The 70,094-nt window shown below is 48.1% G+C and overlaps 2 protein-coding genes and 2 long non-coding RNA genes across 8 annotated transcripts; all 4 read left to right on the forward strand.

Moving 5' to 3' along the window:
• Positions 1-1,680: 1,680 nt before the first annotated feature.
• On the forward strand, positions 1,681-19,331 carry LOC136009648 (uncharacterized). 4 transcript variants are annotated; one of them, XM_065669706.1, is made up of 10 exons: positions 1,681-1,730; positions 4,708-4,895; positions 10,275-10,393; positions 12,410-12,499; positions 14,232-14,337; positions 15,123-15,244; positions 15,375-15,565; positions 15,919-16,028; positions 16,257-16,398; positions 16,750-19,331. In XM_065669706.1, exons 1-10 carry the CDS (start codon positions 1,690-1,692, stop codon positions 18,461-18,463), a joined length of 2,823 nt encoding a protein of 940 aa, XP_065525778.1. In that variant the 5' UTR covers positions 1,681-1,689; the 3' UTR covers positions 18,464-19,331. The 4 variants fall into 4 exon arrangements, with proteins under 4 accessions (XP_065525778.1, XP_065525780.1, XP_065525779.1 ...); XM_065669708.1 differs by having other exon boundaries at positions 15,477-15,565; XM_065669707.1 differs by lacking the exon at positions 12,410-12,499.
• A 3,485-nt stretch (positions 19,332-22,816) lies between these two features.
• LOC136009649 (uncharacterized) lies at positions 22,817-37,178 on the forward strand. Of its 2 annotated transcripts, XR_010610611.1 has the most exons (3): positions 22,817-23,142; positions 24,838-24,962; positions 32,206-37,178. It is a non-coding gene; the product is annotated as an uncharacterized LOC136009649 (long non-coding RNA). The 2 variants fall into 2 exon arrangements; XR_010610610.1 differs by lacking the exon at positions 22,817-23,142 and having other exon boundaries at positions 23,246-24,962.
• Positions 37,179-41,401: 4,223 nt separating this feature from the next.
• On the forward strand, positions 41,402-47,501 carry LOC136009650 (uncharacterized). The gene is made up of 2 exons (XR_010610612.1): positions 41,402-42,286; positions 46,762-47,501. It is a non-coding gene; the product is annotated as an uncharacterized LOC136009650 (long non-coding RNA).
• A 4,151-nt stretch (positions 47,502-51,652) lies between these two features.
• On the forward strand, positions 51,653-59,350 carry LOC136009987 (heat shock factor protein 5-like). The gene is made up of 6 exons (XM_065670553.1): positions 51,653-52,232; positions 53,263-53,631; positions 55,491-55,585; positions 57,289-57,648; positions 58,545-58,684; positions 59,320-59,350. Exons 1-6 carry the CDS (start codon positions 51,653-51,655, stop codon positions 59,348-59,350), a joined length of 1,575 nt encoding a protein of 524 aa, XP_065526625.1.
• Positions 59,351-70,094: the final 10,744 nt, after the last annotated feature.

Below are 70,094 nucleotides of genomic sequence, written 5' to 3' on the forward strand. Positions count from 1 at the left end.
TGGCCAAGAAGGCAAATGGCATCTTAGGGTGCATTAGAAAGGGAGTGGTTAGTAGGTCAAGAGAGGTTCTCCTCCCCCTCTACTCAGCCTTGGTGAGGCCACATCTGGAATATTGCGTCCAGTTCTGGGCCCCTCTGTTCAAGAAGGACAGGGAATTGCTTGAAGGAGTCCAGCGCAGAGCCACAAAGATGATTAAGGGAGTGGAACATCTCCCTTATGAGGAGAGGCTGAGGGAGCTGGGTCTCTTTAGCTTGGAGAAGAGGAGACTGAGGGGTGACCTCATCAATGTTTACAAATATGTAAAGGGTAGGTGTCAGGATGATGGAGCTAGGCTTTTTTCAGTGATATCCAGTGATAGGACAAGGGGCAATGGGTGTAAACTGGAGCATAGGAAGTTCCACGTTAACATCAGGAAGAACTTCTTTACTGTAAGAGTGACAGAGCACTGGAACAGGTTGCCCAGGGGGCTTGTGGAGTCTCCTACACTGGAGATATTCAAGGCCCGCCTGGACAAGTTCCTGTGTGATGTACTGTAGGTTACCCTGCTCTTGTGGGGGAGTTGGACTAGATGATCTTTTGAGGTCCCTTCCAACCCTTGGGATTCTGTGTGATTCTGTGGTGCAGCCCACGGTGAGGCAGGCTGTGCCCCACAGCCCATGGAAGTCCATGGGGGAGCAGGTATTCACCTACAGCCCACGGAGGACCCCACAACAGAGCAGGGGGATGCCCAAAGCAGCCTGTTCTTGAAGGACTGTACCCTATGGGAGGTTTCCACACTGGAGCAGATTATGAAGAGCTGCATCCTGTGGGAAGAACTCATGTTGGACAAGTCCAAGGAGGACTGTCTCCCATGGGAGGCATGTTGGAGCAGGGGAGGAGTGTGAGGAGTCCTCCCCTGAGGAAGAAGGAGCAGCAGAGCCAATGTGTGATGAGATGATCTGACCATAATCCCCATTCCCCATCCTCCTGGAGAGGAGGAGATGGAGACTTTGGGAGTAAAGTGAAGCCCGGGAAGAAAGGAGGGGTGGGAGAAAGGTGTGCTCGGATTTGGGTTTATTTCTCATTATCTTGCTGTGATTTGATTAGTAATAAACTCATTTCCCCAATTTAAGGGGGTCTGTTTTGCCCATGGTGGTAACTGGTGAGTGATCTCTGCTTGTTATCTGAGCCACGAGCCTTTCCTTATATTCTCTCTCCCCTGCCTTGTATCACTGGAAACAGTGGGAATTCATAGAATCCCAGCCTGGTTTGGGTGGGAAGGGACCTTAAGGTTCATCCAGTTCCAACCAGGGACACCTTCCACTCGAGCAGGGTGCTCCAAGCCCCTGTGTTCAACCTGGCCTTGAAGACTGCCAGGGATGGGGCAGCCACAGCTTCTCTGGGCACCCTGTGCCAGCGCCTAACAGGGAAGAGCTTCTGCCTACGAGCTCATCTCAGTCTCCCCTGTTCTGTCAGGTTAAAGCCATTCCCCTTGTCCTGTCCCTACAGGCCCACTACCTCTGCTCACCCCTTGCGGACGGTGGCTGCTGTTTCCATAGGAATCCATTGGCTCCCTATGGACGCTGACCCAGGTCCGCCGTCCCGGGGAGGCGGTGCAGGGCCGGGACCGCCCCGTTGCGGTCCGTGTTAAACCCCGCCCCAGGCGCGGCCGCCGGCTCCGTGCCGCGGGCTGCTGCCGGTGCCGGCGGGATGTACGCGGGGAGGAAGAGGAAGAAGCCGGTGCCTAAGCGGTGGGTGCAGCTCGGGTCGGTGCTCTGGTGGGGGGGGGGGCTGGGCGGGAGAGGGGGGGCGTTGTTTCCGGTTCCCTCTATGGGCGATGGGAATGAGGGGGAATGTGTCCTTTGTGCCGGACCAGGCAGGGGGACGTGAAAACTGGTCTGTGAGAGGCAAACTGGTTATGGTGGAGCTGTGTGAAGCTGCGCTGATGGGAGCGTTGAAGAAGAGAGGGAGACAGCGTGCTTGGGCTGCTGTGTTTTAATTAGGGTTAATTGGAGCTGATACTCTGTAGCCTCTGGCATGCGTGCTGGTGGAGAAGGAAAGATCCCAGTGGTGACTGTCCTGGATGCCCAGTGTTCCTTTGGGAAAGCTTGTTGGAGAGTTTGAGATGCAGGCTGGTTCCTGTTTTAGTGGCCGTGTAAATCAAATGCACACCGACTCCTCCTTACCTAAACATCCCTATTGCTTAATGGTTACTTTGCATGCTGCTCAGTAGCTGTTGCACAACACACTCGGATGTGTTGCTGGAGTTTCCTGGCTTTGTGATTCCTCGTGCCTCCCGTGTACCTGCTCTGAAGTCACATCAGCCTGGTTACCTCAGGTCATCGGGTGGAAAGGACATGAAGCCATCAATACAGGACGATTGAGATGAGCTCTTAGGCGGAAGTTCTTCCCTGTGAGGGTGCTGAGGCGCTGGCACAGGGTGCCCAGAGAAGCTGTGGCTGCCCCATCCCTGGCAGTGTTCAAGGCTAGGTTGGCCACAGGAGCTTGGAGTAACCTGCTCTAGTGGGAGGTGTCCCTTCCCATGGCAGGGGGTGGAGCTGGGTGAGCTTTAAGTTCCCTTCAACCCAAATCAGTCTATGATAGATATTTCTTGGAGGCGGATGAGCTGAACCCAAGGCTGGGATAAAAGAGTGAGCATCTCCATTACAAACCTATGGAAAGAAGATGAGCCAGAGCCTCTCTTGGGTGTTTATTAGGGAGTCTTGAAGTGTGTGAATGGGAGTGGTTGTTACTCTGCCTCAAGCTTTTGCCTGCTCACTTTGAAGCAGTGATTTAGCCCTGTGGTACGGGCAACTGAAGGATTGGGCTGGATTTGTGTGGTACAGCATGAGGGAGAAGGTGTCCTTTTGGAACAGAAGGGACCTTGATCCCTGATGCCGCAAGGCCAAGATGGGAATCAGAACTGATTCTTTTCCTTTGTGCCTGGGCACATCTTGCAGCAGGGTCCTACTGGGAGATCCGAGTAGGGCTGGGATGGTGGGATCTGCAGCCAGCTGGTTGAGGAGGGAAGGATCCGGGCTTGTGGGGGATGCTCTGGTCCCTTTGCTGTTTGCTCAGAGCTTGTTACTTGTTCAAAACCAATTAATAGTAATTAGGAGGCAATGTATCAGCTGGGGCACCCTCATCTCTGTTAATGGTTAATGTCATTCCATACTTTCCAAAGTGATCAGCTTCCCGCTGTGTTGCCAGTTCAAAGGGCAGCTGATGGAAAACAACCGTGCAACAGTGGCACAGCCTTTGCCCTGCTAGTAGTGGAGCTTTCCCTACTGCTCTGCTTCAGCCTGAATGCACAGGGCTTGTCCGAGCAGCTTCTCCATGACACAGCCATGCTGAGCTTTGTCCCGTATCCATGTCTTAAGGCTACGTTAGGGCACCAGCACACATAAAAGGACACCCTGGAGTGGTGGTCCTCAGGGATTGCTATTGAGACCAGCACTGATTGCTGCGCAATCAGCAAGTTTCCTGATGGCACTGAGCTATGTGTGCAGTACCATGCTGGAGGAAAGGGATGGGATCCAAAGGGACCTGGACAGGCTGGAGTGGTGGGACCATGAGAACCTCATAGAGTTCAACAAGGCCACTGGTCAATAAAGGCACTGATGTGTGTTTTGCCCAGCTCACAGGGACAAGTTCAGTGATGGGTTGTACCCAGCCCCTCTGGAAAGCAGGGTATATTCCTTCTGATGCTTATGTTATCAACCAGCATGGTTGAGCTTTCCTGGAGCAATGCTCCAATTCTCCATTCATGCTTTGAAAGCCCATTTGGTAGCTCTCAGCAGGGCAAGCACATCATTTAATGCGCATTTCCTCCCTTGTCACACACAGGAGCAGTCCTGCCAGGCAAGATTTGAGGGTGGGAGTAGAGGGGAGAGCTTAAATTGCTGCTAACCACTGGCAGACCCTGTTATCTGAAGCTACTTTAGGAAGCAAATATGCCTGCAGAGAAGGGGGGATGTGGTTACAGGAATTACATCAAGGCAATGAGTTGTATGTTAGGGGATGCACCTGAAGCAAATACAGAGAGAAAGGAGAGCCTGAAGGGTTTTGCTTCAAGCTACAGAAGCCAAGCTGGCATTAACAACCAAAGGAGACAAGGTGACACCCAAGACTCGTTACAAGGTTATTAACTAACCTCTTCCTCATGTGGATGGAGCTTCAATTGTAAATGTGTGAAGTAACTGCAGCTGATGGAGGTAGATCCCCATGGCTGCTTAAGAGCTGCTCTTGTGGACCTTGCCTCTGTGGTGAGGACCTGGTGTGAGCATGTGGAACATGGCCATGGGAGAGACCTGCTGTGTGGGAAGGGTGTATGGGATGAGGAAGGACAGAGCAGAGGGTGGGTGGAAAAGTCTTAACCAGAGTGCCAAGAGATGCTCTGATGGCTCGTAGGTCTCTGCCCTCAGTGTCCCTTTCCCTGCTAGGGCTCAGTGGTGGGAGCAAGGCTGGAGTATCTCGGTTGTATTGCGCGTGGAAGTGCCCACCTGAGCATCACCCCACACTACAACTAAGGAGCAGCACACCCCGAGCTCTACAAGGTGGCCTGCTGAGATGGCCATTACTCTTACAGCCATTGCCTTTTGCTGCCACATGGCTTCACCTTGGCTTCCTAATGTTTTACTGTAGCAGCCACTCTAAAGCCAACACGAGTCTGGAAAGAGCCTGGTTGGACAGGCCCACTTGGATTAACCTCTCCTTTGCCTCTTCCAGCCCCAAACCACCACCCCTCGAGGGTGTGAAGTCCAACCCTTCCAAGCGGCACCGGGACCGGCTCAACCAGGAGCTGAGCAAGCTGACTGGATTGCTGCCCTTCCCTGAGGATGTGCGCACCAGGCTAGACAAGCTCTCCATTCTACGCCTGGCTGTTGGGTACCTGAAGGTGAAGAGCTACTTGTTGGGTGAGTGTCCATGGGTTGTGAAGGGTGATAAAGCCCCTAGGGTCAATCCCCACTGAGCAGCTCTCATCCCACCCTGATCCATGCTTGTTTGGGGGTTGGGAAGTTGTGTCTTCTGCAGGTAGGAGTTGGGGGTCTGGCAGCTTCTCCATCTACTTCTCATTAGAAACCATTCCCCTCCTTTATGTCCAGAGTGCCTCCTGTGTCATGCTCCCATCAGCCTATGGTGAAAAAAGGGCCAATAGGTTGAGCAGCAACATCTACCTTATTTATCTAGATTATAGCTAAATGAATTAGGCTGAAACAGGCCAAGAGATTTAGAGAGCTGGGCTGGTTCAGCCTGGAGAAGAGAAGACTCCTTAAAGAGAGACCTTTGAGCAGCTCCAATGCCTAAAGGGGCTACAGGAAACCTGGAGAGGGGCTTTGGACAAGGGCCTGTGGGGACAGGACAAGGGGTGGTGGTGGTGGTGTGTGTCATGTTGGTAGCTCACTGCTCTACTTGCCACCCTGGTCCTGCTGGGCTTGGCTGTGGTGATGTCTATCCCACTTCTCTAATGAGGATTTCTAGGAGATGGAGGGTGATGCTTCATGCCCAGAGATCCCAGTTAATTTCTGTGGGATGGAGCATTGAGCTGATATGACTGGAGAACTGAGCTCCTTCGGTTTGCCTCCCTGCTAACTGTGGAGACTCTGGTACCACAGCAGGATTGTGGCTGGACACTGCTGCTGTTTTGCTCGTGTCATGAAACTGAATGTTTAGCATCACTTAAAGAATCACTCTGACATATTAATACAGTAATTTTAATAGAAACCTATCAATGTGTGATTCAACAGCATCCAATGGCAAGGTCCACTCTATTCCATACTGAAACAGATCGTGTCTGAATTGCTGATGATTCATACAGGATTGGGTTAAAGTGATTTATACAGAGTTGAGTTGAAATAATATGTGCAGAAATAGAATCACAGAATCACCTCACCACCCTCGCAGCAAAGAGCTTCCATCTAAGATCTCCCTAAAGAAGGTACAAAGGAATAAGGGAGACCCTCCTGTTGAGTCATGAGGTTCAAGTTAGGCCCTATTACTCGCTAGGAGTCTAAGTGCAGCTGAATCCAGTCTTATCTCAGCCCTGGTCAAGGTTTTACCTCTGGCACATCACTGGAGCTCCTTCCTGCTTGAAGGTTGTGCTGGTACCGGGTGACTGTGCCTAGGTCAGGAAAGCTCTGATCCAGGAGGTCCTTCCAGGGATCAGGATCCCAAAGGATGCATTGGGGCAGGAAGAGGCACCCTGATGCACTCTTTAACTGATAGGACCATCTCTGGTGCTGAAGGGGGAAGATGGAAGCATGGCACCAACTGCAGGCTGCAGTGCAGATGAAGCCTGCAACATAGCCAGGGGTTGCTTTTAAAACCTGCTTATCAGCAGTGGCTTAAATGCTGCTGCAGAGCAATGCTTGAGGGCTTGGGAATGCATGGACTGGTGTGTGTGTGTATCTGGCATGGCATGGAGGTATGGACAGGTTTCATCTCCAATGCCTTGGGCTTGATGGCATGGGTGATGGATGGGCCCTGATGAAGGCACAGCATGCAGAGGGCAGGAAGCCATCAACATACTTGAAGGCATTCTATTGCATCCTATTCCAAGACTAAATAAGCTTGGCTGCCTTAACTTTTGCCCCATACAAAGCCCGTTGGGACTCTACCAGGACCTTTTCCAGTTGGGGTTGCTGGTTGCCAAGAGGAGACCCTTATGCCAAGCTCTCCAGCTGGGATCCATGTGATTCCCACTGGGATGCGCTCAGCACGTGCTTCCCAGCATGAGAGCTGCTGTGGAAAAGCAATCGCCACTGAACGAGTTCGTGTGGAGTGGCAAGTTCAAGTTCACCCCTTGCCCCTTCTTGCCAGGCCAATTACTCTCATTTGGCCATGGTGCCTGTGATTCCCACCTCATTCCACTCTCTTTGCCTGTGTCTTTCCCTGGAAGCTCATCTTGTTTGACTTCACATCATCCCATTGATTCATCAAGGTCAGCCTCAAGCCCTGCCTGATGAAGACCTGTATCATCTGCAGCCTACTCATGGTGTAGCACATTAGAGGTTTCAAGGGGAGATGGTGGAAGCCCTTGTGCTGTGCTTTCTACTTTGTGCAGGCTTCCTTCCTGCAGCAGAAGAGCATGACATTGCCTCAGCATCCGTGTCCTCTGCTGCCTCAACCTCTGTCCATCAGCAGCTCAAGCCCATTGCCTTGTCTCCAGGCAACTTGAATTGCTGCCATGTTGATGAAGAGTTGCTCTTTCCAAGCATCTCTTGAGTCCAGGCTGGGATTCTGTGACAACAAAGCTGGGATGGGGAACCCTTGGTCCTCCCTGTTCCTGGTAATGCTGGCACCATCTTGACCAAGCTCCACTCTGCAGTGTCAGCGCATCCTGGAGATGCTCCCTGCATCACCTTCACCCAGCTGTGCTGGGGAGGCAGCAGGAGGGGAAGGAGGCTCCAAGCCATCACCCTGTGATGGGATCTCATGGTGCGATCATTCCTGGTGTGTGTGTATTTTTGTGCTGGTGAAATCCCCCAGAGACCAATAACTTCTCAAGTGAATGGGGAATGTTTGAGGTGCGATTCTTCCCTCCCATGAAGTTACCCATGGTGGGGGCTTTTTTCTGCCCTTAAAAACAGTTTTTCCCTTTTCAAGGCACAAAGCCTCTGTACGCCTCTGCAAGAACAAGGCCAGGCACCACGTGCTGAATTCATGATGAAAGTAAGGGTATCTCATGTACCCCGGTGGGAGAGGGATGTGTGAGCATCTCCTTGGCCTCTGGGCTGGATGTGAACATAGCTGCTCTGCACCACCAATGCTTAGATGCACCATTACAAGACACGCCCTGCACTTAGAACCTTGTAACCCCTGTGCAGTGATGCTTGATGGCAAAGCAGTTGTTAAGACACCATCTCTTTGGCTTTCCTACCCTTTCCCTGTGCTCCAGGCTTTCTCCCCAAGCCAGGCCATCATAGTGTGTCCCGTGGGAGATACAGTCTGCAGGGTTTCCTAGCTCAGAAATGGACCACTCTGTGTTTGAGAGGAGGGAATGGGGGTATCCATCCTGGAAGATGAAAATTCCCCTGCTAAGGTTGGTAGGAGAGTTGGAAGCAGTCATTCTACCGGGAAGTGTCATATAGCAAATAGGTGTTTCCTGTTGGATCCTATAAGCCCAGAGCAGCTCTCCTTGCAGAAATGCTCCTGGTGAGCACTGGGAGAGAGCTGGAGACCATGTGCCTTCAGGATGTGCATCCTTGCAAAATACTCTCTGCCCTTTTGGAGCTTAGAGTTGGAAGAGTTTGGTTTCCTTTTGTATTGCCCTGCCTTCCTATCTCATTGCAATGCTTTGGAGAGGAGTCAGCCCTTCCAAAGAATCCAGGGTTTAAAGGCAGAACTGCTGTTTCATGTCAAAACTATTCTGCTCCATCATGCGCAAATTGAAGCCATACCTATGGTCCAGATGGGCTTTGGATGTTTGTCCTTGGGGATTGCTTGGCAATGGTGCAAGGAGGCTTTTTGCTGGGTGAGTGCCTCGAACCTGCCTTTTGCTGTGCCTTTCTCTGGCTGATGGATAAGCTGAGCACAGAGATGACTTTCCTAGCACTGATCCTCCTTTTTCCCAGCCTTTCCCAAAGGTCTCTCATCACCTGGATGGGCTGATCCTCCTCTTGCTGATTTGGGAAGTGTTATGCAGAGGGAATGGGAGCTCATATGGGGCGCAATGCAGGTTCGTGATGAAGTGACCAACAGGACAAGGGGAATGGCCTTAACCTGACAGAGAGGAGATTGAGATGAAGTTGGACATGGCTTGGAGCAACCTGCTCCAGTGGAAGGTGCCCCTGCCCATGGCAGGGGTTGGAACCGGATGAGCTTTAAGGCCCTTCTAACCCAAACCACTCCATGATTCTATGAAGTATCCCAGTTCTATCAATGATGGAGATTGAGGTTAATTCTGCTTAATGGGCTCAGAGCATCCTCTCCGCTGCTCCTCTGTGCCACCTTATGCAAGACATTCAGGGAAGTGTCTTTAACCATGTGCCTGGCTGCTGGCAGCCTATGGGCTTGCTGGCACTCAGGATCCACATGTCAATAGATCTGAGCAATGTTTTGCCCTCGGGCTAGTTTTAATACAAACATGCCTAGTGATGGTTTGAGGGGTGCAATGCCTCATTCCAAAAGTTTCAGGTGAAACCTGGTTAGGTTTGGGTTTACTTTGGCTTTGAATGCTGAGCTATCGGGGTTGGGAAATAGACCAACAAACCTTGAAAGCTGTTCAGTGGGGAGTTGAGAGCTTCTACCATGTTAAAAATCAACTGCCTGGTCAGACTTGGGATGGTTTGTGCTTGTTCATTTCCCACCACTTTTCCCAGTTCAGAAGACCTTTTCCTTCTGGATCCAGCCAAGGCCATGCAGCACCATCAGAAAGCCAGGGCCAATGTTGAGCTCTGCCCAACAGTGGGTTGCTGCAGAAGCTTGCAGCAGTGGGGTGATTCCTATGTGAGAGCTGCTTTGAGCCTTATCCTGTGTGGTTTTGGTTGAGGTGGTGCAAAGACATCCCTTAAATTTTGCTGGAAGCTGAGTTTGGATTGAGTTTGCTCAATGAGAATTCCCCAGCTGAGGAAGTACTGCACTGGGAATATCCCTGGGGAGCTGCTGTCCTCATTCCTGTTGCTATTCCCTGTTCCCTGAGCAACCAGTTCTCAGTGTCCCGTGATGCTTGAGGTTCTCTAGCCATGGGTGTTGCATTGAAGGCATCCAGTGAAGACATGCGAGGCAGCATGGGGAGGTCATGGCAATGGGAGCCAAGAGCTGCTCAGTGTCTCATTGGGAATGTCATGGCCACCAACCCTCTGATATGCTTCCAAGCAGCCGAAGGTTGGAGGAAGAAGTGTGGGTGCTTTGGTGTCATCTCAGATGTTTTGGGAAGGTTTTCCACTGTCTTTTGTCATCCATGAAGGGCAGGAAAGAAGATGTTGTGGCACTGGGGTGGCTTGAAGCCAGCTTCAGCTCTTCCAGGCTCTAAGCTGGAGGCTTCTTGCTGTGTTGGGTGGTGTTTCCTCGCTCCTATGCTTTGCATCTCTGCTCAGACCTTGGCAGAAATGAGGTTTCCTAGCAATGGAAAGATAATCTCTTGGAGGAAGCATTGGGCAAGTTGGGCATGTCTCTCTATGTCTCTATAAAGGGGCTCTCCTCCAGTCCCCACTACTTCCATCCTCCTGCAGGCTGCATCCATGTGCAGTGGTGCAGCCATGCATGAGTAACCCTGAGGCTGGAGGAGGAAGAGAAAGAGGGAGAGGCTCCCACTTTACCCCTTCCATGCTCATTACTTGCCCTCTTACCCACAGCCACAGCCATGGATGTTGGTGACTACGTACTGGAGCAGCCCAGAGCCCCAGAAGGGAGCAGATGGATGGACCCACAGGTCAACAGGGAGCTGTTTCCTGAGGGGGAGCTGCTGCTCCAGGTACGGTGCTGTAGCTTGGGTTGTGTGGGCTCTTCTCTTGGATCCTGCCACCCAGCCATGGTCCCATGCAATGGAGCATGTGATCTCATCAGCAAGAGGAGACCCTACTTTACCTTCACTGCTATTCTATAGGCACTGAGCACCTTGGGGCAGGGAGCAGTGACACTGCCTGGCTGAGATGGTGCCCTGGACCCACTCTTCTCACCTCACACAGTCTGATGCCCCTTTTCAGTGCATTTGTTCCATAAACTACATCTGTAACAGAGCAGGGCTTGGGGTGGTGGATTGTGCCCTATCCTGCATCAGTGTAGGGACTGATCCCTGGTTAGTGTTTGAGGTGACGGGTTTCTTGTGTTCCAGTCAATGCCAAGAGGAGAATAGTGATAGCAGCAGGGTAAAACATCCACCAGGAGCATTTTGCTCTACCTGAGACATTGCATGAACTCTTTAGGATGAGCTCCTGGGATGGAAGAAGCCCTGGTTTAGTTTGGGGATGGAAAGCTGGATCTTGGAAGACACTGGTGGGCAGAATCAGAGAGTGATGGGAGCTCTGCTTGAGAGGCCGGTGTGTGTGTGTGTGTGTGTGTAATGAAACAGCTGTCAGTGAACTTCAGAGGAGCTGGTGAATCAGCTGAATGCTGCTTGTTTGGGCTGCCAATGGAAGCTGGAAGGAAATGAAGCAGGAAAAGTCACACGGAAAGGCTGGTTGCAGAGCAAACATCTGGGCATGTCAGCTCCAAATGTGCCACTCCTTGAGGCTGCAGGACAAGTCCATGCAAGGCCTTGAGTTATTCCATGGCTGTTTCTGACACTGCATGTGTCTGTGCTTTATGGGCCTTCAGTCCTCTTCTCCCTTCTTCCACCAGCAGACGGGTGTTTGGCTCTTCTTAAAGTCTGCCTTTGTTGCCTTCCAACCCAACAGGGTTGGAACTTGATGATCTTAAAGTCCTTTTCAGTCCTAACTCTTCTATGGTTCTATGATAGCCAGGAAGGAGATTGCAGTTGCCCCAGTCCCATGATGGAGCAGCTCTCTGGAGGCTTGATCTGAGCCATACGATGGCAATTTGTTGAGCATTGAAACCTTTGAGTGACTGGAGGCATCTGGAGAGCTTGTGAGGTGCTAATGGGGCACAAATCCCCCAGCTGAGTGGCCTGATGGTTTGGGTTGGTTCTGCTTTGAAGAGTGTATTAGTCACATACTGACATCTGCAGAGCAGCCTCTGAGTCAGGGACCTGTGGGGATTGCAGCACACAAAGGGAAGGTACCAGTCCTGCTGCAAGCTGGATCTGTGCAGGATCAGGCACCCATTCAGGTAATCCCAGTTGCTAAATAAAGCCAGCTCCCACGAGCCTCAGAGTCACTGTAAATGGGCAAGTGCATGAGCTGTGGCAGCAAATTGCTCCTGCCTCCTCTTTGCAAGGAGGGACAGAGCCAAAGGAGCAGCATGGGAGTCAAGAGCCTTCTCTCCAGCCTGGTCTCCATCCCTGGCAGTGTTCAAGGCCAGGTTGGACAGGGCTTGGAGCGACCTGCTCTAGTGGAAGGTGTCCCTGCCTGTGGCAGGGGGTTGGAACTGGATGAGCTTTAAGGTCCTTTCCAACCCAAACCATTCTATGATACAGCATGTCCCCATGGTTCCCCCCCGAGGCAGCTCAGTGCAGCTGAGTTGGACAGTAAGGGCAAAGTCCATGTTTGCCACAGAAGAGCATAGGATCTCTATGCAGCGATAGATTCTTCCTATAGGACCTTCTATAGCAGTGATGGGTCTAGAAGTGGTCAGTCTGCCTTGGATCATTGCTCATGCTAACACTAAAGAATGCCCCTCCCCCCCCCCCCCCCAAATCCACCAGCTTACCAGGATTAGAGTCTTGCATGATTGCACGGTGCTTCCATCATGTTGCTGATGAAGAAGGTCCCTTCCTGTCCCCAAATGCTGAAGAAACACTTGGAGAAGTTAATCTTCCAGCAGTTGGATTGTAGCTGGGGAGAGTAACTCTAGGCTCAACTTCTGCTTTCAGGCACTCAATGGGTTTGTCATCGCTGTGACGGGAGATGGTTGTATCTTCTACATCTCCCCTACTGTGCAGGACTACCTGGGCTTTCATCAGGTGGGTACTATGGCTGTAACTGGAGGGATGTAGTCCAGCTCTGGGAAACACGTGCTGCTAAAAGCGATGCCAGGGCTTTATTCTTCCTTCCTAGCTCCCTTGGGTCATTCTGGATGTATGTTTTCATATGATTCATGTCCTCTGGGGGCTGTGAAAGCCAGCAAGACTGCTTGTGATTTAGTAGGAACAAATGCAAGTTGAGCAATGGCAGGCTTTAGCTTCTTATCTCTCTGTGGAAAGGCAGTGTGAGGATTGTCTTGGGTCACGCTGCTGGGCACTTGTGCTCTGAAGGCATCTTGGCATCAGGGTCAGTACTTTTATATACTTACAGCTTATATGGGATGCAGCTCTCAGCTCACATCCACCCTGTTACCTCCAGTGCTGGCCAAAGGACTGAGTCCACGGCAGGGCTGTGGGGCTGCCAAAACTGGTGCTGGTATACCTGCAGGGACTGATGTGGTGACCCCAGCACTGCCCTGGGCAGCCTGTTCCCATACCTGAGCACCCTCTGGGGAAGGGATTGTTCCTTGTCTCCATCTAAATCTCCCCTGGTGCAGCTTGAGGCCATCCTCTTGTCCCATCTCTTGTTCCTTGGGCTGATGCCCCAAAGTCAGGGTAGTTGTCAGGCAGAGGGAGTGGTCTTCTTAATGTACCTGCATGTCTGATTAAGCAGGATGCTCTGCTCTGACACGTTCCTAAGGGACCATGCTGACCATCACAGTGTGCAGGACTAGGATGGGCAAGGCATGGCCTTAGAAGAAGTGGGCTGTGTTGGGAGGCAGATGTGAGGACTTACTGGTGTTTTTGCTGTGTGGCTTTTACAGCCCAGTATCAGCATGTGGATCTTCCTTGGTGGCCCAGGAAGGTGGTTTGCACTGGGATACAGATTCCCGCAGGTTGGGAGTTAAGCTCCATACAAACCCACTTTTTAAACCACCAAATCCCTCTGCCTAAATCTGGAGGGTGAGAAAAATAGATTGGTTTGGTCAAAATGGTTTGATCAGCTTTGGAATTACTTTATGCATTGATCCTGTGAGAGAAACAAAGCAGAGAGCCAGGGATAGCAATGCAAGGAGGGAGCTTGTATGCTGCAGGAGACTGCAGTTTGTACCCCACCAACACATTCCCCTCTGACAACCCACAGCCTTTGTGGCCCTGCATCTGATTTGGTCCTGAGATGATGCTAGAGGCTAAGACATGCCAGGTAAATGCCACTGCTGTAATGTGAACCCTGCAGATGGGGAGCAAAGCTTCCCAAAGAGCAGGCTGGAAGTCCATTCCCCATGGACAGTGTTTAAGGATCAGGAGTCAGAGCCAGTGTGGGACATCCTTGGAAGGGCTAGGGGACACCAGGCGAACCTGTGGGGAATTGGCTGGAAAGCTCTGTTTAGCTATGGCCAGAGGATCCTGGGGATACAGGCACTGTGATGCTCCTGAGCAGCTGCGCTTCCTTGGACATTGCCATTTCCATTATAGAAACTTCTGAGCTGTTCCCACAGTGCCAAAGGCTTTTCCCCCTCTCTGCTCCCTTTTCCTCCTTGCTGAGCCACCCTCCTTAATAGCCAGCAGGTTCCTGGTCCTTGCTCTCAAGGCACATGAGACTTTGTGTTCGCCTCTTTATGCTCGATCCCTGTGCTTTTAGTATCCATGAAAAAAAGGCTCCTGCTGTGTCCCTCTCCAAACACCTCTTCCAGGCCTTTCTTCAACAAGCACTCTCCTCGTGTCATTCCAGTCAGATCTCATCCACCAGAGTGTGTACGAACTGATCCATGTGGATGACAGAGCTACCTTCCACCACCAACTGCACAGGACTCCAGTGTCCAGCAGCAGCCAGCATGGTGAGTGCCAGGGTGATCCCTCTGCATGGCCACTCCATGCTGGAAAACCCTCCTGCTGGCGCTTAGAGCCGCCAAGCACGGGGAGCATCCCATAACCTTCCCTCTGGGAGTTGCAGCCGTCCCATGGTTATCACCAACAGGTTTGTGCTGTGCTATAGGGATGGGGATGCTTTCCCAGACTTTTTGCTTTCCAGGGTTTGAAATCCTATTTAGTTCAATGGGAGCAGGTTGTTTAGTTGCTCCTGTGTGAAGGGCAAGAGGATTTTGCCTTCCCATGGCAAGGTTGGGAAGATACTGCCCATCTGGTGGAGACTGTGGGCTCATTCATTGGAGAAGAGAAGCTGCGTGGAGACCTCAGAGCAGTTTCCAGTGTCTGAAGGGGGCTGCAAGGGTGCTGGAGAGGAACTCTACATCAGGGATTGTAGTGACAGGACAGGGGGTGATGGGTTCAGACTGAAACAGGGGAAGTTCAGGTTGGAGGTAAGGAAGCATTTCTTCCCTGTGAGGGTGCTGAGGCGCTGGCACAGGGTGCCCAGAGAAGCTGTGGCTGCCCCATCCCTGGCAGTGTTCAAGGCCAGGTTGGACACAGGGGTTTGGAGAACCCTGCTCTAGTGGAAGGTGTCCTTGCCTGTGGCAGGGGTTGGAACTGGGTGAGCTTTAAGGTCCATTCCAACACAAACCATGCTGTGGTTCATCTGAGCATCAAAGTCTCCACTAGGAACAGTTCTAGAAGGCTTTGAGGTATGTGCAGCTTGGAAGGCTTCATTTTCCCTTTGGTTTCCCAGCCTTTCCCATAGAGCTGCTGGCTGGATGCAGCACCACATCCAGCCCTGAGGAGCCCTCCTTAATGGAGAGAAGCTTCACCTGCCGCTTCCGCTGCTTGCTGAATAACTCCTCGGGATTTCTGGTAATGCTGGGATATCCTTCCATGGTTCTGTGGTGTTCCCAAGGGACCACTGATGTTCCATGGGGAGGCAGCGCAGCCAGTCCCCATCACCCTGTTCACTTCACACCCATGTTTTCTAACCCCATCCAAGGCCTTGCGTTTCCATGGGCGCTTGAAATGCCTCCTTGGGCAGCAGAAGTCACCATCAGACAGGTCCCCATTTGTCTTCTTTGCCATTGCAACTGTCCTTCAGCCATTCTCCATCCTGGAGCTCCGGACCAAGACACTGATATTCCAGACAAAGCACAAGCTGGACTTCACTCCCGTGGCCTGTGATTCCCAGTAAGGCATCTCACCTTCCCTATGGCAAAATGGATGCAAAACCTGAGCCCATGGGAGCGGGGTGCTTCTGACCCAACTCCCATGGCAAGATGTCAGATGCTTCTGTCTATCTACTGCAGTCCCCCAGTACCATGAGGAGCAGATTAACTGGGTGCCAGCACTTCTTGGCTGCTGGTTTTAGCCCAGCCAACCCAGCATGGTGTGGTTCTGTGGGAGAAGGGATGCAGCTCAGCCCAGGATGGGGAGCTGTGGTACCCAGAGTGAGAAGCTGTTGGGTAGGGGATCACATCTGGCTGGTGGGATGCAGTTGGGGAATACATCCCTGGTATCCCTGTTGGTCCCCATATTTCCAGGGGAACGGTTGTCCTGGGGTACACGGAAATGGAGCTGTGCAGTATTGGGTCCGGGTACCAGTTTGTGCATGCCGCTGACATGATGTACTGTGCCGAGAGCCACATAAGAAGTGAGTGCTGGGGGCGGACACTTTGGGATGAGGGGGCTTGGAGGGGTTCTTATGGCTCCCCAGCACTCTTGCTCCTTGGTGGGGCTGCACAGACAGCACTGGATGTGCCATGCTGGCTGCATCCCACATTGCCCCTGTAGCAAGGGCATGAGGTGATGCTCAAGCTCTAGTGCCTTATCCCTGTGCAATAACCATGTCCCCGCTCCCTCTATTGTCTCCCTGCCCTAGTGATGAAGACAGGGGAGAGTGGGCTGATAGTCTGCCGGCTCCTGACCAAGAAGGGTGCTTGGGTGTGGGTGCAGGGCAGTGCCCGGCTGGTGTACAAGGGGGGCAAACCCGACTGCATCATTGTCCAGCAACGAGCCCTCTCGTGAGTATCTCTGGGTCTCCATCTGCCCTCAATGCTCTCAGCGTTAGATTAGACCTTAGGCAGAAGTTGGGGTTGGAACTGGATGAGCTTTAAGGTCCCTTCCAACCCAAACCATTCCATGATTCTACACTCATTCCTGCCTGGGATAAGCTATAGACACACAGCCCTTCCCTAATCCCTTCCCAGAGCCCCAGTCCTCCACCAGCAGCATTGTAGCCAGCCCATCTGCTTTAGAAAAGCCAGGGCAGGGCTGTGAGCCCCTGTCTCACTGTTGAGAGGGTGGTTTTGTCGGGTCCCTTTTAGAGGAGGTGCTCATGCTGTTTTCCATCTTTTTTTCTCTTTGTTCTGAAGGGATGAAGAAGGAGAGGAGAATCTGTGGAAGAGAAACCTGCAGCTGCCTTTTACCTTTGTGACGGGGGAAGGGATCTTAAACAGGAATGACCTTCCTGAGCCTCTGGACTCCTTCCAGTCAGAGGAGGAGCCACAGAGACAAGCACACTGCCACCCAAAGCAGTGTTTGGTAGACCGCAACCCTCTTCTTGGGCCCATGATGAAGCAGGATGCATCCATATACAGCTCCCATGCTGATAATGTGCTTCAGCTCATTGCTGAGCTCGATGGACTGAGCCAGGATGAAGTAGTCAGTGATGCCAAGGACAGTGACTCCCTCCTGGTCATTATTGAGACCCTCTTTGAGAAGAGTGAGGTGGATGGAAACATCTCCCAGGCCCTGCAGAGCCTCAACATGGACACTGCAGAGCTGCAATGGTGGGAGGATGCTCTGCTCAGCTTGGGTACAGAGGACAAGTCACCAGTTCAGAAGGTTGGCACTGGAGTGACATCCTACATGGAGCAGATGTTCCTTGGGCAGGATGCTGGGAAGAGCATGGCATTCCCACCCTGCAATGAGGAGGATGGTGCTGCAGCTCATCTCCAGCACTGCTGGGCAGCTCATTCAGTGTTTCAAGCCCCAGCACAGCCCCGAGCACCTGGTGCGCAAGGCCAAGATGCTGTGGTACCTCTGGTCTCCATCAGCTCTGCTCAACCAGAGCAGCAGGTTCTGTCTAACCCAGCTGAGCTGATGGGGGGCACTCTTCTGGATGCCTCACTTGAGCTGGCAAAGCCAGGACAAGGGCTTCAAGCAAGAGTTCCCACCTCTGCTCCTATGGATAACACTGTTCCTAATGATGACATCCAGCCTGGGGGCAAGTTGGTGGGCTCAAGCTGCCCACCACCATTGCACTCAAACACACCAGTGACCCAGTGGCACAATGTCTCTGTCCAGGCAAACCCAGGCAATGCTTTGGGGCAGAGCACTTCTGGAGGCTGCCAACAGGAGGCTTGGATAGCTCTGAAACATCTGGAAGCAGCAGGAACACAGCTGGAGTCCCAACCTGTGCTGGCTGGCAGCCCCGAGAACTTCCCAGGGGCTGGGTTGTGGTTGCTGCCCTCCCAACCTGCTCCTTGCTCTGCACAGGGCTTGCATGAGTCCTTGTTCTCCCATGGGGACCTCCATGAGGAGGAGGCTGTTCTCCCTGCACAAGCATCACCAGAAGATGGGGGCTTCCCCAAAGAGCCCTATATATCCCACCTAGAGCCCAGCTTGTCCTGGGAAGGGGAGCAGGCAGTGTTCCAAGAGGATAAGTGGTCCATGCAGTGGCTGCTGCAGGCTCGGGCAGCTCCTTGTTGCAGTGGGGCAGATCCAGTGCAACACAGCAGCCTCCTGCTGGGTTCCAGTGTTGGTCCCACACTGCCAGACCACGTTGTGCTGCCCGAGTGCCAGTATGGAAATAGTCTTTTTAGACACGAAAGCAACTTCCTTAGGGATACCCCTAAGATATCCCTTCCCCAGCATCCCGTTGGTTTGCCTTGCCCCAGTGAAAGCCACCCCAGAGCATCACCAGGCTTGGCTTTGAGGTTCTCAGCATCTTTCCCTACAAAGGTGGGTGCAGGAGCACTCGAGCAGGGCCCTGGCTTCCCATCAGCATCCTCCTTCACGGATGGGCAACCTCCGTGTGCCTGTGAGGTCCAGCTTAAGGTGAGGTGTGAGGGCTGCAGGACCTGAGGGGTGCCCCAGCTGTCATGGATAGAGTGAGAAGTGGTACCCAGGGGATGCAGGCACAGCATCCTTTGTGGGCAGCCTGGGTTTGAAGCCTCACTGTGAAATAGGAGCCACATTTTGAAGAGCCACTAGCAATTGGGAGCATTCAGGTGATGCACCACCTCTGAGTGGTGCCCTGTGCTTCCTGGTATCAGGAATTGTGCCTTCCAGTGCCTGAAATTGCAGAGCTTTCAGGCAGCATAGGATGAAGTGTTTTGTTTGTTCATTTAGTTGGTTTTAACAGGTCTTTCAGGGAGATGCAGCCATGCCATGCCAACAAGGAGGATGGCAGACCTTTAGGATTCAAGGAAGGACACACTGTTTGCTGGCCTATGTGCTCATGGCAACCTCTTGCAGATGGACCTGCTGCTTTACATGCAATGTAGCACCGGATAGCTGTTTCTCAGTGCAACATGGGCTCCTCATCACCTCTGTGATGAGGACCACCCTTGCCATGTTGGGTCCCCTGCAGCATCTCAGCCTGCCTGAGTGTGCTTGCTCCCCATCTCCTGCACTCTTCATTTCCTCTCCCTGTTCCTCTGGAAAAGGGGATGTTACAAAACACTTTGAGAAGCTCAGCAGCATCTGCAGGGTCTCTATGGGAGATGGGGTTGGTGAGAGCAGAGGCAGCTGGGTTTGGGCTATTCAACAGGGACTTTGGGAGGGGTGGGTACCAACCTGTTGAGACCTTTCTGGGCAGGAGGGTGACGAAGTTCCAGCTAAGCTCCTCCTTGGGTCAGAGTGGTTGGGAGCATCATTCCTTCTGCTTCTCACACCAATGGTAAGCATGTATGGTTTGCCAATGAGTAAAGTGTCCTGGTGTGGAGTGGTTCATCTCTCTGCATCCCTTCCTTCATGCCCTGCTTTGCCTCACTCTGCTGGGGCTGCTTCATGGGCAAGGCAAGACTTGGGGAGGGTCGATCCCTGGATTCATGCTGGAAGCAAACTGATGATGGTGACAGGCCCGATGCCTCTGAAGTGACCTGGAGGACCACTTAAGGCAGGGAAGGGACCTGAGTGCCCATTATGTGAAGCCTTACAAACCAGCAGACACAAAAAGCCAGCAGACACAAAAAGCCACCAGATGGACTCCATTGACCAGCCTTTGTGTGTTGGAAGGGACCCGAAAGCTCATCCAGTTCCAACCCCCTGCCTCCAGCCTTCTTCTCTGCTGCTCCTGTCTGGAGCTCAGCCCTGCTCCATCCTCCTGCTGTGGCTGCTTACAGAGCCTGGTACTCACATGCAGCATGGCAGGCAGTGAGCACACCAGGCTGGGATTTGATGACTCAGTGAAAAGAGAACAAACATCTTTATTCTGTCTCAAATCCTGAGTTAGGTGCCCAAGCCAGGCAAGGAGGAGTTGAGCGTCATGGACGGGAGGCCTGGTACGGTGCAGAGCTGCCAGGGTGTCCATAATAGAAGCAGACCAGCCTTTGTGATGTTCTTTGCTGGCTGCCGGTGGTAGATGCAGCCCTGCGTGACCTTTTCTCCCTGGAGGTGGATCCACCTTGATGGCTTCTCGATGTTCTGGAGAATGGCTGCCATAGTCCCTTCTTCTTGTTACCTTGCTTCTTCCTTTTCTTCCTGATGTTGCTTGAATCTATTTCCATGGGCTCTTCATCAGTTTTAGGTGGATCTACCTCCATGGGCTGCTCCAGCTCTTCAGGCTGGTCTACTTCCATTGGCTCTGCACTGTCAGAGCCACAACTGGCGCTGCTTCCAGTCTCGCACCTCCTCCTCTTCATGCCTGGCTTGGGCACCAAAAGCACTGCCCCTTGAGACATCACAGGCAGCTCCCTGCCTCGCTGGTGCCAATGTTGCTGGGCTGGGACCTCAGCAACTGCTGGGTGTCTGTGGGGTCCCTGTATTTATAGCGCCCAGGGTAAAATGTGCTCTGTGACATCCCCAGCCCGCTGTCATGGTGATAGCCCAGACAGTCCTACCATGGCGACGGGATGTGTGTGGCCTGACAGGCTCTGATGCTGTGGTTTTCCAGCAGGTGCCAGGGAAAAGGGTCCCTGCTTTTCTGCCTGAGCACCCTGCAGAGACTGCCCAGGACAGGGGCGATTCCAGAGTATTTATCCCTCAAGCAGCCTTAGGCATTTCCTGCCCTGCATCCATTGCCTGGGAGCTCAAGGCCGGCTGCTGCCTGCCAGTCCCATTCCTCAGCTGCAGAGATCAGCAGAGGGCAGGGCAATCGCACCCAAGGGTGACCCAGGATCATTCCTTGGAGCATCCCAGCACAGCAGCATGGATGAAGAGGAGAGGCCAGGGTGCTCTTGGAGGTGCCAGAGATCCTGCCCTCAGCCTAATCCCTGCATCCTTTGGGTGACAGGGAACAATAAGAGGCAAGCAGAGCAGCCCCTGCCGATCTTCCTCACAGTGCTTGCAGGAGAGCCAGTGCCCCCCATGCTCCAGCCCTGCCTTGCTCTGCAGGAGCTCACTCCCTGCCATGCTGCGTGTGGGTACCAGGCTCTGTGAGCAGCCACAGCGGGAGGATGGAGCATGGCTGAGCTCCAGAGAGGAGCAGCAGGAGCAAGGCTGTAGTGTGGACCTGAGGGCTCTGTCCAGGCAATGGGAGCAGACACAAAGACCTCCAACATCAGCCCAAGGGCCTTCCGGCCCTTGGAACACAAGCTCCCTGCCGCACATGTGTGAGGTCCGCACAACACCTGAGATGGCGAAACTGCCTGTTCCACAAGTCCAAGGCCATCCCCAGCCCACTGTCATGGTGATGGACCAGAGAGTCCCTTCCAAACCACATCTGTGATTCTGTGCTCCTAAAGAGCAGGAAGTTCCTGATGCCTGGATAAGCACTTTCAGCTGCAGCTGGGTTTGCACATGCAGGGAGTGGTTTGGTATTGGTGGCTGGAGGGCATTGCTCCCAGTGCCAGCAGGGCTGGAGATGGGCTGTGGGCTTTGCTGGCAATAGCTCTGCAGGACCCCAGTGAGCTGGGTTGGAGCAGGTGGAAAGCAGGCCCAAGGGGGCACATCTGCAAATGTCTTTCCATGCCGGGAGGGCTGGGATTTAATGGGAAATCCTAGTGTCTGAGCTGAGCATGTGAACCCAACAGCTGGCCTATGGGATTAAAGGCAGGAATAAATCACAGCAGGCAAGGATACCAGTAAGTGCCCAAGGAGCCCCACGCAGCCTGCACATCAGGATCTTCCTCTGGCCCGCTGTCATGTACCAAAGGAGAGGGATGCCTGGAGACCTGCAAACCCTGTCCTGTATCTTCTACCTGCTGCACCTCGAGTTCTTTCTGGGAGAGATGTGGCAGAACCAGCCCTCTCCCTAAGGGCATTCAGCGCAGGCATGGGAGGGGAGTGAAGAGAGCCTCTCCTTCCCCAGCCCAGGGGGGCACAGGAGCCCAAGTGTAAGTGTACAGCAAGCCTTCGAGGGCCAAGGTTGCACCTTCCTTCACTGCCTGGGGGACTGACTGGTTGAAATGGGTCTTTGGCAGATCACCCTCTTTGGAAAGGCTCCAGCTGTCTTAGGAGACATTCCTCACGTAGCTTTGCTGTGAAGATAGTGCTGACCTGTTACAGGGGCATTTGCTGAGCAAGTGAAGACGAGCCAAAGGCAGCTCTGAAGTGCTGGGAGAGAATGGGTTTCCCATCACGAGGGTTGGGCAGGAGGTCAGGCTCACACATGTATATATATATGTATATGCATATATAAGACTGCTCGGCCGCACACTGGTGCCCAGGACGTGCCTGTAGTGCTTCCTGAATCCCTGCCAGTGGTTAGCCCCGGAAAACAGGCAGGGAGCTGGAGTCTGTGGGTTGGGATGAGAAAAGGATTAAAGAGGGGGTGTTTAGCTACAGTAGGACTTGGAGCACCTCTTGGAGTACAGGGACATGCACGGGACAAAGATGCTTTTCCTTCTTTGTAACAGAAGCAGGACGCTGGCACTGATAACCGCAGTGATAAAGAGTATTTAGACCAGGAGCAGGTGGTTCATAGAACCACAGCATGGTTTGGGTTGGAAGGGACCTTAAGATCATCCAGTTCCAGCGCCCTGCCACGGGCAGGGACACCTTCCACTAGAGCTGGGTGCTCTGAGACCCAGTGTCCAACCTGGCCTTGAACACTGCCAGGGATGGGGCAGCCACAGCTTCTCTGGGCACCCTGTGCCAGCGCCTCAGCACCCTCACAGGGAAGAGCTTCTGCCTTACCTCCAACCTTAACTTCCCCTGTTTCAGTCTGAACCCATCACCCCCTGTCCTATCGCTGCAGTCCCTGATGAAGAGTCTCTCCCCACCGTCCTTGCAGCTCCTTCAGACACCGGAAGCTGCTCTGAGGTCCTCCCCGCCTCCATCACCATCATCTCCCCCCCCACCCCGGCCCCTCTTCTCGCGGGGTGGGGGCGGCCCGTTTCTACTTCGGGTCCGTGCTGGCTGGGAGGCAGCCGTCGCAGCGCCCTGGGCCGCGCCATGTGTGCGGGGCGCAAGCGGAGGAAAGCGGTGGCGGGGCGGGAGGCACGACCCGGAAAGCGGCTCTGCCACGGCAGGGTGCGGGCGGGCCCGGCTGAAGCGGGAGCTGGAGCGTCTGCTGCCCTTCCCCGAGGAGGTGGTGGCCGGGCTGGGTCAGCTCCTGCGGCTCAGCGCCGGCTCCCTCCGTGCTAAGAGCTCCTTCAGCGGTAAGGAGCATCGCCGGCGGGAGCTGCATCCCCCTTTGTTACTCCCTACAGCTCCTTTTCTTTCTCCTCTCCTCACGGGGTCTGCTCTCTCTTTGCCATCTCAAGCCGCAAGGCTTCGGGATGCCTCGTGCCTGGGCAGGAGCAGAGCTCGCCCTTGTTTGGAATTAGAGGGATCTGGATGGATGAAGTTGGTTTTGTCTGTGGGCTCTTGGGCAGGAGCAGGGGGCAGTGATTTGTGCAGCCCAGGTGGGAAGTTGTGCTTTTCCAGGGGCTCTTCCTGCTCTAACAAGGCTGGTGGAGTGCTCAGTGTGCTGGCAGTGCATGACAATTACCTGACGTGTGGTTACATTGGGTTTGGGAATCTGTTAAAATAGATGGTGTTAAAGGCACGTCTGCATTCCCCTGGGCTATCATGGTTGCAATTAATAAACACCCCATCCCATAAACGTCCGACCAAAGGCCAGGCTGGATGGGGCTTGGAGCAAAGTGCTCTAGTGGAAGGTGCCCCTGCCCATGGAACTGGGTGAGCTTTAAGGTTGCTTCCAACCCAAACCAGGGATTCTGTGGTTTAGGCAACCCTGGATTTTCCTGGTGAAATCAGAGCGGCTTGAAAATGCTGCCTATGGCCTCAGAAAGAGCCTCATTTCTCCCTTTAACTCCATAGCATTGGGTGTATTGGATGCCAGTGGATGTACTGAATGCCAATGGATGTATTGAATTACCGCTCTCTTTTAAGCCGTGTTTGTAGGATCAGCAAGTACATGAAGATGAATAGCCTCAGAGTTGTTTGCCTTGCAGCGTTAGGTTAATTTGCTTGTCTGGCTGTGCCAGCTGTGGTTTCCCACTGGCTTTGCTCTGGAAAGGAGCTCTGCTGCATTAGCCTTTGCAATGCTGAATATTTGGCCCGAACCCCATCTGCTCTGAAGCATAGGAGCACCTTCAGAGCTGGTCCTGTGCTCTAGGACCAGGCAGAGGTCCTGGCCTAGACCAGGTTGCTCATGGCTGGTCTTGTTGCCAAGTTGTTAGAAGAGGGCAAAATTTTTACGATAATTATATAAATAGTAGAAATTATTATATATGAGAAATTTATAAATCAATAGTGTGGTTTTGGAAATACTGTAATTTTGCAGTATTGTTTGTAGTCTCATACCACAGTTATTCAATAACTAATGTTACAATGGTAGGCTTGGTGGCAAAAGCTAACATAACCATATATGGTGAAGGGTATATGGGTGGATTTAAGAAAGTACTGTGAAACTCTATCGAAGCAGAAATTATGGATGTACCAAGGGTAGTCAAGTGAGGATAAAAGAATGCTGGCGTCCACATAATGGTTGGGATATGTCCAGAGAACAGAAAGGTGAAAAGGACAGAGAGAGGAAGACTTCATCCAAGGAAGACTCCTTACTTCATCAATGCGACCACCAGAGGGGGCTGCTCAAGCGCAGAAGAGGCTGATGTCGTAATAGACTGATGTGGTAATCCTTGATGCATATGTATTAGTTAATGATGTAATCCGTGTTGAATATGTATTAGTGACCAAATTTTTAGTGTATAAATTGCGAACGCGATTTGATGGGGTTGAAGGCAGATTTGGGCCCGTGCCCCTGGTTTCCCAGCGCTGCAGTAAAGCACCTCATATAACCATTCTGGTGGTTATGAATTTATTCTTATGCTAACATTTTGGCAACCCAGATGGGACCTCGCGGGCATTGCTGAGGCGGATCGTGTCTCGATTCTGCTCCAGCTGGCACCGACAAATTCTCCGGGAGCCATCAACCGCGACTGACCTCCGCTGCTCACGACGGACCTCTGATACGGTAAGAAAGGTGCTTTTCTAATTTGGTTACGGTACCGATTGCCGAGTAACGTAAACTGTACCGACTTCTGATAAGTCTGCCTGACAGACGCGGCGAAAGCTGCACTTGGTCTGGCGAAGTCTGGTCTGGTAAAGCCTGCCTGCTAGACACGGCAAAAGCTGCGCTTGGTTGGGGATAGGGAGCTTCCGGGGTAAGCCTAGGCGCCGTCCGTTAGACAGTAGCGAAAGCTCTGCAGGTTCAGCAAATCTGGTCTGGTTTTATGCTGCAGGATCAGCATTCAGCAAATCTGGTCTGGTTTTATGCTGCGGGATCAGCATCTGTCTGGATACGTGTTGTATACATGTTGTAATTTAATGCTGTAAAAGAAACTTGTTTCTAGGGATTTCTTTATATGTACAAAATGCCGTCGATTCCCAAGTCGTCTCCATTAGGCTGCATCTTAAGTCACTGGAAGGAGGGTCGGTTTGGGCAGAGCATGCAAAAGAGTAAACTAATTGATTACTGTAATGTATGGTGGACACAGTATGAACTGGAGGATCAGGAGAAATGGCCTGAAAATGGGACTTTGCAGTACAATACTATATTACAGTTGATGTTATATTGAAAAAGAGAAGGAAAATGGGCCGAGGTACCATATGTAGATCTTCTCTTTACCTTAAAAAAAAATAATAATAATGATGAATGGCAGAAATCCTATGGAATAATGGTTGTTAAGGTAAATACTAATGAACAATGTAAGGGATGTGTTACTGAGAAAAGATGTATGGGATATCTTGCCTTAGAGAATAGTTTACAACATCAGAAAGATATTGACAGCTTGGACTTGACAGTTGCTCCATCAGCCCCGCCGGCATTAAATGAAGAAAGGAGGGAGGAAGAGGATTTTGTAATTCAAAAATGGGAATGAATGTAGAAAGGTTAGGATATAATCAATGTGCATATTGCAAACAGGAAGGACACTGGAAGAATGAATGTCCATTTAGGGGAGGACAATTTATGTCTCCAGGGAATCCTTTTATGGGATCTGATGTAGCTAAGGCAATGGTGCTAGGAGAATTTGACAATCAAAGCTGACTAGGCAGGGCGAAAGATGAAGAACCCCTCGTGAAAATCCAACTGGGAGAGAAAGAAGTGAAATTTTTAATAGACACAGGGGCTACCTATTCAGTTTTAAATGATTTACATGGGGGGTTAGGGGAAAGAACTATGACAATTGTGGGAGCCACAGGGAAGGAGGAAGTACGGCCATTCTTGCAGCCCCTAGATCTGCGATTTAGAGGGAAGGAATTAACACACGAATCTCTATATGTACCTGAATGCCCCATTCCCCTTTTAGGAGGGGACTTACTGGCCAAACTGGATGCAATGATCATTTTTTAAAATGGTGAATTAATAATGCAAATCCCCGAATCAAAAGCAGGACAGATCTTTGTTCTTAAAGAAAAACCCATTGCTCAAATTCCAAAAGAGGTAGAAGAGGCTGTGATACCGGTAGTTTAGGAAACAGAAATCCCGGGAAAATCAAAAGCAGCTCAACCAGTAACAGTGGAACTAAAAGATGGGGTTAGACCAGTAAGAGTTAAACAATATCCGCTGAAGCTAGAGGCAAGATTTGGGATTATAAAAATAATTGAGAAATTTTTAAAATATCGGATTTTGGAAGACTGTGAATCAGAATATAACACACTAATTTTTCCCAGTAAGAAAACCAAACGGTGAATATAGGTTAGTACAAGATCTGAGGGCAATAAATGAAATAACAAAAGATATCCACCCAGTAGTAGCAAATCCTTATACACTGTTAACATCTGTGAAGGAAAAATATAAATGGTTTACAGTGATTGATTTAAAAGATGCCTTCTTCTGCATTCCTCTTGATAAAAATAGCAGGAAATTGTTTGCATTTGAATGGGAAGAATCCACAGAGCGGACAAAAAACACAACTAACGCGGACCAGACTACCACAAGGATTCAAAAATAGTCCAGCCCTTTTTGGGAATCAATTGGCTAAAGAACTGGAGACATGGACTACTCAAGGAAAGGTACAGGTACCGAGATCACAATATCTCTTATTACAATACATAGATGACATCTTTATTGCAACAGAACAAAAATCATTATGCATAAAAGTGACTATTGAAATCCTGAACCAGCTAGGCCTGAATGGTTATGAAGTCTTGAAAGAAAAGGCACAAATTGCATGTACAACTGTGTTGTATCTAGGATGTGAAATTTCACAAGGACAGTGAAAGCTAGGAATAAAAATTGCATAGAGGCAATTTGTGCCATTCCAGAACCACGGAATTTACATGAGCTAAGGACATTTTTGGGCGTGGTGGGATGGTGCAGGTTCTGGATAATGAATTACGGACTTATTGCTAAACCCCTGTATGAAGCCCAAAATTCACATGCTTTTGTTTGGGACAAACCACAGAAAGAGGCCTTTAAAAGACTGAAGGAGGCGTTAATGAAATCACCAGCACTGCGACTCCCAGATTTGACAAAGGACTTTCAGTTATTTGTCCATGAGAGACAGAGATTGGTGTTGGGAGTATTAACCCAGAAAATTGGAAGCTGGAAAAGACCAGTAGGATATTTTTCAAAACAACTGGATCCGCAGCTTTTCTAGGAACTGACCTAGAGGAAGGAATTCTTGAACATAACTGTATAGAGGTCATCGAGCATACATATGCAACCAGAACGGACTTAAAAGGTGTACCTCTTGAGCAACCAGACTGGGAACTTTTCACAGATGGAAGCAGCTTTGTGGAGAACGGGATACGGTACGCAGGATATGCTGTGACAACGCAACAAAAGGTAATTGAAGCAAAAGCCTTGCCACCTGGGACGTCAGCTCAACGGGCAGAGCTGATAGCTCTTACAAGAGAGTTGGAAATGAGTGACGATAAAAAGGTAAATGTATGGACTGATTCAAAGTATGCGTTTGGTGTAGTATATATACATGGAGCATTATGGAAGGAACGAGGACTGTTGTCTTCACAAGGGACTAATATAAAATATCAAGAAGAAATTTTGAAACTGATAATTGCTGTACAAAAACCCAGACAGGTAGCCATTATGCATCGTAAAGCACACCAAGGAGGAACTTTGAAGATATCCGAAGGAAATACACTGGCAGATCGGACAGCTCGACAAGTTGCCCGGAAGGTATGGAACATGATGGCCCTGATACCTCTCAAGGTAAGCTCACTCCATACCTATCTTCCACAAGACCCAAAATATTCAAAAGAAGATGAAAAGCTGGCAGGACTTCTAAAGGCTCAAAAGAATTCTGAAGGGTGGTATACAACAACAACTGGACAGGTAATAGTACCACCAGCAATAATGCGAAAAAACCTACAAACTGAACATCAGAAATGTCATTGGGGTGCAGAAGCATTGGTAACTTATTTAAAACGAGGAATAATTTCCACACAGATGCTAACTGTGGCAAAAGCAGCGGGGTCAAGATGTGAAAATTGTTTGAAAAATAATCCAGTAGCAAAAAGACAAGTTAAGATGGGAAGAATTAGGATAGGAGTGGAACCAGGAGATTACTGGCAGGTTGATTTTGCGGAACTACCAAAAGTACAAGGGTACAAATATTTGCTAGTAGGGGTTGACACTTCTTCTGGATGGCCGGAGGCCCTTCCCTGTCACACCAGTCAGGCAAAGGAAACGGTGAAATGGTTGCTTAGAGAAATCATTCCACGATTTGAAGTCCCTTTAGGGATATCGTCAGATAGGGGTCCACACTTTGTTGCAACCATAGTACAAGAAGTTAGTAAAGTATTAGGGATATCATGGAACTTACATGCCCCCTGGACGCCCCAGTCTAGTGGACAGGTAGAAAAGATGAATCAAACAATAAAGAGACAAATCAGTAAAATATGTCAAGAGGCCAGAATAAAATGGCCACAAGCATTACCTATAGCTCTGTTACGAATCAGAGTAAAACCCAGAAGTGGAATGTCAGTAAGCCCCTATGAGATCCTCTATGGAAAGCCATACTTGGCAGGAACCCTCCACAGGAACTAAAGTAGGATGGGCTATGGAATCCTTATTTGCTCAAGTTGCAGTATATCGGAATAGAGAAATGATTTATGATGTGATTGGTCAGACAGAAAGATTAGCCAGAGCAACGAGGAAGGGATTCAGAGACATGAATTTGCAGTTGCAAGCAACAACTAAAATGACCTTGCAAAACAGAATGGCATTGGACATGTTACTGATTAAAGAACATGGTGTTTGTGAATATTTGAAAGACAGAATAGACCATTGTTTTATTCATATTCCTAATGTAACTGCGGACATAGAATACAATATTTCTCAGTTGACCAAAGTTGAGCAAGAAGCGGAAAAAGAGTATATTGAACAAAATTGGGTTGGAGCACTCTTTGATAGTTTGGGCCTTCACCTCATGGGATGGGTCCGTTCCCTCGTGCAAATTGTAATCGTGATACTGATTATATTCTTAATCTTAAAATATCTAATGTATCTTTGCATCCGAAAGGAAATAGCCCGAAGCAGTGCACAGACCCATCGAATTATAGGAGCAGTAACTAGGGAACATGCAAAGTACTCCACATCTCCACCTACTTATCAGGAGACAGCTACCTAAGAGAATGAAATAATACTTTGTGGAGACAAGCCACAAAATCCCGGAGGACTTCCGGGAAGTTAGAAAGGAAAACTGAGAAAGGGTTTGTAAAAGGTATCAAAGAAAGTCTGAGGAGACGTGGTTACAAAGGAGAAAGTAAAATGGGAATACAACAATTAATGTCTCTCTTTTTGGGACAATCCATGGCGGATATTAGGAAAAACTTCATAACCTCACATATGAGTGCATAATAACTTTTGAACAGTGGAACCTGCCGTGGATACTAGGGCAGTGTAAATTTTGCTGGAACCAAAACTGTCATCTAACGACGGGGGAGTTGATCCACAGAACCCAGAGATATTATTTTACTGAATCCCCTGAGAATATCATAAAACTTGTGTGTAGGTGCTCTCACATTTTTTTTAAGTGCATTTGCAGAGCACTGGGAAAGAGAAGCTATAGAGATTTGTAAGAGATTGTTTGAAATGGGAGCCGGTCAAAACAAGGGAATTCTGAAGAAAAGCCCATTGGGTTATTTTTGGGCACATTGGAAAGAACTGGGAGGGTCTTCTCGATAAACAAGAAAACGTTGATAAAATATTGTAACCAATGGTGGCCTTTATATAGAATCATAGAATCATAGAATAGTTAGGGTTGGAAAGGACCTCAAGATCATCTAGTTCCAACCCCCCTGCCATGGGCAGGGACACCTCACACTAAACCATCCCACACAAGGCTTCATCCAACCTGGCCTTGAACACTGCCAGGGATGGAGCGCTCACAACCTCCCTGGGCAACCGTTTCCAGTGTCTCACCACCCTAACAGGAAAGAATTTCCTCCTCATATCCAATCTAAACTTCCCCTGTTTAAGTTTTAACCCGTTACCCCTTGTCCTGTCACTACAGTCCCTGACGATGAGTCCCTCCCCAGCATCCCTATAGGCCCCCTTCAGATACCGGAAGGCTGAAGATCAGGAGAAATGGCCTAAAAATGGAACTCTGAGTTATAATACATTTTTACAATTAATGTTGGTTTTGAGGTGGCCAGGAAAATGGGATGATGTATGCAGATATGTTTTTCACTTGAAGAAACCACCTGGAGTGGCAGACAGAATGTGCAATTAATATAGCTCTGCCAGATCCCTAATTTTGGTTTTGGAAAAGGGACAGGGAAAACCAGAAAGCTAAGGTGGAGAGGTGTTGTTCAGCCTGTGATATTGGGACAGTAATCAGGACAATTATATATATCACAGGTACCTCCGAGAGGAGCACCCTCTGCCTCTGTCCTATCAGGTATTGATAAGCAGGAGGAAATTGCTGTCACTGGCAACAAGCAGCACATTCACATTCAGAGTTAAGAAGGGGTTAAACCAGAAGTGCTGTTGCAGAGGCAGGCATCTATAACCCCTGCAGAGCAGGGTGAGCAGCTGTGGAAAAAAAATAAATAAAAGAAAAGGGAAAACCAAGGGGGAAAGGAGGGGAGCTCCCGCAGTTCCTGTGTTCAAGCATGGGATGGGTGCTGGGGCAGGCAAACAGACATGTTGACAGATGGGACTGAGGGGTTGTTGAATAAATGTGGACGGGAGTGAAGGAGGAAGCATGGAGAGTGTATAGGAATCGGGAACAGGTAGAAAAGAAAAAACTGGGTCGTGCTATAGCCACGGCTGCGCTGGTTGCTTTAAAACTGGTGGAAGAGAAATGTCGGGCAGAAGTGGGGGAGTGGGCTCCTCTTCTGTGGAACCAGATCGGTGTGCGTGCTATGAGGAGTTTGGACCCTGGAAGTGAGACTGCCCTGGGCAGGGAGTGCCATGGGGTGGCTCCAGTGACTGAATTGCAACTAGACTGACGGGGACCAGGGGAATCTTCCCCAGCAGATCCACTGGTTATAATGGAGCTAGGGGACAAAAGAAAGAAAAGGAAGTGGAATTTTCGGTTGATACGGGCACAACGTATTCAGTTTTAAACAAAGCTTTAATGCCTTTGGGGACGATTATATTATGGTAAAAGGGGCGACTGGCCAAGGTGAAAAGGCTTATTTTTGTAAACTATTAAAATATCAATTGGGAAAACAATGAGGCATCCATACCTTTTTGTATATGCCTAACTCCCCAAAAGCTCTTTTGGGGAGAGATTTGTTAGAACACTTGGGAGCGACCATTCCTTTCAAAGGAGGCGAGATCACTTTAAAAGTAAATGACCAACAGTATATAGAGATGGTAAAGCTTAGTTTTGACCACTAATCATGTCGAGGGAGAAGTCAGGTTGAAGATATACTGGATCAGGTATTCCCAGGGGTGTGGGCTACGAACATACCTGGAAGGGCCAAAAGTGCACCCCCAATACAGATAAGCTCAAGGAGGGAAAACAGCCAGTCAGGATTAAACAATACCCCCTGAAAAGGGAAGATAGGGAAGGAATTTGCCCAAATGACTGAAAATTTCCTACAGCTAGGACTGCTAAAAGAGTGCCAATCTGATTTTAACACCCCTATTTTACCTGTTTGTAAACCTGATGGGTAATACTGGGTGATACAGGACTTACGGGCTGTTAACAAAGTAACTGAGGATCCTTACCCTGTAGTAGCAAATTCATACACTTTACTAACATGCTTAACTTCAGAGCTAACTTGGTTTACTGTTCTAGATTTGAAGGATGCTTTTTTCTGCCTCCCTCTCCATGAAGCCAGCCAGAAAATCTTTGCATTTGAATGGGAAGGCCCTAAGAGTGGGTGCAAAATCCAGGTCACGTGGACGGTGTTGCCTCAGGGATTTAAGAACAGTCCCACCCTGTTTGGAGAACAACTTTCAAAAGACTTAGAGTCCTGGGAAGCCCCAGCAGAAGAAGGGAAGTTATTGCAGTACATCCTAATAGCTACCCAGAGAGAAGAGGCCTGTGTGGCCTGGACGGTATGACAGGATGGTGTAGATTGCGGATCCACCATCATGGACTAATTGTTAAGCCTCTATATGCACTACAACAAGAATCTTCAGTGGACAAAGGAAGCCACTCGAGCCTTCCACCAATTAAAAAAACGCCTTAATGTCGGCACCAGCCTTAGGACTCCCAGATGTGAGTAAACCATTCTTTCTTTTCTCCCATGAGAAACAAGGAATTGCCTTAGGAATACTAGCACAGGACTTGGGCCTGTACAGGCGAGCAGTTAAGCAATTGGACTCTGCAGCTGAAGGATGGCCTGGATGCCTCAGGGCCGTTGCAGCAGTTGTACTAAACATCCAAGATTCACCTTGGGCCAGAAAATGACTGTGCTGGTGTCCCATACAGTGTCTGCAGTGCTGAAAGTGAAAGGCGGGCACTGGCTTTCCCCACAAATGTTTCTGAAATATCAAGCCATCATGGTGGAGCAAGATTATGTAGAGATAGCGGTAACTAACATTGTCAACCCAGCTTCTTTCCTCAGCAGAAACAAAGGAGAACAAGTACACCACGATGGCCTGGAGACTATTGAGGCCACATATTCCAGTCGCCCGGATCTGAAAGATACCCCTTTAGACGACGCAGAAACCTGGTTTACTGATGGGAGCAGCTATGTCATCAGTGGAAAACGGCATGCTGAAGTAAGAGAATCCAGACCATTACCCATAAACGCCTCTGCACAGAAGGTGGAACTGATTGCTCTGACTAGAGCTCTGGAACTGGCAAAAGGAAAAAACATAAATGTCTATACAGACTCAAGATATGCATTCGGAGTTGTGCATGCACATGGTGCCATTTGGAAGGAGAGGACTGTTGAATTCACAAGGAAAAAACATCAAATATGCACAAGAAATATTGAGACTGTTGGAAGTGTTCCAACTACCTGAGAAGGTGGCAATTATGCACATCAAGGCACACCAGAAGGTGAGCTCAGAATTACAGGAAGGAAATGAGCCGGTGAACAGAGAGGCAAAAAAAGCAGCAAAAGGTGAGATAGCTTTCATTCCTGATGGGAAAATTTCTCTGGAAGGTAAGCCAAACTATAATAAGGAAGATCAGAAATTGATTATAGATCAAGATGGAATATTTAATGAGGAAGGGTGGGCTAGTACACCACAGGGGAAGATAATTGTTCCCTCATCTTTGTTATGGTCCTTAGTAAAGAATGCACATCAAAAACACACTGGGGAGTGGATGCCTTGTATAAATATTTGATAATCAAAATTATGGCTAAAACTCTGTATGCTGCTATTCAACAGGTAACTCACCAGTGTAATCTCTGCCTCCAAACAAACCCCAAAAGTAATCCTAAACCCAAAACGGGTCAAATTGAGAGGGGCAACGGACCAGGACTACTGTGGCAGATCGACTTTACAGAACTGCCAAGAAAAGGGGGGTATACAGATTTGTTGGCACTGACGGGTACCTTTTCAGATTGGCCAGAAGCCTTTCTAACTAGAACTGTGAAAGCCTGAGAAGAAACGCAATTGATACTGAGAACATATGCCTTGATACAGAGCAAGGCATTTATCATTCTGAAATCCATCCAGACATTACTCAAAGGACTGTACTTGTATATATTGTACTTGTAAATATTGTATATATGTGTGTGCTTGTGACTGTTAAGAATCATTCTAATTTTTATATGCTACCATCCAACAAGTAACTCAACAATGTGATCTTTGCCTTCAAACAAACCCCAAGATTACTCCCAAACTGCAAATAGGCCAAATTGGCAGAGGTAATGGACCAGGCCAACAATGGCAGATTGACTTCACAGAACTGCCAAGAAAAAGGGGGTATAGACATTTGTTAGTGCTAACAGACACCTTTTCAGGTTGGCCAGAAGCCTTTCCAACTAGAGGCACACAAGCCCGGGAGGTAAAAAAGATATTGTTGCAGGAAATAATACCACGCTATGGAGTTCCAGCCACTATATCTTCAGACAGAGGACCACATTTTGTTTCAAAAGTGGTACAACAAATTAACAAACATTTAGGTATTGATTGGCAACTTCATACTCCCTACCACCCTCAGTCAAGTGATCAGGTGGAGAAAATGAACCACCTAATTAAACAACAAATTGTGAAATTGTGTCAGGAGGCCAGCCTACCCTGGCCCCAGACACTTCCATTAGCTCTGTTGAGAATTTGAACAAAACCAAGAACTCGAGAAGGGCTGAGCCCTTTTGAAATTCTGTATGGAAGACCATATGGAGTCCAACAGGGAATGTCTCTCCAAGTGGGAGAAGAGACTATGAATAGCTATATAATAGAGTTAGGAAAACGACTCAGAAAAATTGAAAAATATGTGGCTGGAACTCGAAACAGAGGACTGGATAGTCCCACACATAATATACAACCTGGAGATTATGTGTATATAAAATCTTTCAGACCCACAGGGGAAGAAGATCTCGAACCAAGGTGGAAAGGGCCGTTCCAAGTACTACTCACAACTTTCACAGCTATCAAAAGTAGAGAACAAAGCGTCTAGATTCATCATACTCGAGTCAAGAAGGCTCCAAAGGCTCCCTGGAAAATCACATCAAGCGGTAATAACAGACTGAAATTAAAACTAACTCGCGAAAGATAGAGTGATCCATGGGTGTCAACACAATGTTGCAATTGTAATCAGAATATAAATCCGGATATCACTTATTACCTGGATATGAGGTAAGGACGGTGTAGTGCAAGTGTGACACATATTGCATGAAGCTTGGCCCAGTTATTATAGACACATATTTAAGTAGCATAGTTAGTTAAAATGAAACAGTTATTGATATTAATTAATCCTTTATACCTATACCATGGTCCAAGCCATAGAAAAAGAAACATCAATATTGGGGTCAAACACGAATGTCTGGCTCACATGGGCAAATAAGACTGGGGTTACTGACTTCTGTCTGACCTTGGCACAGGTGGGAAATCCTTGCCAAACGTGCCTAATTGGTATACCATACTTGAGCCCCTTTGATTTTCAAGGATGGGTAAGGAATGATTCAATTTTAAATCTTACCACAGTAATCAAAATGGTCAAGAGAGCTCGAGGGACCAACTGGACAGTTGCATCAGCCCAAATAGGTATAATAATAAAGAACTTAAATCGTTCCACTATCCCAGTGCAAGAACTCCAACTCTTGGGAGCTATATAACTTTTGATACATGGTCAAGCGAAGTCCCTGAGACCAAGGTAACTAGCGGGAAGACATGGTATCATAATATAACCGCTTACTGCTCAGGATCATCTCCAACTTTACGATACAATGATAAAATACCCAAAGCACTACCCCCAGGATATTTCTTGATATGTGGAGACCGAGCATGGCCAGGAATTCCTTCCAAACCCTCTGGAGGACCATGTTATCTAGGTAAATTGTCCCTGTTTGCAGCCTCCAAAAGGCGTTTAGTCCAGGACATGAAGGGCAGCCTCCGCAGAGACAAACGATCCATTGAGCAATTAGGCCCGAATTGCGATTCCACTTTAAGAATCTGGAATCACACAGCAATATTTTTGGCGGCATTATTTGTACCAGGTATAGCTGCGAGTAAGCATTGGCAGATATACATCGTTTGGCATGTTGGACGGCTAAGCAATTAAATATAACTTCAGATGTGATATCTTCACTTGCCACAGACACAGATAGTGTAAGACACGCATCTTTACAAAACCAAGCAGCAACTGATTTTTTATTATTGGCCCATGGCCATGGTTGTGAGGATTTTGAAGGTATGTGCTGCATGAACTTACCTGACCATTCTGAATCAATTCATGCTAAGCTGCAAAAATTGCGAGAAAATATGCAAGAGCTTAAAATTGTTGGAGGCGGATTGGATGAATGGCTAAATAACTTGGGAGTTACAGGATGATTCAGGGAAATACAAGGCCTTCTAATCTTAGCTATAAGACTACTCATTTTAATGATTGTACCTTGCATAATACAATGCATATTGAAATCACTTCATAAATCGATAGAAAGAACATGGATAGCTGTGTCATAAATAATATAGTAAAAGAATTTACATACTTCATAGAAAAGGGGGGATTGATACAGACTTAACCAGTGTACAAGGGGATAATACAGGGAAATCCGACTAATATACAGGGGAGTGTATAAAGGGGCTAGAGGAATTCACTTGCTTAAACAAAAGTATTGTCTGTTGTAAACACCTATCATGCCTACTAAGCAGAACAAGGCACAAACTACTGATAAGGGGAGAAGCAGAGGCCTGGTTCTACTGATAAGCAACTATTGACAAGGAAAAGCAGACGCCTGAGTCTATTGATAAGGGGGAGAAGCAGATGGTTTATGGCTGGGACACCGACCAAACCCTAAGGCCATACGTGAAGATTAAAAGGTGAAAACTTTTAAGAAGAGGAAGACTCACTTACTTCATCTTGAAGACCCCTACCCACAGGAGGAAGACTCATTTACTTCATCTTGAGACCCCTGCCCATGACCAGAGGGGGGCACTGTGCAGGAGCAAAGGACCTTCTAGCTCAGTATAGTACGAAGCGGGGATAGGTACTAAATACATATAGGCGTATCAAGTAATCTAATGCGTATGTATACCTTAAGAGAATAAATGTAAAGGGAAAAACGACGCTGGGTGTGCATACTTTGGAGGAGCTATCCCCATGCACCTCAGCGCTGAATAAAAAGCATACCTATTTTACGACTTTAACGGGTTGTGGAGTCAATCCGCGTATCAATCTCTCATAAGAATTCATTTTATTTGGATAATTCACATTATAATATATATATATGCACAGAGGACAAGTCTCCTGTAACATTATGAGATGCATGGAAAAATTTGATGTGTTTTATTTTTTTAAATATTGCCTAGTGTCTCCTGTAGAAAGTAAAAAACACTATGTTTTAAATTTCTTTTCAACTCAGTCTTTTCTGGCTTACAGGATCATAGAATGGTTTGGGTTGGAACGGACCTTAAGATCATCCAGTTACAACCCCCTTCCAGGGGCTGCGATGCCTCACGCTAGATCATGTCACCCAAGGCTCTGTCCAGCCTGGCCTTGAACACTGCCAGGGATGGAGCATTTACCACAATTGTAGGCACCCTGTGCCGGTGCCTCACCACCCTCACAGTAAAGAACTTCTTCCTTACATCTAACCTGAACGTCCCCTGTTTAAGTTTGAACCCATTACCCCTTGTCCTATCATACAGTCCCTGATGAAGAGTCCCTCTCCAGCACCCTTGTAGGCCCCCTTCAGACACTGGAAGCTGCTCTTAGGTCTCCGTGCAGCTTTTCTTCTCCAGGCTGAACAGCCCCAACCTTCTCAGCCTGTCTTCGTATGGGAGGCGCTCCAACTCTTGCCCATCCTCGTGGCCTCCTCTGGACTCGCTCCAACAGCTCCATGTCCTTCTTCACCATATCTGGACTTAACCACTTCTTGTTGCACAACTTTGCAAGAACAGTATTACCGCTGTACCCAAGTGCATTATAGATGCTATCAATGTTAGTCTCATCCATTCTATACCTTAGTGCCGTATTCCCCTTTTTGCTTTCATTGAGCAGAGAACTTCACTGAACCATCCATAACAATTCTGTTCCATTTCAGAGCTGCTGCACTTAACTGAGAATCCTCTTAAATCTGAAAGACCCTGAAAACTGTAGAAAATGGACTGGACAGACTGGACGGGATGGTCAGAAGTATCGGTTTCCTTGGTAACCGCTGGATGCTTCTAACAGCGTGGCTCCTTACTTCAGCCTTAATTGTAACCGGAACAGTTGAAAAAAAAGAAAGCACAATTGGAAAAGGGGAATCATATAGAAGGAAATATTACTTCAGAAAATGCACAAAAGCACAAGCAAATCATTATGCCTGTAGACCTTTTATTACTAAAACTGAGAGAAGGAAGGGGCGCTCCATGTGTCAGTCACCTTGTTCAGAACCTGAACAGCACAGCAGCAGAACAGTGGAAGCCAGTAACAGAGAGCACAGCAAAAAAGAGTCATTCTCAGTGGAAAGGTGATTTTCTCCTAAGAACAACTTTTACACTCGCTGTGAAGTTGAACAGGAGCACACAGCAGAAAACGATACCTGACAGCAACCCGATCTCAGCTGCTAAGAAAACTGCTAACTAAGCACACAGAGTATTTGCTCTCGGAAGTGTGCAACTTTCCATGACAATTTAAATCTGTGGGAAACTATGTCTACTGAAATCCACAGAAATGCTTACTCACTGCAACAATGTTCTCTGTCCAAATGAGATGCCTTTCCTGAGGCAGTGCAGCATTACAAATACAGTACTTTTAGGTGCCCACTTTCAAGTTGACTTTTCCCTGCATTTGCAGTAACACCAACACTGCAGACCTCTACCAGAGGAGTGAAGTTTTTCCACATCTCACATAATGAACCGGGGAAGATCTGGGTCTGTGGAGAATCCCAGAGAGTTTGCGAAATTCCTGGTACTCTGAGTAAATGTATTGTTAATGTGAAGGACAAGAAAAGCACACGGGAAGGGGTGACTTTCCTGCACATCCATCACTCTCCCTTCTGATCCAGAACAAGTTGCGAAGCCCTGACATGCTTTGCAAGGCTGCTGGACCATTAGGTGAGCCCCAATTACACAACCAACTCCTTGGGAACCCCCAAACTCAGTGCTGAACTCTTCCCCTTCCACCCCTTCCAGTAAGGCTCTCCTATCACGTCCCCTTGGTCACTTGCACCAGAGGCTGGCTGTGTTCCCACCAGCACCAATGAGGACCGGCTCCATCCATCAGCTGATTCCAGTTCAGTGTCCAGCTGATGCTGTTTAAATCAGGGCAGGCTCCAGCCTATAAAACCTGGGGTGGGGAAAAGCAGTGTTCTTTTTCCCAGCCAGGATCAGGTCTTATAGGAGTAGGTGTGGAGAGGACAGGAGTGCGTGTTTCCTCTTGCAAGGAAAAGCACCAACGGGTCTGTGAAGGGGGGGAAAGCCCCCAACCAGTTGGGAAAGGTTTTGGGGGGAGAAGGGAAGGGAGAAAAGTGGGGGGGGGGGGCGGGGGGAGGCAGTGTGGAAAACCCAACCAACCAGAAGAGATAAAAAAGGCTAGGGAAAAAGTGGGAGGGGAAGCATGTGTGTGTGTAAAATAGTGGAACAAAAAATATGGATAAAATCCAGCAAAATATAAATAAAATATTAATAAACTAGAAAAAAGGAATAAAGCAAAACCCAAAAAAATCCTTGGGGGAAAAACACGGGGGTGGGAGAGAAACCCCAAAGTCTTAAAAACCTGAAAACCAACAAAAACCACACCACCCCCAGCCCCTCACCAAAGGAAAAAAGAAAAAACCACTAGCCTGTGGAAACAAAAGGAGAAGCCAAAGCAGCCAAAAACCCCCAATCCGTGGGGGGGGAGCCCGGAGTGTGGAGGAGAGGAGAAAAAGGTGGGGAAGGAAACTGGGAAAAAAAGAGAGCCCCCACCAACAGGTGGAGATAAGAAAGCGGGGCGTTGAAAGGGGAAATACTGGGGGGTTAAAAAATGTGGAAAAAAAAAAGGTGGTGGAAAAAAAAAATCCAGGAATAAAGAAACCAGAAAAAAGAAGAAAATAAAAGGGGAAAACCCCACCAAAACCCAAACAAACAGAAACTCCACCCAAAATTCCACACCAACTTGGAGCAAAATCCCAGCCAGAATAAAAAGGGGGGGGGCGGGGGCCGCACCAAACCCCCCTCCCAAACACCGTGGGAAAGAAATCAACCAACCAGGGAGGAAAAGAAAAAGCTGGGGAGGGGGAGATTTGGTGGGGAGAAGGGAGAGGGGGGAAAAGTGGTGGTGGTGGTGGGGGGGGGAATAGGATAGGACTGTGTGGAATAAAAACCCACCAGCCAGAACGGGAGAAAGAAAGGGCGGGGGGGTGGGGGGGGAGGGGAACAAGCGGATAAAATGCATTGATAAAAAAAATGGATAAAGTCCAGCAAAATATAAGTAAAATAATTTTAACTTAAAAAAATGGAAAAAGGGAATAAAGAAAAAACAAATCCCAAAAAATCTTTGGGGGGCAAAAACCAGAAAGAAAACCCAAAACTTCACAATCCCAGAAACTCCACAAAAACCACACCACCCCTCAAAAAAAACCCAAAAAAAAAAAAAAAAAAAAAGCACGAACCTGGGGGAAACCCAGCAAACGAAAAGGAAGGGGAAGGGGGAAAGCCCCAAGAAAAAAAAAAAAAACAACCAAAAAAACCGAACCCCGTGGGGGAGGGAAAGGGGGGAGCGGGGGGGGAGGGAAGTGTGGAGGGGAGGAGAAAAAGGCAGGGGGAGAACTCCCCCCCCACCAACCGGTGGAGAGAAAAAAATGGTGGGGGGGAAACTCGGGCGGTTAAAAAATGTTGAACAAAAAAAGGTGGGGAAAAAAAATCCAGGAAAGGAAAAGGAACATGGAAAAAAGAAAAAAACAGACCCAACCAAACGAAAACTGCACCCAAAGCTGCACACCAACTTGGGAAGAAAATCCCGGCTGTAAGAAACTATGAATTAGGATATTGTTTATTAAGATTTATGTTAAGCCCAATGTAAAGGTTAGGCAATAAAAAGTATGAAATCGCTTGCATAGACTAACAGTCGCCAACCGCAATCGCTTATCGCTTATGCAAACATAGCAGATGTTGCCTAAAGATAGCTGTAAGATGTTCCAGGAAATGGCAGAGATAAGACGAACAAAGGACATAGGAGTAGAGGGGTCAACAATGGGACAAAAGAGGAAGACTTCTCACTTCGGCAGAAAACGACCCGCTAACAACAGCTGAAGCATGCGCAGAGTACCTCCACTACTTCATGAACACGGAAGTAAAGATGTATAAAAAGGGACTGTTTGAAGTGCTCAGGACGGCAGTTGGCGGGGCGCAGACTCCCCTGTCGTCCAGCGCTGTCTTTGCTCATATTCTACTTGCTATAATTAATAAAATTTTAATTGGATTATGATCCGTTGTGGTCTCTGTGAGAAACTATAAATTAGGATATTGTTTATTAGGATTTATGTTAAGCCCAATGTAAAGGTTAGGCAATAAAAAGTATGAAACTGCTTACTCAAACAGTCACCGGACACAGCTTACATAGACTAACAGTCGCCAACCGCAATCGCTTATCGCTTATGCAAACATAGTAGATGTTGCCTAAAGATAGCTATAAGATGTTCCATGTGAGAAACTATAGACTAGTGTATTGTTTATTAAGATATATGTTAAGCCAAATGTAAAGGAACTGACAGAGATAAAACACAGCTGGCCAAGATAAGATAGCCGCAAGATGTCCCAGGAACTGGCAGAGATAAGACTAACAACTCCCTGCAAAGACATATGGATGAAGGATCAAAGGAGGAAGACTTCTCACCTTGGTCTCATCGATCACCAGGAGGCAGGAAACTACCCCCTAACAACAACTGAAGCATGCGCAGAGTACTTCCACTATTTCATGAACAAAGAAGTAAAGATGTATAAAAAGGGGCTGTTTGAAATACTTAACACGGCAGTTGGCGGAGCGCAGACTCCCCTGTCGTCCAGCGCTGTCTTTGCTCATATTCTACTTGCTATAATTAATAAAATTTCAATTGGATTATGATCCGTTGTGGTCTCAATTTATAACAATTTCTGGTGCCGTGACTCGGATAAGGAACGGTGGGCTTTGGTCCTCCGGGGAGGCGCCCCGCGACATTTCGCGGCCCCGCGACCAACAGCTTACCTCATCCTTACCGACGAACCTAAATGCTAGAATACGAGCAAAGAAGGAACCGGTAAAATCCCATAAAAATTCTGTGCACGGGAGTCCGGACGAAGACGCAGGACGCGTAAGTATATTGCGAAACTTTCCGCAGAGCGAAATAGTTCGCGGCGGAGGACTGCAGAGTGAAATTGTTCACGGCAGAGATTGTTCGCAGGTTTGCCGTTCGGGCGGGATTGGGTTTCCTGGAATATAACGAATGAGAGGTTCGATATACTGAACCAAGCGAGTGTGGACCCTTAAGTACTGTGGTTCCCATCTCCCGCGAGGGACTGGGCCAGGAACAAGGGGGAGCGAGTGAGTGTGTGTTCGGAGATATTCCAGAAGATGGGGGCGAAGGGCAGCAAGCCTTCGACTCCCATGGGATAGGTACCCACTGTACCTAAGAATACCCCTCTGGCATATATCTTAGACAATTGGAGATGTCTCCTTGAAACCTTAGGGAAAGATAAGCAAAAAATGATAGAATATTGTACTAAGATATGGGGAGGGAAGAAGATTTTTAAAAATGTTTTTTGGCCAATCTATGGGTCAGAAGAAGATTGGGTAAGACAGCAATTAAACCTCTAGGTTAATAATAAAAAACCCCTTAACCTTGAGGAGAGTCAATATGCGGAAGTGTGGCTAAAAAGACCGGGAGCTAGACTTTACCCGCTGAATGAGATAAAAAAAAAAAAAAAAAAAAAAAAACCTAAACAAAAGAAAAAGAAGGTATAATATGAAGCGGGGACAGATACTAAATATGTATAGGCGTAAGGAAATAAATGTAAAGGAAAAACGACCCTGGGTGTGCATACTTTGGAGGAACGATCCCCATGCACCTCAGCGCTGAATAAAGCATACCTACTTTACAACTTTAACGAGTTGTGGAGTCAATCCGCGTATCAATTTGGCGAGCCAGCCAGGAGGCCTCTGTTCGGCTGCAGGATCGGGTGAGGAGCGGATATCCTAAGCCCCCCCCCAGGCCGCTTGCCTGGGGGAGCTCCGCTTCTCATCCGCTCACTGCGGGGACAGACAGGGACCTGCGCCGGCTGCGGAGAGGCGGTATGCTTGGAATTTAGGTACTTTGGGGGGCCTGTAGGGCATACGCGTGGCCGGGGCTGCTGGTAAGGCGTGCAGAGACGTCTGGCGCACAGCGGAGTTCCCCGTGGCAGGTAGGGCTTGCAAGCTGGGGGGCTCGTCGACCGATAGCGCGGCTGCAAGCGATCCTGGAGGCGGATCGGGCGAGCCCGGGTTTTCGCTGCATCCCAAGTTTTGGAGCCAGGGCGGACCTGCTAATGACCGTATAGGAAGCAGGAGAAGGGCAAGCGGAACCATAGCGTGAGTGTGTGGGATCCCATGTGTTTCTGTGTGACTGAGACGTAGCGTAGCTACGAAGCGAGTGTGGAGTCCTAATCCGCGGCTCCGTGTCTCCGCGAGGGGAGCGGCCGGAGACGGACGAAGCGTTTATGTTTTTCTGTCCTGTGTCTTGTCTGTGTATAACCATCAAGCAGCTTAGAAAGCGGGGGAAGGTCCGGCTACCCCTCCCGCAGTGGATAACTTTACGAAATACAAGGGCAAGGGAATTTCCTATATGCCCTGTGAGAGTATGTGCCTTGTAGGAGTGTAACTGTATGTGACGGGTGGCATTTCACGTGGATATTGCCACTCAGGACACCGGTGGGGCAGATACTGCTCGGGGTGTCTTACAAAACACTGCCAGGTAGAAAATTATAATTATCTAATCGGTGACCAGAAATAAAAGATTACTTTGTGGAGAAAAACCACAAAATCCTGGCAGACTTCCGAGAAGTTAGAATGGAAAACTGAGAAAGGGTTTATAAAAGGTATCAAAGAAAATTTAAGAAGATGTGGTTACAAAAAAAAAAAAAAAAAAAAAATGGGAATACAACAATTAATGTCTCTCTTTTTGGGACAATCAACGGAGGATATTAGGAAAACCTTCGTAACCTGACATATGAGTGCATAATAAGTTTTGAACAGTGGAACCTGCCGTGGATACTAGGGCAGTGTAAATTTTGCTGGAACTGAAACTATGTTCTAATGACAGGGGAGTTGATCTGCAGAACCCAGAGATACTATCTTACTGAATCCCCTGAGAATATCATAAAACTTGTGTGTAGGTGCTCTCATATTTTAAGTGCATTTGCAGAGCACTGGGAAAGAGAAGCTATAGAGATTTGTAAGAGATTGTTTGAAATGGGAGCCGGTCAAAACAAGGGAATTGTGAAGAAAAGCCCATTGGGTTACATTTTGGCACATTGGAAAGAACTGGGAGGTTCTTCTGGGGGCTCAGTAAACAAGAAAACATTGGTAAAATATTGTAATCAATGGTGGCCTTTATAAACTTTGGAAAATCAGGAAAAATGGCCTAAAAATGGAACTCTGAATTCTAATGCATTTTTTTACAATTTATGTTGGTTTTGAGGTGGCCAAGAAAATGCAATGAAGTAATGTATGCAGATATGTTTCGCTTTAAGAAAGCACCTGGAGTGGCAGACAGAATGTGAAATTAATATAACCCTGCCAGATCCCTAATTTTGGTTTTGGAAAAACAGAAAGCTAAGCTGGAGAGATGTTGTTCAGCCTGTGATATTGGGACAGTCATCAAGAAAATTATATATCACAGGTACCTCCGAGAGGAGCACCCTCTGCCTCTGTCCTATCAGGTATTGATAAGGAGGAGGAAATTACTGTCACTGGCAACAAGCAGCACATTCACATTCAGGGTTAAGAAAGGGTTAAACCAGAAGTGCTGTTGCAGAGGCAGGCATCTGTAACCCCTGCAGAGCAGGGTGAGCACCTGTGAAAAATAACAAATTAATAAATAAAAAGGGAAAACCAAAGGGGAAAGGAGGGAAGCTCCCGCAGTTCCTGTGTTTAAGTATGAGATGGGTGCTGGGGCAGGCAGACAGACATGTTGACAGACGGGATTGAACGGTTGATGAATAAATGTGGATGGGAGTGAAGGAGGAAGCATGGAGAGTGTATAGGAATTGGAAATAGGTAGAAAAGAAAAAGCTGGGTCGTGCTACAGCCACGGCTGCGCTGGTTGCTTTAAAACTGGTGGAGGACGAATGTCGGACAGAAGTGGGGGAGTGACCTCCTCTTCTGTGGAACCGGATCGGTGTGAGTGCTATGAGGAGTTTGGAAGCTGGGAGTGAGACTACCCTAGTGGGAGTGCCATGGGGTGGCTCGGGTGACTGAATTGGAACTAGGCTGACGGGACCAGGGGAATCTTCCCTAGCAGATCCACTGGTTATAATGGAATTTTTGGTTGATACAGGTGCAATGTATTCAGTTTTAAACAAAGCTTTAATACCTTTGGGGACGATTATATGATGATAAAAGGGGCGACTGGCCAAAGTGAAAAGGCTTATTTTTGTAAACTACTAAAATATCAATTGGGAAAACAATGGGGCATCCATAAGTTTTTGTATATGCCTAACTCCGCAAAAGCTCTTTTGGGGAGAGATTTGTTAGAACACTTGGGAGCAACCATTACTTTCAAAGGAGGCGAGATCACTTTAAAAGTAAAGGACCAACAGTATATAGAGATGTTAAAAGCTTAATTTTGATCACTAATCATGTCGAGGGAGAAGTCAGATTGAAAATATACTGGATCAGGTATTCCCAGGGATATGGGCTACAAACGTACCTGGAAGAGCTCCTAAAAGAATACCAGGTACAAACGGGAACATGCTGTTACAGTATGTAGATGATCTGCTCATAGCAGGGAATAATAAGGAGGATGTAAGAAAAGAAAGCATTCGATTTCTAAACTTTCTTGCACAAAAAGGCCTACGGGTATCACAAGAAAAGTTACAATTTGTGGAGGAAAAAGTGAAATATTTGGGACATTATTTGTTTAATGGCCAGAAAATATTGGAGCCAGTCGCATTAAAGGCCCAGTGACGAGACCCCACTGGAAAGTAATCAGTACTCCAGGGGACACCAAGATAACCCTGAAAAGATAATGTAATGATAGAAACTTTATTTAATTATTTTGCCGCATTATCTTTTGGTATAAAGCGTGTATTGCTGTTTATATTTGCTATAATTATTTCTCCTCTTTTCTATTATATATGGAAACGTACAAAGTGTGTTGAAGGAAATTGTTAAACTTATGCAACCACACAATAGTGAATATAGAAGATATGCTGATGTAAATAATGTATGTACTCTAGATATACGAATTAGGTGTAATAATTTGAATTGCAATTGTTATCCATTTGCTTGTTTTAGGTGTAAGGTATGTCAGGATAAATGGTGGACACACTATGAATGTGGATGCCCTCCAATAGGAGTTTGCACACAGTGTTGGAAAATCCAAAGAACTCTCACTGAGTGGAAATTAAAACAATTAGAGTCTAAAACAAGAAATTATTTGGGAATCCCATGAGTGGTGGGAGATTTTTGCCAAAGGAATAAACCCTCAATATTATTGTTACCACTCCAATGAACCAGTCCCCTTTATAGCCGAAATTTTGATTATAAAGTGTAGAAGGGAAGTACTAACTGTATCTTGCTTTGCCCCATTAGTTAAGGCTGCAAAGTGGGAAGCCTATGTAAACAGGCAGAAAGCCCGAAACAGCTGTTCTCCTGAAGAATTCCCTTGCTGCCGAGAAGATGGTACACCCCGTGGCTCGAAGCAACCGAGTCGACGGGCGAGGCAGAGGAGGAATAAACTGTGGAGAAAAGAACCAGAACAATGGGATGCAAAACCAGCAATGGCCGAACTTCCCCAGGACTGGTAAAAATCTACTTAAATTGGCAAAATTGACAGACACCCTTTTTTCCTGGCATACCATTAGTTTTGTTATTGATAATAACCCAAGCAAATGGAAACCCGCATGAACCATTAAAGTGGGAATTAATATCCTGAGAAACATCCAAAGTGATAACCACTTTCACTGGGACGGGACAACCTGAATTCCCTGTACAACCTTAATATAGAACTCCGGAAAAGGTTAAATCAACGTAAGAAAGATCGTGAGGCGAGCAGGTCATGGTATGAAAACTGGTTTAATGTCTCACCTTGGCTAACCACTTTGTTGTCTGCTCTAGCAGGACCGCTTATCATGTTGATTCTGAGACTTATATTTGGGCCTTGTATATTACGCTATATTTTACACTTTATTAGAGAAGGGTTTGACATAGCTAAACTGCTTATTTTAACTACGAGATCTGGGGTAAAATATAAGAGTGTATCTATTGATGAGGATGAAGATTGTTGTGAATGTGTCATGCCACGTAAAAAATATACCTGTGATTGTAAGGAATTACCTTGTGAGTGTTATGATAAATGTTGGGAGTGTGGAAAAAGGTTGGCTTACAATTCTGAAAATGAAAGCAGCATCTAATAAACAATAATAGGATAAAAGAAAAAGGGGGGGATTGTGAGAAACTATAAATTAGGATATTGTTTATTAGGATTTATGTTAAGCCCAATGTAAAGGTTAGGCAATAAAAAGTATGAAACTGCTTACTCAAACAGTCACCGGACACAGCTTACATAGACTAACAGTCGCCAACCGCAATCGCTTATCGCTTATGCAAACATAGTAGATGTTGCCTAAAGATAGCTATAAGATGTTCCATGTGAGAAACTATAGACTAGTGTATTGTTTATTAAGATATATGTTAAGCCAAATGTAAAGGAACTGACAGAGATAAAACACAGCTGGCCAAGATAAGATAGCCGCAAGATGTCCCAGGAACTGGCAGAGATAAGACTAACAACTCCCTGCAAAGACATATGGATGAAGGATCAAAGGAGGAAGACTTCTCACCTTGGTCTCATCGATCACCAGGAGGCAGGAAACTACCCCCTAACAACAACTGAAGCATGCGCAGAGTACTTCCACTATTTCATGAACAAAGAAGTAAAGATGTATAAAAAGGGGCTGTTTGAAATACTTAACACGGCAGTTGGCGGAGCGCAGACTCCCCTGTCGTCCAGCGCTGTCTTTGCTCATATTCTACTTGCTATAATTAATAAAATTTCAATTGGATTATGATCCGTTGTGGTCTCAATTTATAACAGTCTCAATTTATAACACCGGCCAAAAAAGAAAAGGGGTGTGGGAGGCGGGCAGAAAAATTCCTCACTCAAAACCATCACTAAAAACAACCTCCCCCCAAAATCAAATGAAACCCCGGGGGGGGGGGGGGAAGGGTAAGAGGAAAAAAAGGGGGGAGGTGTCAAAAAATCCCCATCCTTGTGGGGAAAACCCAACCAATGGGGGGAAAAAAAGGCCGGGGGGGGGGGGGGGGGAGGGATGGGGAAAAAAAGTGGCGAGGGAAAATTGAGGAAAAACCCCACCAACCAGAAGGGAAAATGGGGGTGGGGAAACAAGTGGGAAGGGAATGGTGTGTGTGGGAAACCTTGGGATAAAAACCTACCAACCTGGGTGTAAGAAACTATGAATTAGGATATTGTTTATTAAGATTTATGTTAAGCCCAATGTAAAGGTTAGGCAATAAAAAGTATGAAATTGCTTACTCAAACAGTCACCGGACACAGCTTACATAGACTAACAGTCGCCAACCGCAATCGCTTATCGCTTATGCAAACATAACAGATGTTGCCTAAAGATAGCTGTAAGATGTTCCATGTGAGAAACTATAGACTAGTGTATTGTTTATTAAGATATATGTTAAGTCAAATGTAAAGGAACTGACAGAGATAAAACACAGCTGGCCAAGATAAGATAGCTGCAAGATGTCCCAGGAACTGGCAGAGATAAGACTAACAACTCCCTGCAAAGACATATGGATGAAGGATCAAAGGAGGAAGACTTCTCACCTTGGTCTCATCGATCACCAGGAGGCAGGAAACTACCCCCTAACAACAACTGAAGCATGCGCAGAGTACTTCCACTATTTCATGAACAAAGAAGTGAAGATGTATAAAAAGGGGCTGTTTGAAATACTTAACACGGCAGTTGGCGGAGCGCAGACTCCCCTGTCGTCCAGCGCTGTCTTTGCTCATATTCTACTTGCTATAATTAATAAAATTTTAATTGGATTATGATCCGTTGTGGTTTCAATTTATAACACTGGGGGAAACAGTGGGAGAGAGAATGGGGGAGGGAGGAAAATGGGGGGGGGGGGGGAAGTAGGGCAAAAAACACCATGGAAAAACCTCCAGCAGAAGTAAGAAAACCTTCGAAATAAACAAAAAACAACAAATACACCCCCCCCCCCAAAAAAAAACAACAAACCACCAAACAAACAAACCCTCCAAAACTCAAAAAAAAAAAAAGGGGGGGGGGATGGGGGGCGGAAATCCCCGAAGAACTCTGGAGGGAGAGAAAAAAAAGAGAGAAACCTGTGGGGAAAATATCATTAAAAATAGTGTGTGGGGTGTGAAAATGGGAGCAGGAGGGGAACTGTAAGGGGGAAAACGCAGGGATAAAATAACTGTGGGGTTAAAAAGAGTGAAACAAAAAAACATGTGAAAAAATCTGGGGAGAGAAAAGAAAGGGAAAAAAGAAACCAAAAAAGGAGAGGGGGTTGACACCCCAATGGGTTGCCCTGTTGGTGGCACTCTTGCAGAAAACGCCATTTGTAGCTGATGCCCAGCACCATCTCTCTGTCCTGGCACCTTAGGCTTAGCATCAGAGTCTGGACATTCATGCTCAGGGAGCTGGTGTCTTGGTCACTGAATAGTGGTGTCCCGTGATGCTTTAGAGATGGAGTTTTATGTGGGATAAGTAAGTGAGGATATGCATGTTGGTGGCACCCTTCCAGAGGGCTCTCTGTGTAGAACATGTCCAGCTATTTGCTTCTGTCCTAAGACATGAGGTTTAGGAGCAGAGTCTGGATATTCGCACATAGGGACCTGGTTTACGGGCTGTCTGAGAGCGCTGCCCCGTGTGGACGTACACAGGTGTAGGTTTAGGTGGCTAAGCAAAGGTGAATTACCATGTTGGTGCCACTGTTGCGGAAGGCACCATGTTTATGTGATGCCCAGCACCAGCTTTCTGTTTCTTACTGTACTCTTAGCATCAGAATTTGAACGTTCACACTTTGGGAGCTGCTTTGTGGATCATCAGAGAGCGCTGTTCAGTGAGGCTTTACAGGGATGGAGTTTTACGTGTGTAAGCAAGTGACGATATCCATGTTGGTAGCACTGTTCCAGAGGACTCCCTGTGTAGAACGTGTCCAGTTGTTTCTGTTCTAACACATTAGCCGTAGGAGCAGGATGTGGACATTTCCATGTAGGGAGCTTGGTTCTGTGGCGCTTGAGAGTGGGATAAAATAATGGTGGGGTTAAAAAGAGTGGAACAAAAAAACATGGAAAAAAAATCTGGGGAGAGAAAAGAAAGGGAAAAAAGAAACCAAAAAAGGAGAGGGGGTTGACACCCCAATGGGTTTCCCTGTTGATGGCACTGTTGCAGAAAACGCCATTTGTAGCTGATGCCCAGCACTATCTCTCTGTCCTGGCACCTTAGGCTTAGCATCAGGGTCTGTGTAGAAAACGTCCAGTTATTTGTTTCTGTTCTAACACATTAGCCGTAGGAGCAGGATCTGCACATTTCCACTTAGGGAGCTTGGTTCGGTGGCGCTTGAAAGTGCAGTCTGTAGGCAGCATGCAGATGCACTTCTATGTGGCTAAGCAAGGGTGGATTCCCATGTTGCTGGCACTGTTCCCAAGCTATACCTGTGCAGGTGATATACAGCATGAGCTTTCTGTCCTGGCACATCGTGTGACCTGGCATAATGGGAATGGTATGGAATAAGTGGTGGATACTGTCCTGGTTTTGGCTGGGCTGGAATAGATTCTCTTCCCTGTGGCTGGCTTGGTTCTGGGAATCACGCCGGTAGCACACCGATGTTTTAGCTGTTGCTCAGTAGCACTTTGGTTGAGCAAGGACTTTCCAGTCTCTCCTGCTCTGCCAGTGAGGAGGGGCATGGGAAGCCATGAGGAAGCAGAGCCAGGACACCTGACCCAGAGCAGCCAAAGAGATATTCTATAGCAGAGCACATCATGGCCAGCATAGAAACTGGGGGGAGTTACCCAGAAGGCGCAGATTGCCGCTCGGGTCCGGCTGGGGATCGCTGATGGGGTGCTGAGCACTTGCATTGTGCATCACTGCTGGTTCGTGTTTCCCTGTTCCCTGTGTAGCTCTAGAGGAGCAAAGTTTGCTGGAGAGCTGTTCATAGTGATGAGATTTGAGCTTTTCTCTCGTTGCTGCAGGTTTGGTTTTTAAGTTCTTGTCATGCTGTTGTTGTTGGGGCTGAGGGAACGGGGAGCAGGTGAGGGGACCGGCGGGGCTGGGGGAGCGGGGAGCCGCTGCGGGCCCGGCGGGCTCTGGCGGGGCTGCGGGTGCGGTGTGCCGAGGCGAGGGGGTGGCGGGGCCGGCCCCGGCGGGCAGCACGGGCTGAAGCCGGCTGTGGGCCGGTGTCGCTCCCCCAGCGCGGGCCGATGGGGCCAGGCGTTGCCCGGCGGCCGGTGGAGCGCGAGCGGCCGCGGCGTCCGTTGGCGGGGACCACCATGGAGGGCCAGCGGCTGCTCAGCGCTTTCAACCCCAACCACTTCCCGGCCAAGCTCTGGCAGCTGGTGAACAACCCACACTGCGGCTCCATGCGCTGGGATGCCCGTGGCGAGGGGCTGCTCATCGACCAGCGGCTCTTCGAGGGAGAGCTGCTGGGCGCGGAGCCGGCCGGCGAGGGGGCGGCGCTGGGCGCCGACTTCTTCAAGACCAGGAACTTCTCCAGCTTCATCTGGCAGCTGAACCTGTACGGGTTCCGCAAGCTGGGGCTGGGGCCCGGGACCCCGCAGGAGCCGGCGGGGGGCGATGGCGGCAGCTCCGCCGGGCCCCTGCTCCACTTCCACAGCCCCCATTTCCGCCGCGACCGCCCCAAGCTCCTCGTGCGCCTCAAGCGCCTGACGAGCGCCAACAAGGCGAAGCTGGCGGCCGGCCTGGAGCTGCCCAGCCGCCCGCCCCAGCGCTCCCAGGGCTCCCAGCGCCCGCCCTCGACGCTCGGCGAGCCTGCCAGGCCCGGTGAGCTGGGGTGGCCGCGGGCTGCGGGCCGAGAAGCTCTGGGTGCTGTGAGGTTTGTAGATCGCCACCCCCGCAGGGAGCAGGGTTGCCTGACCTTGCTGACGGCCGCTCAGCGCCGCCGGTGCGGAAAAGCTGTTGCTGTTCACGCAGGGAGATGTGCTGCCAGCAGGCATGGGGAGCGAGGTTCGCGTGTGGTTCAGTCTGCCCCTCGGCTGCAAGAGGGCCTCTGTCGGGGGCTGCAGTAAGAGCACCCTCACCCTGTCTGTGGAGCGGGCACAGCCCTACCAGATGAACGTTACTTCTCCTTGAGGGGTTGCTCCATAAACTGTCGTTAAACCTGTGTGAAGCGATGGGTAACCCTATGAGGGCAAGTACCAGTTCATGAATCAGTAACTGGCTGAGAGAGGAAACCAGGGAAGATTAAAGGGAATGTCTTGGAAGTAATAAAACGGCAAAGTCTGAGCTTTTTTAGACTCAACTGAACCGGTTGAGCTGCCTGGAAAAATGCTGGCTTTGGCTTTGTTCTCCTTGACAAACTGACGGACTTGTGATCAAGGGCTCTCAGAGTCACGTTTAGGATTTGGACATTGCCCTTGGCTGCCCGTGTGCTGTCAGCACTGGAGTTTGGTAGAGCCGTGCTTCACGATTCCCCTTTTATTTTAACTCGCTGCCTGCTGTAACGCACAGCACTTCCTAAACGACTTGTGCCGGTTTAGTCAGCTCCTGCCCATTTTGACTTATAATAGCACATTTTTAAGTAGCGATCACTTGCTCCTGAGGGCTTCAGGAGACTGAATGCTCCAGAGATGACTGTGTGTTGGCACAGCACTGATGTTCCTGTGTGTTCAGGCGGTAGTGCTACAGCAGTTACTGTTTGTTTAGGTGTAAGAATAGAGTCTGTTTCTGGATTAAGGGCATTGGAGCAAAGGTGGTCTTCCCAGGGAACGTTGTGGAGCCTTGGCTCCTCATCCTGCCCTTCAGGGCTAGTGAAAACTCCTTCCCTTAGTCCTTGTTTCCCTTTGTTTTGCAGGACTGGTGACTGCAGGAGACGTTCCTCAACCTCGTTGTCCAGCCAGCTTCTTTCCTTACTCCGACAGAGCGGCCTCATGCCAGCAGCCCCCTTCTTTCCAGGCAACGGCTTCCCAGCAGCGTCCGGTCCCTTCCAGATCGTGGCAGGGTTCTGTTGGGTCACTGCCAGGGCACGTGGCTTCCGCAGCTTTCCCAGGCCAGGGGGCTCCCTTTCCCGTCCTCCACCAGTGTTCCACCGAGGTCACGTACACTCTCCAGACCGTGTTCTCGCTTCTGCCGCTTCAGCGAGGGGCTCCAGCTGCTGCTTCCCTTCCAGAACCCGGCAGCTGCGCATCTCCAGGGCAGTGTTTGCAAGCCCCGGATCCAACACGTACGGCAAAAGTTCTCCACTTGCTGCTCGAGAAGTTACTGCAAAGTGATGCATGAAATGTTTTTCCCCAGTGCTCTGTCACTGTGTGTGTATCTGACGTGCGTGCTTGCAGTGAGATGTGTGTTCCCTGTCCGTTACTTACTACCAGCCGGTGACAGAATGTGCTTTAGCTGCTCATTTCATCTGGCTCTGATGAGGTGAACTGTATCAGAGACAGAAGAGCTTAGAAATGCCTTCTCTGCAATGAGCAGGGAAGGACAAAAGTGTGTGGGTGAAGCAGGTGTGTGTGGAATCTTGATTCACCTGGAAGACTTGAAGTATTACAAATGAATTGGCCCTTTTGCCTTTGCCGGCCGAGCCCATCAATGGGATTTCCACAGGTGCACTTTTTCTTGCTGTTAGATCAGGCACTGCTGCAGCTGGCAAAACCCCCCCGGAAAAGGTGTTGTGAGTGCAAACCATTCTTTTTGTGCACCATTCTGCACTTCAGACCCGTTCAGAACTGGTCACCAGTCTGGGCTGCTACACGGTTATGTTTGTTCTCCTCCCCTTGATGTACAGGCATCACAGCGCGTTTGATTCACGCGTTGACTTCACTATAAGCACTACTAAGTGCAAGAGTTGTGCAATTTCTACTTTACTTGTAGCTTCTTATAGCCTGTGATCTGGACATTATGTTTTCCACTTGCCTCCTGTTTCACAAGCACTTTTTCCCTTTGGGTTCTTCCTTTTCTTCTCTTAGAAACTAGGCTCTTTGTACTGCATGTTTGTTTCCTTAGGATGACTCCGGCAGGTTAGAGCCAATCTCTCCTTTGCTCTCTTGCACTGTTTTTACAGTAGCCCTTTAGGTTTCTTTGGTGGATTTCTTGGGTTTGTCCACATCCTTCGATGTTCCCAGGGAGTGAAGCCCAGGTATCCTTAGATTTTTGGCACTATGCAGAACTGTAATATGTTTGCAGGCCACAGAGTGTTCTTCTGAAAGATGTCCAGATTTCACCCTAAGGTTGCTGAGAATGAACTTTTGAAGTAACAGGAGTCAGACACATGTCTCGTGCTGCTGTGGAAGGATGTCCACTAGCTCGCTCCATGTTGTTTAGCTCTTGTGTTTGTTGCTCCAAACTGGACAAAAGTTCATGGACTTCGTATGAAAAAGGGCAATAGGTATAGGTATTCAAATCCATATTGGTTATCATAGCAACTGTCTCGTGAGGAATCCCGCGTAGGTGTCAGGCATTGCAAAGAAACGGGTCTGATCACGTGGCCATCTCAAGTCACACTCGTACCATTTAATTCCTGCGAACATGGGCCTAGATCTGATCTCATCAAGGATTTCTCTCTCGCCCAGAAGGACTGCAAATTTTAAAGATTGTCTGTCCTGCCAGCAGTGCCTTTCCTTGTAAGTTCTCTCTGCGTGTCACCAAAACCTGAGACCCGCAGAAACTGCTTCATCTGCAGAGCTGCTTTTTGGAATAAGATCCCATTTTCATTCCAGCGTGTGTGTGAACGTGCAGGCCCTTCCTGTGTGAGTCCCCTTTCTGTGGTGTGGTGTGTTGAGACAGTCAAGCAGCCAAATCAAAAAGGTGGTATTAAGATAGAGAGGAGTGAACATGAAGTTTTTGTGTGTGTGTGTGTGTTGGTTAATCCCACAATACGTATGTTTGATCTGTGTCTACATACTTCAGAAGAAATATGTTTTAAGGTGGAGAGCTCAGTCTCACAGTCAGTGGGGAGGTCATAATCCCTTTCAGGGAATTATCCTACGGAGCGGTTACTGCAGTGTTTAACGCAAGTAAGCAACAGAACTGTGCACACTGGGCACCAGTTCTGTCAGTCTGATGGCCTGTGTTTGAATTTTGCAGCCACCCCGCAGTGTTCACCTCCTGCCCAGGGAGGGCCTCTGACTGTCAGCACCAGTGCTGCAGCTGCGGCGTCCACCGACTGCGGCTTCGTGCAGGTGAGTGCAGCACACAGAGAGCAGGGGGAAGGGAGGAGACCCCGTGCATGGACCGCAGGGTTCTGGGCTTGCGGCAGGAAGGAGAGAAGTTTGGGACTGGATCTGCTTTGGAAAGGGAAAGTAACATGGTTTGCCAATGCCCATTTCAAAGCGCTGCGTTGAAACACGGAAGGGGCAGTGCTGTAATGCAGGTAAGGTTTCAGGGCAGCGGCACAGTGGGCTTCCTCATCAGCAGAGTGTTTTTTCCCGTAAAAGTGTTATGTTTGACTTCACCATAATTTGCTTTAGTTCATGAGTCTCCGTTTGTCTTTGAAGAAAGTCCTTGCCTGCACAAAATGGGATTCTTTAATGTTATGATACTGGGAATCAGCTCCACTTTTGTGCCCCAAACAGCTTGTGGCAGTCCTGAGTTTCATTGGATGCATGAGAAGAACCAAGTTGACATTTGGAATTGGCCCCAGCTCAGAGATATCCTGTCTAGGAGAGCTCCAGTGCTTCCTGTCAAGGCTTTCTAGAATTCTGGTGGAAACTGCACCTCATTGGGTGGCCTGGCTTATCCAATAGCAAAAGAACCTCAGTAAAAACACCAGGGCTTCCTTTCACATTCCAGTAGCATGGAGGTACTTTTTTTCCTCACAGGGGATAAGCAAAGCAAGCTCTGCTGGTGTGTGCTGAAAAAGGGTTGACCTGTGCAAGCCTGATCATCCAGTTTCTTGTCTTGCAAATACCAACCTTTTGTCCTTTTTGCACATTTTTCTGTTTTAATATGAGCTTACCCGAGGTGGGCAGGTTATGGCCAGGGTAACGTCGCTGTGAGGCTAGAAATAGCCAACACCCAGCCATGCCATTGATAGGCTGGTGTTTATTTTCCACGCAGTGCATCTTTGTCCTCTCACTTCCATTGTGAGCTGCTTTTCCCTCCAGCACGTGAGGATCAGTGTGAGTAATGGGAAGTCACAGTCACATCAGTTCTGATGTCTGAAGGCTGAGACCAGAGTCTGGGATAGCACATGGTCCCAAAGGAGTCATCAGGGGGTGGTGGTGTGGCTAGATTGAAATGTAATAGAAATACGCTGCCAAAAGGGTCTTCCTTGGAGAAGCAAGTCCGTGGAGTCAGAAGAGATGGACTGGTTACTTAACCAGTAAGTGGCCTGGTAACTTCCTGGTTAACCACTTCCTGGTTAATGGTTGCTTGGATTATGCAGCCGCAGCCAGGGAACTGCCAGTCAAAAGCTGCTGGTGCATCTGGGCAGAGGTTGGTGGAAGATCCCTTGCGTGCGAGCAGGCCAAATGCAAGCAGGTGTGTAAGCCAGTGGTGCCAGGTCAGTGCCTGCACACGAGCAGTGTGCAGAAGGGATCAAAAGGGCTTGAGATTTCTGAGCCTTAGTGTAGCCTCGGGCACTTCTCCTGGAGCAGGGTGGCAGGGGCTGTGCAGATGGTACAGAAGACAGTGCTTTGGCTGTGGATCTCACTGAGCTCTGGCCAATAATCAGTTTACCTCGTGCGTGCTCTGGGGCACACACTTCCCCGAGGTCCTGCTGAGGGATGCAGCCAGCTACAGCACTGATCATCGTGCCCTGCTTATGTCCTCACCATCAGTAAGCACTTGTACAGCCCTCAGAAGCAGTAAAATCCATCAGCCCTGACTGAAAATGGTTGTGATTTTTTTGATCTAGAAATTCCCTGTATTTTGTTTCTCGCAGAGTCCTGAAGTGCAGCCACCTTCTGCAGCTGAATGCCTGCCCTCTGATGGGGCACATCATGCATCTGATGACGAGGAGAAGTTGCTGGAATTAAGTTATGAAGATGTGTTTGAGATTTTCAATGAGATGTGTGCATCACGCAGTGCTGATGTACTGACACCGGAGCCTGCAGAAAGCTGGGATGGAGAGCTGCTTGAAAGCTACATCAATGCGGCCATAGAAAGCGCTGCCGCTGCTGAAACGGCGCAAGACTCTGTGACCACACAGGGAGCCCTTGAAGAACAGGGAGAAGGACTAGATCACAACCCAGCTCACCAGTCTGAAATGTTTGTTGTGGAAGCACTGTTCAGTGCAGAGCAAGTAAGTGCTAAATGGAGGTAAAACTCCCCAGGAACGATCAGGTTTAGCTCCTCGTGAAATGTGGGCTCTGGCTGGCGAAGGTAGTGAGCTAGAGTCCTCCTTCCTCCTCTTAGTTTTTATGCCTAGGAGTTGTGTTTTGAATGTTAGATGAAGGCATTGCTGGCCAAAGGGTTTTCACGAGGCCTTGTTAGCAATCCTTATGCCATACACAAAGACAGCATGTTTCCAAGACAAATGGCAGAGTGCAGTGGGTACCCTGTGGGAGCAGGAGGCATGTTGGGCGGTATCTGCTGTCCCCAGAGTGTTCAGTTTCTGTGTTTGCAGAGGCCTTTTGGACTGTTAAGACACAACTTTGTCAAAGTTGTATTTCTGTTAATGCACAGAGGCTTTGCCTTTTCTATATTTAACAGTGAGTAAGAGCAGACTCAAGGTGGAGACTGTGATTTTTGGAATCACCGATGCCTCATTAGCAAGAGATTCCCACCCAGAAATGCGTGGCTGCGTGCGCAGTTTTGCATGGCACAGCTCTGTCAAGTTGTTTGAGCTGGATCTGCCATTAGTAATGCACGTGTTGGGAACAAGGAGTGCTCCTGGGTTTCTTCTGGCTTGTTTCTTGTGGCTGGTTTGATAACTGAGGGCAAAGTTAATGCAGTGAGGACATGTCCCCTAAGTTTGCGGATTCTGATTTTCAGATTCTGTGTTTTGCCCAGTCTGCCATTTTGTAAGAGCTTGAATTTCAGTTTGGCAACCTTAATTCTGGGTTCAAAACAGTCATCGTGTGCTCAGCACTTCTCAGGTGCCCTTTTGGAGTGGAGAAGAACTGTTCTTGTTTTGTGCCTACAGTGATAACCAGAAACTATCGGGTTTATTTAATTTTTTGGGGTGTTTATTCGAAGGAGAATGCGAGTGTTAAATGTGGATCTGTGATGGAAGAGAGCAAGCTGACTTCAGGATCCGAGGCAGTGAAGAAAGCTGCAGAAGAGCCAGGGTCCCCTGCAAAACCTCAGTGCAGGAAGAGAAGACAGCTCACAGCAGGGTGAGTCCCTGGTAAGAGATCCTACATTTGTTAGAGGTGGCCAAGACAGCTGCTCTGAAACTCTTCCAGGAAGGGGAGATCACAAGAGCTGAATTATTGTCTGCAGTGTAAGTACCTCACTGGGCCTTCAGTTCAACTATTAGACTCGTGCGAGCTCTTAGCGTACTTCCCGACACGCTTCTATAGATAAGCTGGTGCTGAGGACTCCTGGGTGGAGAAGGGAATAAATTCTATCAGTCAATAAAAGCTGAAGCTGTGGGAATTGTGTGAGAGCCCTGCACGTCACAGTACACAACACTGAGATGCAGGCTGTGGCTATGTTTGCTGGAGGCTGAGAGTGCCACAAAGGGAGCACTGACTAATGAGGTGACCTTGAAGTAAGAGGGGAAAAGCCCCGCACGCTGCCGAAGTGAGTGCACGAGTCCAACCTTTCTGGCTCAGCTCACTAAATAAATTTCACAGCAGCCTGCTGATACATGTGCTGAAACACAGGAGAAAAGCACCCTCAGATTTTCAAGTGGCAGGCCGCCTTTGGCCAGATTGGACTGTCCCCGATGGCAGCACAGTTGCTGTGCGTGCTGCCAGGTGAGCCATAGGCAAGGCCTGATACTTCCTGGGTGTCGTTTGCTTCCTAGATCCCCACGAGCCGGAAGGTGGAGCGTGTAAGCGGGGCTGCTTCTGGAGGAAGACACCAGAGTGAGGAGCGTGTGAACACGTGGAGCAGCTGCTGGCTGGTTCCCTCCTGCGAGTGCGGCAGCAGCGCTTGGCACAGAACTGGGGCCTGGGTTCAGGATCACACCTCTTCTGTTTCCTGACTTTGAAGTTACTGATAGCTTTATTCATCAACTTGTGTGTTATTGATAGCTTTATTCACCAACTTGTGTGTTATTTATAGCTTTATTCCTAAATTTGTATGTTATTTATAGGTTTATTAATAAATTTGTATGTTATTTATAGCTTCATTCATAAATTTGTTATTTATAGCTTTATTCATAAATTTGTATGGTATTTATAGCTTTCGTCATAAATTTATATGTTATTTATAGCTTTATTCATAAATTTCTGTGTTATTTATAGCTTTATTCATAAATTTGTATGTTATTTATAGCATTATTCATAAATCTGCATGTTATTTATAGCTTCATAAATTTGTATGTTATTTATAGCTTCATTCATAAATTTATTTATGGCTTTATCCATAAATTTGTATGGTATTTATAGCTTTCTTCATAAATTTTTATGTTATTTATAGATTTGTTATTTTTAGCTTTATTTATAAATTTATATGTTATTTATAGCTTCATTCATAAATTTGTTATTTATAGATTTACTCATAAATTTGTATGTTATTTATAGCATTATTCATATATTTGTATGGTATTTATAGCTTCATAAATTTGTATGTTATTTATAGCTTCTCTCATAAATTTGTTATTTATAGCTTTATTCATAAATTTGTATGGTATTTATAGCTTTCTTCATAAATTTGTATGTAATTTATAGATTTGTTATTTTTAGCTTTATTTATAAATTTATATGTTATTTATAGCTTTATTCAGACATGTGTATGTTAATTATGGCTTTATTCGTACATTTGTATGTTATTTATGGCTTTATTAAAAAATTTCTGTGTTATGTATATCTTTATTAATTTATGTTATTTATAGTGGTGTTCATAAATTTGTTCTTTTTAGCTTTATTAATAGATTTCTATGTTATTTATAGCTTTCTTAGCAAACTTGTACATTATTTATAGCTTTATTAATAAATTTATTGTTATTCATAGGTCTATTCATAAATATGTTATTTATAGCTTTCTTAGTAAATTTATTGTTATAGCTTTCTTCACAAATTTGTATGTTGCTTATAGCCTTATTAATAAATTTATATTTATAGCTCTATTCATAAATTTGTATGTTTTTTATAGCTTTATTAATAAATTTATTGTTATGTATAGGTCTATTAAAAAACTTGTATGTTATTTATAGCTTTATTAATAAATTTATTGTTATAGCTTTCTTCACAAATTTGTATGTTATTTATAGATTTATTAATAAATTTATTGATATTTATAGCTCTATTCATAAATTTGTATGTTATTTATAGCTTAATAAATTTATTGTTATTTATAGCTTTCTTCACAAATTTGTATGTTATTGTCCTGGGTTTACCAGGAGCCGTTTTGCTCCTTCTTAGTAACTGGTGCAAGCTCTGTGTTTTGACTTCCAGCCTGGGCAGAGAGTTGATAACACTGACTGGTTTTAATTGTTGTTAAGTAATGTTTATTCTGGCCAAGGACTTTGTGAGTCTCATGCTCTGTTGGGGACGAGGGGAGGCCGGGAGGAAGCAGAGACAGGACACCTGACCCAAGCTAGCCAAAGAAGTATTCCATACCACAGCACGTCATGCCCAGGGAGGTAACTGGGAGTTACCCGGAAGGGCACACGCTCTCTTTGGGGGGGTCGAACTCATTCGGCAGTGGTATCGTATTCTCTTGTTATTTTCTCATATTAATATTATCATTGGTGGTAGCAGTAGTGATTTGTGTTACACCTTAGTTACTGGGCTGCTCTTATCTCAACCCGTGGGAGTTACATTCTCTTGATTCTCCTCCCCATCCCTCTGGGAGCGGGGAGGGTCGGGGATGGGGGTGAGTAGACGAGCTGTGTGGATTGGTTTAAACCACCACAGTTCTTTTTGGCGCCCAGCGTGGGGCACGAAGTGTTGAGACAACGACAGATCTGACCGGATTAATAGTCACTCGTCACAATGCTGATTTATTGGCTCTCAAAGCTGTTCCTCTTGATCTCACAGGTTCAGAACGCTGTACATTACATACAGCCGGTATTTGCTGTGTTGGTGTTTTTCAAGTGTGGGGCTTGGGCTAAGGTTTTTGTCTCACTGTACTTTATTATAATGACTTGTAATACAATAGAATCATTGATCATGAAACTGATCGGTCTTATGTTCCCAGTGTGGTCACCACCTTTATACTTTGGGAGGTATATAATAAAGGTGCTTAGCAATTTCACATCTTTTTTCTCCTTCTCAGGTGGTCAACCTGTGAAGGAGACATTCTTTTACCCTCCTAGCCCCCCTCTCAGACCATTTACAGCATCATTTGAGAGTTTTGAAGTTCTTGAATGGCCTTTTAATATTGAGACCTGTTTGCTGAGTGTGATGGGGATTACCATGTGGGCACGCATACAGAGTGTGTTTTGCCCACAACCATTTCGTCTGATTTCAAGAGTTAAGCAGAGTCAGGTTTGGGCCTTGTCTGGGGTTAAACGACGATATAGGAGGACCAAGAGATTTTCCCTGAGGCTGGACAGCCATGAGTGGCGGGGTGTGTGGGATAGTATGGGCAAGTATCTAGGTCAGTGGGCTCCTCCAGTACTTTGGAATTTCACCACCGAACAAGTGCAAAATCCAGAAGAATTAGTAAAACACTTCAATGAGGTGTGTGGTCAGCCTGGCCATACCAGAGACAGACAAATCATGGCAACGTGCTGGGGCTTGGCCTATGCTTACAGGGCCTTGTTCAACACTATCCAGCACCTTCAAAGGAAAGAAATGCCCCTGCATCTGAGGGCAAAGGAACAGTCAGCGCAGCTACTCCAGCTCCAAGCACAGCAGCTACACCACCCCCAGTGACAAGTACAGTCGCTACCCAAACTCTGGCTGCAACAGACAGCACGGCTACCCCAGCTCCAAGCACAGCAGCTACACCACCCCCAGCGACAAGTACAATTGCTACTCAAACCACAGTGATAATCACTGGAGCTAAACCAGAGGACCAATTCGTACCAATATCGGTTGCCCCTGTAAGCAAGAGAAAAAGCAAAAAGGAGGCAAGAAGGGTGAAGCAAGATGAAGAAACAATGTATTCACCACCTGGTCCAGTATCTGAGGAGGAGTCATCATCACATGACAACAAAGAAGAAGAAGAGGTGACTTCTCGACCTCAGACCTCAACCGAGCTACGGAATATGCGAAAAGATTTTACCCGTCAATCAGGGGAGCGCATCATCACCTGGTTGCTCCGATGCTGGGACAATGGGGCCGATGGTCACTAACTAGAAGGCAGTGAAGCCAAGCAGCTGGGATCACTTGCTAGAGAAGGGGGAATTGACAAAGCAATTGCAAGAGAGAAAAAGTCCCTCAGTCTTTGGAGGCGGCTCTTGGCAGCTGTGAAAGAAAGGTTTCCATACAAGGACGATGTTATGAGTCGTTCGGCCAAGTGGACTACTTTAGACAAAGGCATCCAGTCTCTGAGGGAATCAGCCATCGTAGAGATGATCTACCACATCAAGCCAAATAATGGGGATGTACCCATAGACCCAGATGAAGTCGAATGTACACGACCCATGTGGCGAAAACTAACACGGAATGCACCATCATCATATGCCCATTCATTGGAAACAGTAACCTGGAATGATATAGTACCACTAACAGTGGATGAAATGATTCATAAACTCCGAGAGTTCGAAGACAACCTCACCCCTTCCATCATCTCAGCTGTGGAAAAACTGTCCCAGGATCTCAAACAATTGAGGGACGATCTATCTGATTTATCCAGCTCCTCACGTGTACCAACACATGTCTCAGCTATTAACAAAAGGCATCCTATTCTTCGAGAGAGAAGATACAGGAGGTATACACCACGGGCCACCCTATGGTTTTACCTGCGGGATCACAGAGAAGAGATGACGAAGTGGGATGGAAAACCTACTTCAGCTTTGGAGGAACGGGTGGGTGAATTGAAGAGGGGAGCAAGGCCCAAGACTCATTATCCCATGAGAACTGCGGCTTCAGTCTCTGGTGAGCAGGCCCCCAGATGAAGTGGAAGAGCTGACTTTACTCCAGCTCCTGTGATAACGAAGAATAATACCTTTCAATATGACTTTAGTGTTCAAAGTTGTGATAACTATTAGAGGGGCCCTGCCTCCAGCCAGGTGGAGGTAGGGGATAATCGGATTTACTGGACTGTGTGGGTCAAATGGCCTGGCACATCAGTCCCACAGAAGTATAAGGCTTTAGTAGATACCGGTGCACAGTGTACCCTGATGCCATCAAGCTGTCAAGGGGTGGAACCCATCTATATTTCTGGAGTGACAGGAGGATCCCAAGAGTTGACTGTACTGGAGACTGAAATCAGCCTAACTGGGAGGAAATGGCAAAAACACCCCATGGTGACTGGTCCAGAGGCTCCATGCATCCTCGGCATAGACTACCTCAGGAGAGGGTACTTCAAAGACCCAAAAGGGTACCGATGGGCTTTTGGTATTGCTGCTTTGGAGACTGAGGAAATTGAGCAGCCGTCCACCTTGCCTGGTCTCTCAGAGGATCCTTCTGTTGTGGGGTTGCTGAAAGTCGAAGAACAACAAGTGCCAATCGCGACCACAACAGTGCACCGGCGGCAATATCGCACCAACTGAGACTCCCTGATTCCTATCCATCAGCTGATTCGTAGACTGGAGAGTCAGGGACTGATCAGCAGGACCCGCTCACCCTTTAATAGCCCCATATGGCCAGTGCGAAAGTCTAACGGAGAGTGGAGACTAACAGTAGACTATCGTGGCCTGAATGAAGTCACACCGCCATTGAGTGCTGCCGTACCGGACATGCTAGAACTTCAGTATGAATTAGAGTCAAAGGCAGCCAAGTGGTATGCCACAATTGATATTGCCAATGCATTTTTCTCAATTCCTTTGGTAGCAGAGTGCAGGCCACAGTTTGCTTTTACTTGGAGGGGTGTCCAGTTCACTTGGAACCGACTGCCCCAGGGGTGGAAACACAGCCCTACCATTTGCCATGGATTGATCCAGACTGCACTGGAACAGGGGCAAGCTCCAGAACACCTGCAATACATTGATGACATTATCGTGTGGGGCGATACAGCGGAAGAAGTCTTTGAGAAAGGGAGGAAAATAATCCAAATCCTGCTGAAAGACCGTTTTGCCATAAAACGGAGTAAGGTCAAGCGACCTGCACAAGAGATTCAATTTTTGGGAATAAAGTGGCAAGATGGACGTAGACAGATCCCCACAGATGTGATCAACAAGATAACAGCAATGTCTCCACCAAGTAATCAGAAAGAAACACAAGCTTTCTTGGGTGCTGTGGGGTTCTGGAGAATGCACATCCCAAATTACAGTTCAATTGTAAGCCCTCTCTATCATGTGACCCGGAAGAGGAATGATTTTAAATGGGGTCCTGAGCAACAAGAAGCCTTTGAGCAAATTAAACGCAGGATAGTTCACGCAGTAGCCCTCGGACCAGCCCGGATCGGGCCAGATGTTAAAAACGTACTGTACACCGCAGCTGGGGAAAATGGTCCTACCTGGAGCCTCTGGCAGAAAGCTCCAGGGGAGACTCGAGGTCGACCCCTTGGCTTTTGGAGTCGGGGGTACAAAGGATCTGAGGCCAGCTATACCCCAACTGAGAAAGAGATACTGGCAGCCTATGAAGGGGTTCGAGCTGCTTCGGAAGTGATTGGCACTGAAGCACAGCTCCTCCTGGCACCCCGGTTGCCCATACTGGGCTGGATGTTCAAAGACAGGGTCTCCTCTACACATCATGCAACTGATGCTATATGGAGTAAATGGGGTGCACTAATTACACAACGAGCTCCAATAGGAAATCCCAGTTGTCCAGACATTCTAGAAGTCATCATGGACTGGCCAGAGGGCAAAGATTTCAGAATGTCACCAGAGGAGGAGGTAATGCATGCTGAAGAGGCCCCACCATATAACAAAGTGTCAGGAAGTGAAAAACAGTATGCCTTGTTTACTGATGGGTCCTGCCGTATTGTGGGAAAGCATCGGAGATGGAAGGCAGCCGTATGGAGTCCTCGGCAACAAGTTGCAGAAACTGCTGAAGGAGAGGGCGAATCGAGTCTCTTTGCTGAGGTGAAAGCCATCCAGCTGGCCCTGGACATTGCTGAACGAGAAAAGTGGCCAGTACTTTATCTCTACACTGACTCATGGATGGTGGCAAATGCCCTCTGGGGGTGGTTGCAGCAATGGAAGCAAAGCAACTGGCAACGCAGAGGTAAACCCATCTGGGCTGCTGCACTGTGTGGCAAGATATCGCAGAACCTGGTGGTAAAGGTACGCCATGTTGATGCACATGTACCCAAGAGTCGGGCCACCAACGAACACCAGAACAACCAACAAGTGGATAAAGCTGCTAAGATTGAAGTGGCTCAGATGGACTTAGATTGGCAACAGAAAGGTGAATTATTTTTGGCCCGGTGGGCCCATGACACTTCAGGCCATCAGGGCAGAGATGCAACATAGAGATGGGCCCGTGACCGAGGGGTGGACTTAACAACGGACACTATTGCCCAGGTTATTCATGAGCGTGAAACACGTGCTGCAATTAAATAAGCCAAACGGTTAAAGCCTTTTTGGTATGGAGGACGATGGCTGAAGTACAAATATGGGGAGGCCTGGCAGATTGACTATATCACACTCCCACCAACCCGCCAAGGCAAGCGCCATGTGCTTACTATGGTGGAAGCAACCATTGGATGGCTTGAAACATACGCCGTGCCCCACGCCACTGCCAGGAACACTATCCTAGGCCTTGAGAAACAGATTTTGTGGTGACACGGCACCCCAGACAGAATTGAGTCAGACAATGGGACTCATTTCCGGAATAACCTTATAGACACTTGGGCCAAAGAGCATGGCATTGAGCGGGTATATCACATCTCATACCATGCACCAGCCTCTGGGAAAATCGAACGGTACAATGGGCTGTTAAAAACCACACTGAGAGCAATGGGTGGGGGAACTTTCAAGCATTGGGATACACACTTACCAAAGGCCACCTGGTTGGTTAACACTAGAGGATCGGTCAATAGAGCTGGCCCAGCCCAGTCAGAACTTTTACATATTGTAGAGGGGGACAAAGTTCCTGTGGTGCACATGAAGAATTTGCTGGGGAAGACAGTTTGGGTTATTCCTGCTTCAGGTAAAGGCAAACCCACTCATGGGATTACTTTTGCTCAGGGACCCGGCTATACTTGGTGGGTAATGCGGGAAGATGGGGAAGTCCGATGTATACCTCAAGGGGATTTGATTTTAGGGGAAAACAGTCAATGAACTTAATTGTATGCTGTTGCCTGCTGTGTAATACTTTTATAGCCCATCAATTAGATGTCTTCAGGTCACCAGCGACTGGCCCTGACTTCCCTCCAACCATCATCCCAACAGAGAATGAATTCTGATAGAACCAGACAAGTTCTGCAGTGAAGGAACAATCAGCATCAGCAGGCAACAATCCAACACTGCACACAGCCTTTCCTGCCCCGAAAGACTGTTACAAGGGATGGAACTTGACATCATGGACCGAATGGACTCGACAGCATTATAGAGATTGGTCCATGCAGTGAGAAATGATTTCTTGTCTGTGTGTGTGTGTGTGTATATATATATATATATATTTATGTAAGAGAGACGGTATATTGAAAATGTGGGATCTGAGCATGATGTGAATGGTATGGAATAAGGGGTGGATACTGTCCTGGGTCTACCAGGAGCCGTTTTGCTCCTTCTTAGTAAGTGGTGCAAGCTCTGTGTTTTGACTTCCAGCCTGGGCAGAGAGCTGATAACACCGATTGTTTTTAATTGTTGTTAAGTAATGTTTATTCTGGCCAAGGACTTTGTGAGTCTCATGCTCTGTTGGGGACGAGGGGAGGCCGGGAGGAAGCAGAGACAGGACACCTGACCCAAACTAGCCAAAGAGGTATTCCATACCACAACACGTCATGCCCAGGGAGGTAACTGGGAGTTACCTGGAAGGGCACACGCTCTCTTCGGGGGGGTCGAACTCGTTCGGTGGTGGTATCATATTCTCTTATTTTCTCTTATCAATATTATCATTAGTGGTAGCAGTAGTGATTTGTGTTACACCTTAGTTACTGGGTTGTTCTTATCTCAACCTGTGGGAGTTACATTCTCTTGATTCTCCTCCCCATCCCTCTGGGAGCGGGGAGGGTGAGTAGATGAGCTGTGTGGATCGGTTTAAACCACCACAGTTATTTATAGCTTTCTTAATAAATTTATTGTTATTTATAGCTTTCTTCACAAATTTGTATGTTATTTATAGCTTTCTTAATAAATTTATTGTTATTTATAACATTCTTGGTGTTCATAGTGATAATAAATCTTATGGTTTAAATAGCCATGTTTGTGTCTTGATGTTAAGAATAGTGCTGACATCTTTGTACTAGAAGCTGTTAATCTGGTCTGTGCTCTCAGCATTGCCATCCCCTCTGTACTTTGGAATCCACGTTGTGGCAACTATTAATAACTGTACCTCTTGCTTTTTCTCCTCGGAGGACCAACCTACGGGGGAGATGTCCCACATCTTCCACCTCCCCACCAGGCTATTTATGGTAGTATTTGAGAATTTCAGACACTTTAAGTGTCCTTTGAATACCCATGAAACCAACCTGCTCCTTTGCTGGGAACCAGCGTGTTGCTGCATATGCTTCAGGTCTTGCTTAAGGGTAAACAACGATGTGAGCATACCCCCCCAGACATCTTCCCCGAGGCTGTACAGTTATGGGTGGCAGGGTGTGTGGGATCGTATGTGCAGGTACCTAGGCCAGTGGCCCCTGCAATGCTGTGGAACTTCACCCCTGAACAAGTGCAAAATCCAGGAAAACTACTCCATTAGCTGGGAAAAGCATCGTCCTGGCAATACCAGAGAGGTGAAATCACCACAACGTGCTGGGGCCTGCCCCATGCCCACCGAGCCCTGCTCAGCACTATCCAGTACCCTCAAGGATAAAAGGTCCCTGGATCTCATGGCAAAGCAGCAGGCAGTGCTTCTACTCCATGCCCAGCAACGAGCACTGCGGCTACTGCAACCTCAGCAACAGGCACTCTAGCCATTCCAGCCGTGGTGACAGGTGCTGCTTCTAGTCCAGCCCTGACAGCAGACACTAGCAGACACTCCAGCCCCAGTAGCAGGCACTTGGGCTGAACCAAAGAACCAATCTGTGCCGTTATCAGTTGCCCCTCTACAGAGAAGAACTGAACATGAAAGTCACCTCGTGTAGTGACAGAGGATGGTGCAGGGCCAGCGCTAGAAAGAGAGGAGGAGGCAGAACCAGAGGGAAGCTCTCGCTCCCTGTCCCTGAGTGAGCTGTGGGATATACAGAAGGATTTTGGCTGTGGTCCAGGTGAGCACATTATCACCTGGCTGCTCCGATGCTGGGATAATGGAGCTGGTAGCCTGGAATTAGAGGGTAGGGAATCCAAGTAGCTGGGGTCACTTTGTAGGTAAGCAGGTGTTGACCAGGCAATTGGAAAAGGGACCCAAACCCTCAGGCTCTTGAGCCCCATTTGAAATCATTCTTCTTGCGGGTCACGTGATAGAGAAAGCTCACATCCAGACTGTAATTTGGGATGTGCATTCTCCAGACCCCACAACCCCTGAGAAAGCTCGTGTTTCTTTCTTACTGGTTGGTGGAGGCATTGCTGTTTCCTTGCTGATCACGTCTGTGGGGATCTGGTGACGTCCGTCTTGCCGTTTTATTCCCCAAACCTGAATCTCCCGGTCAGGTCCCTTGAACTTGCCTCGTCCTATAGCAAAACCGGTCTTCGGAAGGATTTGGATTATTTTCCTCCCTGTCTAAAAAGCTTCTGCTGCTTTCTGCTGCATGGTGTCACACCATGATGGTGTAATGTATTGCAGATGTTGTGGGGCTTCATCCTGTTGCAGTACTTTCTGGATCAGCCCATGGCAGACGGTAGGGGCTGTCTTTCCACCCTGCGAACGTCGGTCACTCTCTGCTGCTCGTAGGTGGCCGTGACGCCCTGTTCCGTTGCCCAGGCTGAGCTGTGACCCCTCGCATGCTCCACCTCTGGACGAAAGGCACAGAGGAAGAGCAGCCCGTGAAGGACCTCCTCGAGCCGGCTGGGCAGAGGCTGGTCCCCCTGCGGCAACTGCCGGAGCATCCCTGGGTGCCCAGTGGCTACAGGCACGCTGCTGCCGCCAGCACAAACCCGTGGTGGTTGCAGTGGAGAAGCCCATCGTGACCGGGCCACCACGGTGACCGTGGGGTATTCCAGCAGCGAGAGTCCTGGAGTGACCAGTACAGAGGAGACCTCTCCCTCGGGAAGCTGCATCACCCCTGGGTGCCGAGTGTTGACCCGGCGCGGTTTGTGTTAATAGTGCGCAGTGTGGGGAAGGCAGGAATCTTGCTTGTTTTCCATGCGGACTGTAACAAAAGGAAGCACTTGATGTGACGAAGCCATCCCTTTATTACGGAACTTCGGGATGAAGGATGCTGCGAGCGTGCTGCGGAGCACAAGAGCGGCTGCTGCAGGGCCCAGCGGTTTGCCTCCCAGCGAGACTGACGCTGCAGGTTCCCCAAGGGCTCTCCGAGCCG

This window comes from Lathamus discolor, chromosome 3 (genome assembly GCF_037157495.1).
Source record: "Lathamus discolor isolate bLatDis1 chromosome 3, bLatDis1.hap1, whole genome shotgun sequence".
Lineage (NCBI taxonomy): Eukaryota > Metazoa > Chordata > Aves > Psittaciformes > Psittacidae > Lathamus > Lathamus discolor.

Coding starts and splice junctions, on each gene's coding strand:
- LOC136009648 (XM_065669706.1), top strand. CDS start 1,690: ATGTACGCGGGGAGGAAGAGGAAGAAGCCGGTGCCTAAGCG. Junction 4,896..10,274: donor GGTGAAGAGCTACTTGTTGG/GTGAGTGTCCAT, acceptor TCTTACCCACAG/CCACAGCCATGGATGTTGGT. Junction 16,399..16,749: donor GTCCAGCAACGAGCCCTCTC/GTGAGTATCTCT, acceptor TTTGTTCTGAAG/GGATGAAGAAGGAGAGGAGA.
- LOC136009987 (XM_065670553.1), top strand. CDS start 51,653: ATGGGGCCAGGCGTTGCCCGGCGGCCGGTGGAGCGCGAGCGGCCGCGG. Junction 53,632..55,490: donor GCAAGCCCCGGATCCAACAC/GTACGGCAAAAG, acceptor TGAATTTTGCAG/CCACCCCGCAGTGTTCACCT. Junction 57,649..58,544: donor CACTGTTCAGTGCAGAGCAA/GTAAGTGCTAAA, acceptor GTTTATTCGAAG/GAGAATGCGAGTGTTAAATG.